At 48.1% G+C, this 72,089-nt stretch overlaps 2 protein-coding genes across 2 annotated transcripts; both read left to right on the plus strand.

The window, feature by feature from the left end:
• Window positions 1-9,838: 9,838 nt before the first annotated feature.
• LOC139747019 (uncharacterized) lies at window positions 9,839-14,492 on the plus strand. Its single transcript, XM_071658756.1, has 2 exons — window positions 9,839-9,889; window positions 10,797-14,492. The coding sequence occupies exons 1-2, from the start codon at window positions 9,869-9,871 to the stop codon at window positions 14,196-14,198; spliced, it is 3,423 nt and encodes a 1,140-aa protein (XP_071514857.1). The 5' UTR covers window positions 9,839-9,868; the 3' UTR covers window positions 14,199-14,492.
• Window positions 14,493-29,696: 15,204 nt separating this feature from the next.
• LOC139747227 (uncharacterized) lies at window positions 29,697-36,164 on the plus strand. The gene is made up of 2 exons (XM_071659268.1): window positions 29,697-29,812; window positions 33,008-36,164. Exons 1-2 carry the CDS (start codon window positions 29,792-29,794, stop codon window positions 35,498-35,500), a joined length of 2,514 nt encoding a protein of 837 aa, XP_071515369.1. The 5' UTR covers window positions 29,697-29,791; the 3' UTR covers window positions 35,501-36,164.
• Window positions 36,165-72,089: the final 35,925 nt, after the last annotated feature.

The raw sequence follows: 72,089 nt of genomic DNA on the forward strand, positions 1-72,089 counted from the left end.
TCATCGACCAAATCCTAAGGGGAAGATGAACAGCTAGACTGACTGTGGACCGATTGCCGCAACTAGGAACCTAACCTATGCGCTCGACCCCGGTGAATGCGTCGTGGTCAGCAAGCCTAACCGCTACACCACGGCGTTTCCCTAACAACCAGAACAGATTTCCTCACCGTCTCTCCTTTACGATGAGTGTTGGTTCAAAAACCAATTTTGTAGTTGAACCAATTTTGTTCATGGAGTTGTGAGAAATGGGACGAGTGTATTTGTTAAGTAAACATATGTTGTTGTACAGTGAGAAAATTGTGTAATATATACAGGGTGTTCCCCCCAAAAAAAAAATATGTACTCACCTTTTGACACCCTTATATAACTCACTAAATTTTCTCTCCTTTTTTTCAGATCTAATTGACCCTGAAAAAAAGAGAGAAAAAAATAAAATTCAGTGAGTTATAGGGTGTCAAAAAGTGAGTAAAGATATTTTGGGCCACCCTGCATATACGAGAGCAGTGAGTAACATTTTTTTGGGCCACGCTGTATACACACACGAAAGCAATCATATGAACTCATCCCATGCAGACGTGTGGAGAATTCTACGCTATGATATATTTGTCTTTATGTCTCTAAACACAAATATCAGATACTCTTTTCATGTAGGAGATTACTGGCAGGGTATCGGGGAAACTAGAAAAAAAATTGATTTAATAAACTTTGCTCTGCACATACACACACACAGACACACACACACACACACACACACACACACACACACACACACACCTGCATTACTGGCCGTCGGAGCCGACTAACCCCATGGCCATGAGAACTGCCTTCGTCCACCCCTCCTGGAGGAGGAGGTGTGTGTGTGTGTGTGTGTGTGTGTGTGTGTGTGGTAGGGAGAGGGAGAGGGGAAGAAGAACACCAAACCCCCATCCATCACCAACCCTCCCTCACACCCCCAACACACACATCAAAAAGTGGTGGGGAGAGGGAGAAGGAGAGAGGGGAAGAAGAACACCACCTCTCCATCACCAACCCTCCCTCACACCCCCAACACACACACACACACACCAGAAAGTGGTGGGGAGAGGGAGAGGGAGAAGGAGAGTGGGGAGAAGAAGAACACCACCCCCCCACCATCACCAACCCTCCCTCACACCCCCAACACACACACACAAAAACTTATCAGTTCAGCTTGTGTGATAACTTGAGGAGGAACTGGACCTGGCGCGGTGGAACGGGCTGGAAGGGCGAGGGTGAGAGAGAGAGAGGCTGGCGTCTGGCTACCTCAAGGCCGCGCGGCACGTACGCGCCCTGACAACCTACACGAGACGCCTCCGTCCTAAATCCTTCCCGTGTATCTCCCCTCCGTCAGACGTGAGTCCGCGGACTCTTAATTAATGACATGATGTCCGGCGCCAGTGTTAACTTTCCCGATGGACCAGATCGGCCTATCGGGGGGGGTGGGTTTGGCCTCTTAAGACACACGCAAACACACGTATACACACGGAGTAAGCCACCCGGATGGTCAGGTCGGTTCGAGCGATGAACCTACGCACTACTTCTTTTCCCTCCCTCCCTCAAGGCTAACTTAAAAAGGCACGGAGGTGACACGGAAAAAAAAACCTTTTTTCCTTATGGTCGATGAGGTGATCATTGTAGTCTTCCGCGTCCATGTCTTGCACACACCGGGGCCAGAGCGATGGCTACAGCCACCACCACCGTCGCCGCGCACCGCCCTACCCCACTCACCCTACAGACCAGCGACATCCTCAGGTGGACGTTATGAGGAGCAGATAATGTCGCAGCATGACGGCTGGACAACACGGCACCGGCCGAGGAGGGAGGGAGCCTTCGACGTGTGACGGGCGTCTGGTGACAAGCGCGTGGGGGTGTGGTGACGCCCTCTGACGACAGGCCTCTGACAACAGGGCTCTAACAACAGACCTCAGACAACAAGCTTCTGACAACAGACCTCAGACAACAGGGCTCTGACAACAGGGGGGGGAACGTAGTTTCACGGCAACGTTCGCAGAGCGCGAGAGAGAAAGTGTCACACCCACATGTCTGGGGGACGTCGTTTCCCGGCAACGTTCACACCTGACGTCCTATGAGGAGGTGGTACAGCCTGGTGAATCCACTCCCTCTCAGGACACATCATGACCTCCTCCTTACCTACCATTACCCCAACCATCCCAAAAGCACCCTGGGCGACTCGACCAACCTCAACCGGAGCGACCAGCCTCACCAGAACCCCCTGGTCGACCAGCCTCACCAGAACCCCTGGGCGACCAGCCTCACCAGAACCCCCTGGGCGACCAGCCTCACCAGAACCCCCCTGGGCGACCAGCCTCACCAGAACCCCTTGGTCGACCAGCCTCACCAGAAACCCCCCTGGTCGACCAGCCTCACCAGAAACCCCTGGTCGACCAGCCTCACCAAAACCTCCTGGTCGACCAGCCTCACCAAAACCTCCTGGTCGACCAGCCTCACCAGAACCCCCTGGTCGACCAGCCTCACCAGAAACCCCTGGTCGACCAGCCTCACCAGAAACCCCCTGGTCGACCAGCCTCACCAGAACCCCTGGTCGACCAGCCTCACCAGAAACCCCCTGGGCGACCAGCCTCACCAGAAACACCCTGGTCGACCAGCCTCACCTGAACCCCCTGGTCGGGCATGCAACGTAACTCACAGTGGATGAAAGCACGACGACCAACCCTCTAGTTACTGTAATGAAGCAGGTCTGATGGACGACACAGTGTGGCTGATGACCACGGGGGGGAAAAAACGCAAAACAAAACAGGAATTTAGAGACAAGAGGCACTTAACTTCTCTGAGGAGGTGCGTGTGTGTGTGTGTGTGTGTGTGTGTGTGTGTGTGTGTGTGTGTGTGTGTGTGTGTGTGTGTGGAATGCGACGCCCACCTTGGGTAAGGAGGGAGGAGGAGGTGGCGTGGGTTAATGGCTTAATCGCAGCGGCAGAGGCGCGGGTGACGGAAGACACAGGGGCTTATCGTAACGCCCTGTTACGTCTCACACGTGTACACATACGTGAGGGTTCTGACGTACGTAGCACACCTGATACACGTGACTGCAAGACTGGGGATTAATTTGGAGGACTGGGGATTAAATTGGGGACTAGTGATTAATTTGGAGGATTGGGGATTAATTTGGAGGACTGGTGATTAATTTGGGGACTGGTGATTAATCTGGAAGACTGGAGATTAATTTGGGGGACTGGAGATTAATTTGGAGGACTGGAGATTAATTTGGGGGACTGAAGATAAATCTGTGGAACTGGTGATTAATTTGGAGGACTGGAGATTAATATGGAGGTTAATATGGAGGACTGGAGATGAATATGGAGGTTAATATGGAGGACTGGAGATGAATATGGAGGTTAATATGGAGGACTGGAGATGAATATGGAGGTTAATATGGAGGACTGGAGATGAATATGGAGGTTAATATGGAGGACTGGAGATTAATATGGAGGTTAATATGGAGGACTGGAGATGAATATGGAGGTTAATATGGAGGACTGGAGATTAATATGGAGGTTAATATGGAGGACTGGAGATGAATATGGAGGTTAATATGGAGGACTGGAGATGAATATGGAGGTTAACATGGAGGACTGGAGATGAATATGGAGGTTAATATGGAGGACTGGAGATGAATATGGAGGTTAACATGGAGGACTGGAGATGAATATGGAGGTTAATATGGAGGACTGGAGATTAATATGGAGGTTAACATGGAGGACTGGAGATGAATATGGAGGTTAATATGGAGGACTGGAGATTAATATGGAGGTTAACATGGAGGACTGGAGATTAATATGGAGGTTAACATGGAGGACTGGAGATGAATATGGAGGTTAATATGGAGGACTGGAGATTAATATGGAGGTTAACATGGAGGACTGGAGATGAATATGGAGGTTAATATGGAGGACTGGAGATGAATATGGAGGTTAATATGGAGGACTGGAGATGAATATGGAGGTTAACATGGAGGACTGGAGATGAATATGGAGGTTAACATGGAGGACTGGAGATGAATATGGAGGTTAATATGGAGGACTGGAGATGAATATGGAGGTTAACATGGAGGACTGGAGATGAATATGGAGGTTAATATGGAGGACTGGAGATTAATATGGAGGTTAATATGGAGGACTGGAGATTAATATGGAGGTTAACATGGAGGACTGGAGATGAATATGGAGGTTAATATGGAGGACTGGAGATTAATATGGAGGTTAACATGGAGGACTGGAGATTAATATGGAGGTTAACATGGAGGACTGGAGATGAATATGGAGGTTAATATGGAGGACTGGAGATTAATATGGAGGTTAACATGGAGGACTGGAGATGAATATGGAGGTTAATATGGAGGACTGGAGATTAATATGGAGGTTAATATGGAGGACTGGAGATTAATATGGAGGTTAATATGGAGGACTGGAGATTAATATGGAGGTTAATATGGAGGACTGGAGATTAATATGGAGGACAGGAGATTAATCTGACGTGAACCTCATCATGCACCGATGATTAATGACCGAGAAACGATGACAAAAATTTCCACCATTTTTGGCCGCGAGGACGTTCTTCGTCCGTTTTCTGTTGGCTTCTTACCCATCAGCAAGGTGGAGGGAGCCACCCCTTTTTTTCCCACAAAAAACTGTGATAAGTTTTCCTTTTAGCGAGTCAAAAACTTTGAAATTTCTGTTTTAGCGAAACAAAAGTTTTTTCTTTTTTGAATGCTCTAGCACATTAAAAACTTTGAAAAATGTATATTTCCAGAGTCAAAAACTTTGAAAAATGTATATTTCCAGAGTCAAAAACTTTGAAATATCTGTTTTAGCGAATCAAAATATTTTAGAATATGTTTTAGCCTATTAAAAACTATGAAAAATGTATATTTCCAGAGTCAAAAACTTTGACGTATGTTTTAGCACATCAAACACTGAAAATGTCTATTTTCCATAAAGTCAAAAACTTTGAAATATCTGTTTCAGCGAATCAAAACATTTTGAAATATGTTTTAGCACATCAAAAAACTTTGAAGATGTCTATTTTCATAGAGTCAAAAACTTTTGTCAAGTATCTTTTTTTATAGAGGATCGAATACTTTGAAGTATACGTTTTTAAAAACAGGTCAAAAATGTTCCAATCCCTTCTCCCCCCATCCACGCAAAGTCGTGATCACATCGCACTGTTTCTTCCAGTACCGTCGAACATACGTTGCGGTGGTGATAAGGGCGAGGTAGATATACATTGATTAGGGCGAGGTAGATATACGTTGATAAGGGTGAGGTAGATATATACGATGATAAGGGCGAGGTAGATATATACGTTGATAAGGGCGAGGTAGATATACGTTGATAAGGGCGAGGTAGATATACGTTGATAAGGGCGAGGTAGATATACGATGATAAGGGCGAGGTAGATATATACGTTGATAAGGGCGAGGTAGATATACGATGATAAGGGCGAGGTAGATATATACGTTGATAAGGGCGAGGTAGATATATACGTTGATAAGGGCGAGGTAGATATACGTTGATAAGGGCGAGGTAGATATACGTTGATAAGGGCGAGGTAGATATACATTATCTACTTGTTCTTGTTACTAAACCATTAGGCAGGATCTACCTCATATTGTACATCAGATATCTACTATTTGATTTTACTCGTAAGTCAAAATCATAAATGCTTTTTTTTTCAATCTCAAAAGCAGTAACTTGTAGTTCACTCTCCTTTGGGAGTCATGGGTATTACAGGAGACCTGGTCATGAAGGAGGTTGTAACATGAGACCTGGTCATGAAGGAGGTTGTAACATGAGACCTGGTCATGAAGGAGGTTGTAACATGAGACCTGGTCATGAAGGAGGTTGTAACATGGGACCTGGTCATGAGCGAAGACGTATAATTTCTTCCCAAAGTCTCAACTACGTCCAACCTCATCACTAAGGTATGAAAACTCACTACAATCGTCTGCCATTACTGTTTACGCCCAGGTTTCTGGCCCTGGCTCCCTCCAGCACCAGCCAGGCCCCTTGCCTCATTTGGGCGACGATTCGAAGCTCCGAAGCAGCTCAACTGCTTCCAATCCCACTGATTATAAGAGACGCTGTGTCCCTGGGCGGGGTGGAACACACATCTGCTCAACCTGGAGATGTTTCGGAACCGGTTCATGATGCCGGCAGTAGGAGGATGTCCTTGATGCACGACCAGTCAAGTTTCCTGCCGCGTCATAGTACTGGTTCCTCCCCTGCTGGAGCGGGTTCAAGGGCAAGTTGTTGTTGAGTCGGTCCAGGTTCGTCCCGGGGTGTGGCGGGGTGGGGGACGCGTTGCCTACCACGCTCGAGACTGACGGACGAAACGGCTTCAGTGGCCGGTGCCACCAGGGCAGCGACGTCGTCCCCCCAAGAAAAAACAGTCCTCTTCTTTTTAGACTCATGTCTTTCTGTGTCTTTTTAGACTCATGTCTTTCTGTGTCTATGAAGTCTATAAGTCATGTTTTTCTGTGTCTTACAGACTCATGTCTTTCTGTGTCTTTCTCGACTCATTTCTTTCTGTCTTTCTCGACTCATTTCTTTCTGTGTCTTTCTCGACTCATTTCTTTCTGTGTCTTTCTAGACTCATGTCTTTCTAGACTCATGTCTTTCTGTGTCTTTGAAGTTTATATAGTCATGTTTTTCTGTCTTATAGACTCAAGTCTTTCTGTGTCTTTCTAGACTCATGTCTTTCTGTGTCTTTGAGGTCTATAAAGCCATGTTTTTCTGTGTCTTATAGACTCATGTCTTTCCATACAGACAGGGATGGAGAACTTAGAAATTCCCACCTGCATGGACGTGTTCCGTAAACAGACTTGAAGCAGCGACGCTCCTTCAAGTTGGGGGGGGAGGGAAACTGGTTCACACCCAGGCATCACCTCTCTGAAGACAGTTCTGTGGGTGTTGTCCACTCCACCGCGTTCTGTCATCCCCCAACGAGACAGAACTCCACTCCCTGTGGAGTTCTCTCGTCCACCTCGCCTCAGCTGCAGGGAAGCAGATTCAGGTTGTGCTATTGCAGTTGGTGCAGCTGCAGCTGCTGCTGTCCTGCACTGTGTGGGATCCTATGTGTTTCCTGACGATCGAAGTCCACTGGGTCTGGGTCCTGTACTGGGAGGTACTGGCGTGGTAAACACGTCCCAGTACCTCATGTCTGCTCGTACTGGCACAGGATGCTACTCATAATTACTGAGGTAAATAATACAGACAAATGAAATGTTATCTGCCTGTTTATATAGGGGAGAAAGAATACTTCCCACGTAGTCCCTGCGTGTCGTTGAAGGCGACTAAAAGGGGAAGGAGCGGGGGGCTGGAAATCCTCCCCTCTTTTTTTTTTATTTTCCAAAAGAGGGAACAGAGAAGGGGGCCAGGTGAGGATATTCCCTCAAAGGCACAGTCCTCTGTTCTTAACACTACCTCGCTAGCGCGGGAAATGGCGAATAGTATGAATATATATATATATATATATATATATATATATATATATATATATATATATATATATATATATATATATATACACTGGTTAAATAATTACCTTTTTCATATTTCTAACCAGTTCACTGTGGAAGATGATAAGTGTGCAGGTGGGGTCTAGCTCTCACTGAATATATCAGTGGCAGAGGCCAGCAGCCTCGCTGTATTCCTCCCTCTCCAGTCCATACTAGAACGTGTAGTTCATCTCTCTTTCATTCCTCTTCTTCCGTCTTGCTCTTCCTCCTCTTCAATGTTTTTATGTTTCTTGTAAAAAAACTTAGATTTTTCAGTCGAATACAGCTCCAGCTTTGGTAATGCTTCTCCCCGGTGTGAGTCTCATTTTTCCAGACCAGCGCACGAGAGGCAGCAGAGCTCCAGCCCCTGAGCGGGACCCACCCCTCATCTAGCCAGACCGCTCTCTCGCCATGCACCAACCGACGCTCACCTGACTGGCCCAGTGCCGTGATTATGGATGCAATAGGCGGATGAGGCTGGATTCAGGGGTCGGACGGTGAGGCAGGTGGATGAGGGAACACGGCAGGTGGGTAAGGAAGATGGAAATCAAAATTAAACAGTGGTGTGAAGGACAGAGGAAGGAGACGCAAGGAAGGAGTTGGTGGAAGGTCATGTGCAACCGGGTATGGTGGGTGAGGGATAAAGAAATTCCATGTCGGACAGAGTGGGTGGGTTTGGGATAAAGTAGGAAGGGGTGGGGCATAGTGAGTAGGTGTGGGGCATAGTGAGTAGGTGTGGGGCATAGTGGGTGGGAGTGGGAGAGAGTGGGTGGGTGTGGGAAAGAGTGAGAAGGTGTGGGAGAGAGTGAGGGTGGGTGGTGTGGGAGAGGGTCCGTGGATATGGAAGAGAGTGGGTGGGGAGTAGGGACAAAACAGGGAGAGAGAGTCAGCGGCAGTGGAGCAGACCCAGGTGTGGGTGGGGGAAGGAGTCGTGACGTACAAAGAACAGCCAAACGCAAATCATGCGACAGAGAAACTTCGAGGAACCCTTCCCCCTGTCCAACGAAGCCAGGACGGGAACGTCCGTCCGTCTCCGTCGCCGTCAATACCACCACCTTCGCCAGGCCTGGTCGTCTTGTGACAAGTTTTCTTCTTTTTTTTCGGCCTCCTGGCGGGGCTCAGGAGCGAGCATCCCGCCCTAGCTGTAAATTAGATCGGGTGTCCAAGGACGTCTCATCTTCCATACCGGTAACGCTTGTGAGTGTACGATAGACACAGGTGGCAGCACCTCTGGTGCTGGGGCATTACCATAGTAAGAAACGATTGGGAGAGATTATAGTGGTGATAATCACCAATTTGACATACCAAACGATTCACATAATCATAGTCACATAATCACACTTGGGCGCTCGGGTTTCGGGCCTGGGACTAGAAATTTGTGGTCAGAAACATGGAAAATCCCAGTGACAACTGAAGTTGCTCTTGGCTTGCGTCTCACGACGAGACACAGACGGAATAATCCCACAGCATCACACGGTCACATCATCCCATACGGCAGGGATGAACGGCTGCGAATGACAGGTACAGTAGAGGTCGGTGGGACTAGGAGGGTCACGGGTGGACGTAACGCTGCAACACTGTCCCCAGGGTTCTGTTTGAGGGAAGTGTGGCTCGTGCACTGTGGGAGGGCACCTACACCTACAGTGTATCGGGACTAAAGGCATCTAGAAACAGTAGCAACACCTACAGTGTATCGGGCCTAAAGGCATCTAGAAACAGTAGCAACACCTACAGTGTATCGGGACCAAAGACCTCAGAAGCAACACCTACAGTGTATCGGGACCAAGGACCTCAGAAGCAACACCTACGGTGTATCGGGACTACAGACCTCTGAAAACAGTAGCAACACCGACAGTGTATCGGGACCAAGGACCTCAGAAGCAACACCTACAGTGTATCGGGACCAAGGACCTCAGAAGCAACACCTACAGTGTATCGGGACTACAGACCTCTGAAAACAGTAGCAACACCGACAGTGTATCGGGACCAAAGACCTCAGAAGTAACATCTACAGTGTATCGGGAGTACAGACCTCTGGAAGCAGTAGCAACACCGACAGTGTATCGGGACCAAAGGCATCTGGAAGCAGGAGCAACACCTACCAAAGACCTCAATAGCAATGCCTACAAAAACTTGTGAGCAGAGCAGGTTGAGGAGGTAGGAGGTAGGAGGAGGAGGAGGAGGAGGGCGTGGCGTTGGTTGGGCAGGAGCGGTCCAGGTTGTGTGCTCGCCACCACGCCCACCACCAGGGTATATAAAGCAGTTGGTTAGTAGGGCAGACGTGTCAGTGTGTGTGTGTGTGTGTGGAAGGCAAGCATGGCGACGCTGGACGGTAGAGTAAGTACCTCATCACAACACTGCAGCCCCCACCAACCCTGATGCCTCGTCTGTAGCCTCACTACCAACACTTCCTCGACAGATTTCAAGTCTTGAAAACTCTCCTCTCCCTCCCTCCCACATTTGTTGCTTAAAGTCCTGCATTCCTCATACTTTGAAAGCATTACTTATTTGAGACTAATTTTTTTTTCCTTCTAAAGAAAGTTAAGAAAAAGAGGGAAAGGAGAAATTATTACTAAGATGAGAGGTTTAGCTACGCCCAGCGAGCGATTAAGATTTAGCAATTTCTTTTCTTTTTCCTCTGTGATCATCAACAGTGTTTCTTTCCACTGTCCCTGTGTCCAGACGGTATCGTTCCGGTGTGTCTCGCACACGAAGGCAGGCAGAGCATAGCAACAGAAAGAACAGTTCAGACGTAATGTTATTTACATATTATGAAGAGTTTGATGAAGAACTCAAGACTGACTATGACCTGTACACACACACAGACACACACACAGACACACACACACACACACACACACACACACACACACACACAGACACACGCACACACACAGACACACGCACACACAGACACACACACAGGTCTCCGTGGTGTAGTGGCTAGCGTTAATGACTATGAGTCACCTCAGGCCAATCGAGGGTATCGAACCGGCATGGGTTCGAATCCTCGGAGTGGCAGTCGGCCTACACCTAACCCAGGTGTTCATCCTCCCCTCGGGGATGGTCGATATATAGGTACCTGAACTTGGTATTAAGGAAACAAGATGTTTAAAAGACAGCCTCGAAAGGCCCCAATGGTCTGCTGGTGTTTCAATTCCTTTGTATTCCTTTGAATGTCTTTGTATTCCCTTGTATTCCCGTGGTCCCACCGTCCTCTGACCACTCTGGCATCATGTTGCAGGCAGTGTTGTTCCTGGCGGTGATCAACAGGCTCGTCCTCCTTGGAGAAGGGCGCCCCTCCTCTGTACAAGGGGTACCCATCACCTACAGCCTCTTGCCAGCTGGAGGCGTCCACAAGACGTACGGGGCCGACGGAAGTTACGCCTTCAACTACGACACTCCGACCAGCTCTCGCTCTGAAGACGGCGACGCTGGTCTGAACGTAAAGGGAAGCTACAGCTTCCGTACTGGTGATGGACGAACCAGGACCGTCAACTACAGGGCAGGGGCGGAGACTGGCTATGTTGCCGAGGGGGACGACCTCCCTGTTGCTCCTGCTGGATCACTAGTTCCCTCTGTTGATGCTGTCGATTATTCAGCTTCAGGGTCTCCAGAGGCAGCACAAGTGAGGGGCTCAACATCCCCTGACGGAGGTTATTCTTTTGAGTATGAAACCCCAACCAGCTCTCGCTCTGAAGGTGCTGATGCCAACCTGAACGTGAGGGGACAATACAGCTTCCGTGCTGGAGATGGACGAACGAGGACCGTCAACTACAGGGCGGGGGCGGAGACTGGCTATGTTGCCCAGGGGGACGACCTTCCTGTTGCTCCTGCTGGATCACCAAGTCCAGCTACAGGAGCCATGGTATATTCATTTTCAGAGCCACAACAAGGAGCAGCAGTGAGGAGCTCTCTTTCTCCTGACGGAGGTTACTCCTTCAGCTACGAAACACCAACCAGCTCTCGCTCTGAGGATGCTGATCCCAGACTGAACGTGAGGGGACAATACAGCTTCCGTGCTGGAGATGGACGAAGAAGAACTATTAGTTACAGAGCGGGAGCTGCAACTGGCTTCATTGCTGACGGGGACGACCTGCCTGTTGCTCCTGCTGGATCACCAGTTCCCTTGGTGCCGGATGTTGCAATTCCTGCTATTCCTCAGACTAGAGCCGCTGCATCTCCAGCATCAGGGTCACCCGAAGAGGCTCATCTGAGAAGCTTTGCTTCTCCTGACGGAGATGCACGAGACAGGGCCGTCAACTACAAGCCGGAGGAGAACACTGGCTATGTTGTAGAGGGTGAAGACCTGCCTGTTGCTCCTACTGGATCAGCAGTTCCCTTGGAACTGGATGCTGCACCTTCTCCAGTCCCTCAGACTAAAGCCGCTGCATCTCCAGCATCAGGGTCACCCGAGGAAGCTCAGTTGAAAAGCTCTGTTTCTCCTAACGGAGATGCACGAGACAGGGCCGTCAACTACAAGCCGGGAGAGAACATTGGCTTCGTTGCTGAAGAGGACGACCTACCTGTTGCTCCTGAGGCTCCCGCTGAATCACCTGCTCCTTCTCCTGCAGTTCCTTCGGCAAGAGAGGACGACCTACCTGTTGCTCCTGAGGCTCCCGCTGAATCACCTGCTCCTTCTCCTTCAGTTCCTTCGGTAAGAGAGGACGATCTACCTGTTGCTCCTGAGGCTCCCGCTGAATCACCTGCTCCTTCTCCTTCAGTTCCTTCGGCAAGAGCCGTCGCATCGTTAACATCAGGGTCTCCAGAGGCAGCACAAGTGAGGAGCTCAACATCCCCTGACGGAAGTTATTCTTTTGAGTATGAAACACCAACCAGCTCTCGCTCTGAAGGTGCTGATGCCAACCTGAACGTGAGGGGACAATACAGCTTCCGTGCTGGAGATGGACGAACGAGGACCGTCAACTACAGGGCGGGGGCGGAGACTGGCTATGTTGCCGAGGGGGACGACCTTCCTGTTGCTCCTGCTGGATCACCAAGTCCAGCTACAAGAGCCATGGTATATTCATTTTCAGAGCCACAACAAGGAGCAGCAGTGAGGAGCTCTCTTTCTCCTGACGGAGGTTACTCCTTCAGCTACGAAACACCAACCAGCTCTCGCTCTGAGGATGCTGATCCCAGACTGAACGTGAGGGGACAATACAGCTTCCGTGCTGGAGATGGACGAAGAAGAACTATTAGTTACAGAGCGGGAGCTGCAACTGGCTTCATTGCTGACGGGGACGACCTCCCTGTTGCTCCTGAAGACCCCGCTCAATCACTACTTCCCTCGACGGAAGCTCTTGTATATTCGGTTTCTGGATCACCAGAGGGAGCTCAAATGAGGAGCTCTCTTTCTCCTGACGGAGGTTACTCCTTCAGCTACGAAACACCAACCAGCTCACGTTCTGAAGATGCTGATCCCAGACTGAACGTGAGGGGACAGTACTCCTTCCGTGCTGGTGATGGACGAACGAGGACCATCAACTACAGGGCGGGGGCGGAGACTGGCTATGTTGCCGAGGGAGACGACCTCCCTGTTACTCCTGGTGGATCACCAGTTCCCTCGGTAGTGGATGTTGCAATTCCTCCAGTTCCTCAGTCTAAAGCCGCTGCATCTCCACCATCAGAGTCACCCGAAGAAGCTCGGTTGAAAAGCTCTGTCTCTCCTGACGGAGATGCACGAGACAGGGCCGTCAACTACAAGCCGGGAGAGAACACTGGCTTCGCTGCTGAAGGAGACGACCTACCTGTTGCTCTCGAGACTCCCGCTGGATCACCAACTCCCTTGGTTAAAGGTGCTGAATCTCCTTTAGTTTCTTCGACAAGATCTTTCGCATCTTCAACATCAGGATCACCAGAGGAAGCGCAACTGAGAAGTTCCGTTTCTCCTGACGGAGGTTACTCCTTCAGTTACGAAACCAAAACAAGCTCACGTTCTGAAGATGCTGATCCCAGACTGAACGTGAGGGGACAATACAGCTTCCGTGCTGGAGATGGACGAAGAAGAACTATTAGTTACAGAGCGGGAGCTGCAACTGGCTTCATTGCTGACGGGGACGACCTCCCTGTTGCTCCTGAGGACCCCGCTCAATCACTACTTCCCTCGACGGAAGCTCTTGTATATTCGGTTTCTGGGTCACCAGAGGGAGCTCAAATGAGGAGCTCTCTTTCTCCTGACGGAGGTTACTCCTTTAGCTACGAAACACCAACCAGCTCTCGTTCTGAAGATGCTGATCCCAGACTGAACGTGAGGGGACAGTACTCCTTCCGTGCTGGTGATGGACGAACGAGGACCGTCAACTACAGGGCGGGGGCGGAGACTGGCTACGTTGCCGAGGGGTACGACCTCCCTGTTGCTCCTGCCGGATCACCAAGTCCAGCTACAGGAGCCATGGTATATTTATTTTCAGAGCCACAACAAGGAGCAGCAGTGAGGAGTTCTCTTTCTCCTGACGGAGGTTACTCCTTCAGCTACGAAACACCAACCAGCTCTCGCTCTGAGGATGCTGATGCCAGTCTGAACGTGAGGGGACAGTACACCTTCCGTGCTGGAGACGGAGGCACAAGAAGCGTGACCTACAGGGCGGGAGCTGGTACTGGCTTTGTTGCTCAGGGCCAACACCTGCCTCGAACCGCTTTATAAACTGACCTGTAATCGACTTTTGATATCTTTTCCCGCCATGGTAAACAGACGATACAGACTCGCACAATGAACTGCGTTAACCCACAGGGAGAGCAGGTGTTACGGGCTTTCACTGTTGGGATAATGTCGCTGGACCTAAGTACGTGGCGAGTGGGAGTGAAATACAATCAACACTAGATGATGTAATGGTAACATTTTGTTAATCTTTTACGGAGTTTATGTGTTCGGGGAGAAAGACAACAACATAAGATATGAATCTGCTTTGAAATAAACATTTCATTTTCTTCTGAGAAACCTTCGTTTTTCTTTACACATATAACCATGAGTATTCATGATATCTGTACACTATAGCCCATCTAATGCTTTTTGGTATTAACTATAGCTCTGCTATTGCTTTTTGGTATTCGTGTGAGTCTTAAAACATAAGACAGTCGCAATGAATATGCAGATCACAGCACCGTAATCTACGCGTGTACAGTCACGAGCCATACTTTCTTGACACATTCCCTCGCTGGCTGGGAGGAAGTTGAAGCCAAGGTTTTAAGAAAGGCCAAGTGAGCGGACATGACCTTAGTCCAGGTGTCTGGTAATGTCTCACGGTGAGGGTGGAGTGGAGACACACACACACACACACACACACACACACACACACACACACACACACCTCTATTACGATACAGATGAACACAGTCATAAAATATGAAATAAAAAAACTGCTATAATAAGCTTTGTTGTTCGGGTTATGATAAGTCCATCTTATACATTTCTTTTCACAATGGTTCTCGAAGGGAGGGAGGCGGGAGGAACCACTCCACCACCATCATCACCAGCAGCAGCCTCTCACATACGCAGGCCAGGACACCATCCTGAAGAATACATGGACGTCCTCTCCCTGAGGGCCCAGGCCCTTTCTCTGGGGTCTGGAAACCTGAAAAATACATGGACGTCCTCTCTCCGAGGACCCAGGCCCTTCGTCTGTCCTCTGGGGTCTGGAAACCTGAAGAATACATGGACGTGCTCTTTCTGAGGACCCAGGTCCTTCGTCTGTCCCCTGGAAACCTGAAGAATACATGGACGTCCTCTCCCTGAAGACCCACGCCCTTCGTCTGTCCTCTGGGGTCTGGAAACCTGAAGAATACATGGACCTCCTCTCTCTGAGGACCCAGGCCCTTCGTCTGTCCTCTGGGGTCTGGAAACCTGAAGAATACATGGACCTCCTCTCTCTGAGGACCCAGGCCCTTCGTCTGTCCTCTGGGGTCTGGAAACCTGAAGAATACATGGACGTCCTCTCCCTGAGGACCCAGGCTCTTGGGCTGTCCTCTGGAAACCTGAAGAATACATGGACGTCCTCTCCCTGAGGACCCAGGCCCTTCGTCTGTCCTCTGGGGCCCGAAAACCTCTTCTATGTTAATCAAAGTTTTCCTTGCAGCTCTTCTCAAATGCACCTACTCTCGAACACTGCTCTACCAGTTCCCTAGAATGCCGCAACTCCAGTTTCCACTGAAAAGTAACCTTTTTGCTGAAAATATTCAAACGTCTAATATCTGGAAGTGGTTTGATTCCCATACAGGGAATCAAATGGAAGAGAAATTTTCTATCCACACACACAGATTGACTATGTAATCACAACCATAACATGCATGGAACAATATGAGTAAGACCTGGATACACCATCAGTAACTTGTTGAACCCTCTTCACACAGACCAGCACCAAAAATCACTCCTTTGCTCAAAGAATTCATACCAAAAATTATCCCTCTGCTCAAAGAATTCATGCTAAAAATTACTCCTCTGCTCAAAGAATTCGTACCAAAAATTACTCCTCCGCTCAAAGAATTCATACTAAAAATTACTCCTTTGCTCAAAGAATTCATACCAAAAATTACTCCTTTGCTCAAAGAATTCATACCAAAAATTACTCCTTTGCTCAAAGAATTCATACCAAAAATTACTCCTTTGCTCAAAGAATTCATACTAAAAATTACTCCTTTGCTCAAAGAATTCATACTAAAAATTACTCCTTTGCTCAAAGAATTCATACCAAAAATTACTCCTTTGCTCAAAGAATTCATACCAAAAATTACTCCTTTGCTCAAAGAATTCATACCAAAAATTACTCCTTTGCTCAAAGAATTCATACCAAAAATTACTCCTTTGCTCAAAGAATTCATACTAAAAATTACTCCTTTGCTCAAAGAATTCATACTAAAAATTACTCCTTTGCTCAAAGAATTCATACCAAAAATTACTCCTTTGCTCAAAGAATTCATACCAAAAATTACTCCTTTGCTCAAAGAATTCATACCAAAAATTACTCCTTTGCTCAAAGAAGTCACCATAAATTTCCAGGCCGGTAGTTCCTTACAGACACGGGCCACCTGGTCTATGGACGCGAAAGACAGTTGAAGACCCCGGACACGAGCAGAGCACACCATCCCAGTCTGGGAGAACTGCAGGAGAAGAGCAACGTCTGCTGATGAGCAGAAGTAGCAGTGTTGCTACTGGGGAGGAGGAGGGTCTCTTCCCCGCGACCTTCTTCGACAGATTGGGCCACACTACAAGGTCATCATCATCTTCTTCTTCTTCTTCTTCTTCATCTTCTTCTTCTTCTTCTTCTTCTTCTTCTTCTTCTTCATCATCATCATCATCATCATCATCATCTTCATCTTCTTCTTCTTCTCCATCTTCTTCTTCTTCCTCATCAACATCATCTTCTTCTTCTCCTTCTTCTTCTTCTTCTTCTCTTCTTCATCATCTTCATCTTCTTCTTCTTCTTCTTCTTCTTCTTCTTCTTCTTCTTCTTCCTCCTCCTCCTCCTCATCATCATCATCATCATCATCATCATCTTCTTCCCCTTCTTCTTCATCTTCTTCTTCTTCTTCTTCTTCGGTGGCTCTTGATTGTCCAGAAGTGTAACCACCCCAGCGAGGCCATCTGCCTGCCCACAGGATCCTGCTCGGGCGTCCCAAAGTATCCCACATATGGGATCGAAGAGGCTCCTGGTGTGGCATCCCGCCAGCCGACGTGGAGCGTAAAATCATTATCTCCCGCGATTCTGTGTGTGTGTGTGTGTGTGTGTGTGTGTGTGTGTGTGTGTGGAATTATGTAAGGGAGGACTAAAAAAGGGAGGAAAAAGGATAGAAAACGAGATGAGAATATAAACAATGGAATATATATCGAAAAAAGGGAGAAAAAGGATAGAAAACGAGATGAGAATATAAACAATGGAATATATATATAAAAAAGGGAGAAAAAGGACAGAAAATGAGATGATGAAAATATAAACGATGGAATACATAAAAGAGCGAAAAAAAACGGATAGGAAACGAGATGAGACTATAAACAATGGAATATATAAAAAAGGAGAAAAAAAGGATAGAAAACGAAAAGATGGGAATATAAACGATGGAATATAAAAGAGAGAGAGAGAGAGAGAGAGAGAGAGAGAGAGAGAGAGAGAGAGAGAGAGAGAGAGAGAGAGAGAGAGAGAGAGAGAGAGAGAGAGAGAGAGAGAAGGATATTCGAATTACCATACGGCCAAGAGGAGCGCGGGTCATGCTAACCATACACGTCAGATCCCATCATGAGCACCACAACACCCTCCACAGCGGCACAAACCCGACGCGAAATCGCAATTTGCATGAATCTCTGGAGGGCCACGAAGGCTTGCCTCTCTCTCTCTCTCCCTCCTCCATCCCTTCCCCTTGGCGGAGGGACAGCGCGCTTCGTGCTGGCGGTGGCTCAATGTACGAGTGTTCCTTTTTTTTTCTTCTTCTGTTTCTTCCATTTCTCTCTGGACACAAGCCACCGAGGGGTTCCCCCCCCGCCCCTCCCGGAGGCCAGCGATGAAGGACACGACCAAGGTCGACCCACCGACCGTAAGGTGTCCGGGGGATTCATCTGCTGGATGATATTGATGATGATATTGTGTTGATGTGGGGTGGTGAACGCTGGCGTGGGAGGAGGAGGAGGAGGAGGAGGAGGAGGAGGAGGAGGAGGAGGAGGAGAAGGAAGAGGAACTGGAGGAGGAGGAGGAGGAGGAGGAGGAGGAGGAACTGGATTAGGAGGAAGAGGAGCTGGAGAAGGAGAAGGAGCTGCAGGAAAAGGAGGAGCTGGAGGAGGAGGAGGAGGAGGAGGAGGAGGAGGAGGAGGAGGAGGAGGAGGAGGAGGAGGAGCAGGAGCAGGAGCAGCAGCAGCAGCTGGAGGAGCTGGAGGAGGAATGAGGGGGAGAAGGAGGAGATGGAAGGTTGGCGTGGGAGGGTGAGGAAGGGATCTTATCTATGGTGTTCGCTGGCTTGGGAGTGGGGGAGGCGTGAGCTTGCCTGCACGTGTGAGTGTGTGTGTGTGTGTGTGTGTGTGTGTGTGTGTGTGTGTGTGTGTGTGGTGTAAACATCTTTGCGCCTATAAGGTTGTGCTAGGGAGCCAGGGGCAGGCTTGTCCCTTTGGTGGGAAGGTCAGTCGAAAATGACCATTATTTCCGTTCTTCCTCATAACAATAAAACCTTTTTTACATACGTGTAGGAGAGGGTGCAACCAGCTCTTGGTCCCAGGTTCCTGTCTTAGGGTGGGAGGAAACTCCAGCGTCCCTGGCCTGGCTCTGCTGCTAACGGAAAGGAATGCTCAGGCAATGTTCAGCACCATCACCACCAGCCAACCCCAGAAACCCCCTTGAATAGACATGATCTTCCTCCCCCTTTTTTTTTCTATTCCCTTCACCAACATTCACGTTCACCTCCCACCTCCCTTCGTTCTGCCGAGCACCATCTTGTCAGTACTTCTCGTCTGAAGACTCAACTGGTTAATGATATCTTGAAGTTATCATTCTACTCATATCTCCAACACTGGCTAATGATGAAGTTATCATTCCTCTCATATCTCCAACACTGCCTAATGATGAAGTAACCATTCCTCTCATGTCTCCAACACTGTCTAATGATGAAGTCATCATCCCTCTCATATCTCCAAAACTGTCTAATGATGAAGTCATCATCCCTCTCATATCTCCAACACTGTCTAATGATGAAGTCATCATCCCTCTCATATCTCCAAAACTGTCTAATGATGAAGTCATCATCCCTCTCACGTCTTCAGCAACGCTCTTCATTCACAACGCAGCATCAGAGGAGACGTCTTCGCTTACCCCAGTCCAAACGCCACAGCTTAACACCTCGTGAACCACGAGCCTTCACGCTGTGATCACACTTCTTCACATTTCTTGCCTAACTCTGGATATTTTTCCCTGTATCGCTTCCTGTTCTCCTACCACTAAAAATGTCACAGATTCCTCCATCGAGTCGAAGTCCACTTCGATGTATCGACAGCTCTCTCAGTCGGAGCTCAGAACCGGACCTTCCTTCGTAGTTCACTTGAGCTCTGGTCTCGAGAAGGCCTTCTGGCCCACGAACGCGGCTTAAGATATCTCAACAGACGAAGACGTAGATAAAACCAGACAAGATAACCACCATGAGGTGATCACCAGTCGTGATAACCACAGCAGGAGGGAGTGAGTGAGGGAGGGAGTAAGGGAGGGAGGGAGGGAGAGGAAAAAACAGATCTCCTTTACTCTCCTTTACCCATGAATCCTGCCTTTCCCCATCTGCCTTACCTCTGGCCCCTGCCTTACCCACGACCTCCCACTTACCCATCTTCCCTTCGCCTGGACCCTCCTCCTTACCCAAAGACCATCATGCCCTCCATCCTCCCAGGAACACAAGGTGAACCACTCCTGCAGCAAGGAGACCTTCTGCTGTCAATGTCCAGAAGGCTAAATAGACCATGGCCACCGGAGATGGCCCCGGGGCCTTGAGCTGGGCCACGGGCGAACGTTAGAGAGAGAGAGAGAGAGAGAGAGAGAGAGAGAGAGAGAGAGAGAGAGAGAGAGAGAGAGAGAGAGAGAGAGAGAGAGAGAGAGAGAGGTCCCCCTTCAAGGAGATTTTTGCCACAGTGGCAGGGTTGGCTCGCAGCGTTAACACGTCCTGCTTGTTCCATCACACTGTTCCACTCTCCTCGTCACATGTGCATCACGTAATCACTCACTTCTGGCTTCCTCTGGCACTGATTTCAACCCCAAGTCGGGTTTTCTTTTAAATCCTTTATAGTTGTTTCGTACGTGTGTCTCATGTCCCCTGGTGGTATATTGGCTGGCCTCTCATTTATCTCATTTACTGGGCACATTTATCTCATTTACTGGGCTCTCATTACTCATCTTTTACTGAGCTTTCATTTATAATCTCACTTACTGTACTTATTTATCTCATTTATTTTGCTCTCATTTAATACCTCATTTATTGAACTCTCATTTATCATCTCATTTATTAGGCTCATTCATTTTCATTTACTGAGCTCTTATTTTCTTATCTATTGGGCTCTCATTTAATACCTCATTTATTGTGCTCTCATTCATCATCTCATTTATTATCTCACTTATTGGGCTCTCACTTGGTACCTTATCTTTGGGGTCTCATTTATCACCTCATTTAATACCTCATTTATTGGGCTCTCATTTAATATCTCATTTAGTGGGCTCTCACTCAATACCTCATTTATTGGCCTCTCATTTAATACCTCATTTATTGGCCTCTCATTTATCTGTGGTATGTTCCAAGGTATTCTCACCATTTGAAAAAAAAAAAAACCCTCTGTATCCTTCTTGTTGAAAGGAATTCAGATGCCATATTCTTTTCCTCTGTGTCGTCAGTCTGTTGCCAGGCGAGGATCACCGTAAATACACCTCTACTTTCTAGGATACAAAGTTGCACTCCTTCCAGTTGCTATGGCCCATCGCCTCGATTTGTGCTTAAGTGCTTCTGAATCCTGAGTTTTCGTGTGTCTTGTTTGTCCAATCCTGAGTTTTCGTGTGTCTTGTTTGTCCAATCCTGAGTTTTCGTGTGTCTTGTTTGTCCAATCCTAAGTTTTCGTGTGTCTTGTTTGTCCAATCCTGAGTTTTCGTGTGTCTTGTTTGTCCAATCCTAAGTTTTCGTGTGTCTTGTTTGTCCAATCCTGAGTTTTCGTGTGTCTTGTTTGTCCAATCCTGAGTTTTCGTGTGTCTTGTTTGTCCAATCCTGAGTTTTCGTGTGTCTTGTTTGTCCAATCCTGAGTTTTCGTGTGTCTTGTTTGTCCAATCCTGAGTTTTCGTGTGTCTTGCTTGTCCAATCCTGAATTTTCGTGTGTCTTGCTTGTCTCTTCGGTGAGCATATGACACAGATATTGTACTCAGGTTTGCCCCTCTCGTGTGTCTAATATTCGTCATCACCACCAGTTCTCTGTGTGTCTTGTTGTGTACGTTCTCAGAATCATGCCACTCATTACATGACCCAGTGATGGTATATCCTCAATATGTTCATTGATGTGTTTCAGTCTCTCATTTCCGATGATGTCTTAAAATATTCCTCGCGTCTGTTTTACTTCCCATCGCTTTTTCTCTGTTGGGCCCTTGAATACGGCGTCACACTTGAATACGGTGTCACCTTTGAGTACGGCGTCACACTTGAATACGGCGTCACACTAGAATACGGTGTCACCCTTGAATACGGCGTCACACTTGAATACGGCGTCACCCTTGAGTAAGGCGTCACACTTGAGTACGGCGTCACACTTGAATACGGTGTCACACTTGAATACGGCGTCACACTTGAGTACGGCGTCACACTTGAATACGGCGTCACACTTGAATACGGTGTCACCTTTGAATACGGCGTCACCCTTGAGTACGGCGTCACTCTTGAGTACGGCGTCACCCTTGAATACGGCGTCACACTTGAGTAAGGCGTCACACTTGAATACGGCGTCACACTTGAGTACGGCGTCACCCTTGAACACGACGTCACCCTTGAGTACGGCGTCACCCATGAATACGGCCGGCGTCACCCATGAATACGGAAGCGTCACCCATGAATACGGCCAGCGTCACCCATGGTATTATATGGCCAGCGTCACCCATGAATACGGACGGCGTCACCCTTGAATACCGCATCACCCATGAATACGGACGGCGTCACCCATGAATACGGTCACCGTCACCCATGAATACGGCCAGCGTCACCCATGAATACGGACGGCGTCACACTTGACTACAACGTCACCCACGAATCCTTCCTCACCCCGTAACATATCGACTCAAAGTCATCTTCGTTCAACTCCATCATTCCGATTTGCGCCGGGACCAACAGGCAAGTTATACCGTGCACCCCGTCCTCACTCTGTCCTCGGCGGAGCACAACGCATCACACAAGTCTCCACGTCAGGTCCACCGCTGCCCATGTGTTCCTGTTGTCTTACGTCTGGTCTTGTTTCCACCTCCAACTGACCAGCTCGGGATCCAATCACTCATCCCTTTCGCTCTGGCGGCATGATCAGCGAAAGCTGTTTATTTCTCCTTCTCAATATTTTTACACCTGTCGATGACTTGATGTCATGAGGAGGAGTGAGACGGACGTCCCTCCGTGGTTGTAGCGGCAAGCGCTCCGATCCCTGACGCATTCACTGGCCGCCAGGGGGTAGAGAGCATAGGTTCGAATCCTGGTGGCGGCAGTCGGTCCACAGTTCACCCAGCTCTTCATCCACACCTTTAGGGGTGGGTCTATACAATAGGTACCTGTCCCAGGTGAAGAAATTACATAAATAACCAAATAAATAAAGCAATGAATAAATCGTCCCCTGGGGCACCCTGGGTAAAACACATCATAATTAGTGATTTCGTTTTCTACAACTTCCTGCTACTTCAACCTTCTTTCACCCACCTTCCCTATCTTACTCCTTAATGTCAGGCTGACCTAATATCTCGAGTAATAGAGATAAAACAAAAAAAATCTGTGGTTTTCTTCATCAAACGCCTCCTTCAAAATCGAACAAAAACCCCTGCATCTATTCACTCGCCTTTGCGTTTCACACTGTAACGGGTTAACGCTTGGGTTTGTGTACTGTTTCCTGGTACAGATCCGTGTTGACCTTCGTATATGTAATTGCTCACGATCATACGTTTCAATAATTCCAAATATTTATCACTCTACCTCAAAGGCTCTTTTCCTTACGTGTGGGGTCGAGGTAATTGCTCTATACTGCTCAGAGGGTGTGTTGGCTTGGATCCTTCTCTGTGTGTTGGTGTTACTCATGCCATTTTGGGAACGTCTTAGTATTTTTATTTTTTGCTTGTGTCCAGACCTTGCTTGGCTACTGGTGTTAGGGGGGTCTTCTGGAGGTAGATGGTTCACATTCCCATCTGGTCCCGGGGCTGAATATGAGCTGGTTATTGCGTCATCTTCCTTTCTCTGAGCAGCTGTGTGAGTGGGTGTTCATTATCTTGCTTAACCAACTTATCATTCAATTTATAGTTGTATCTTGAGGGTGAAATTCGATCCCCATTGCTCAATCAACACTTAGGATATTACCTTGTTCATCTATGATACGTTACTCCCACTTAAAATGGTCCAATCTCTAAAGTCTTTATATTTTCTTTGTTCCAGTATATGAACAGTGCTTTTCGGAGTACCTCTTCATGTTATTGTATACATCTCTCGTCATCACTCACCTTCTTGTTCTGTGGGATTGAATCATCTTCCTCATCTGTGTATCCTTACCATCTTCTGATCACGCTCTCTCATTTTCTGCTTCTCTCTTCGCCAACCATTTCTTCTCCCTCTACTCGCGCATTCTTTGATATATCTTCCGTCTTAACGCCATCTTCCTCTTATGCCCCACTGTTAGCGCAGGTGATGATCATGTGTTCCATGTTGAGGTAACAGGTTGCTGCCCTGGACGAATCTCGCTCTAATTTGCGTTTTAAGAAAATCACTTCGACGACCCACTCCTCCAGCCCGCCAGCCAGCCCGCCTCCCTCCCTCCTCCACGGTCTGTTGTCGTCTTCATCATCCATTTCTCCACGATGTCCAGGTCATATGACACTGCTGTGATCTGATTGGTCTGTAGTATATTGACTTCCGTATACGGGGAGAGAGAGAGAGAGAGAGAGAGAGAGAGAGAGAGAGAGAGAGAGAGAGAGAGAGAGAGAGAGAGAGAGAGAGAGAGAGAGAGAGAGAGAGAGAGAGAATGTACAAGGGACAGAGTATATAAAACTTTACGATCATACTTGACCACATGCACTACCGCGCGCGCGCGTTTGTGGTGTGTGTGTGTGTGTGTGTGTGTGTGTGTGTGTGTGTGTGTGTGTGTGTGTGTGTGTGAGGCACTCGCTCTCATGTCCTTTCGTTCCTCATAAACATATTTCCTGGTGGAGGCTGCCAGGAGGTGGGACAGTAGCCATTTCGTACGTTTTACCTCATTCCTTCTCATTTATCATGAACATTCCACCTCATAAATCAATTACTACCAACATTCTTCCTTATCAACCATCTATCACCAACATTTCACCTCATTAATCATTTATTACCAACGCTCTTTCTCATTAATCATTCATTACCAACATTTCACCTCATTAATCATTTATTACCAACATTGCTCCTCATTACTCATTTATTACCAACATTTCACCTCATTAATCATTTATTACCAACATTTCACCTCAATAATCATTTATTACCAACATTTCACCTCATTAATCACTTTTTACCAACATTCCTCCTCACTACTCATTTATCACCAACATTCCTCCTCATTACTCATTTATCTGCAACGAACGTAGCTCCCGTCTGGGCTGCAGACATCACTTACTGGTATGAAAATGCATACAGATGCGGAAAGACTCATACAGTGTAGAACAAAATGAATAAATAATATTAGAGCAGAAATCGACACGAGCTGAATTATTCACGTCTGTCGAATAAGGCGGTGACCCACTTCTACACCATCATCATCATCATCATCCTGCAACGTTCCTGTATGATAACTAGCCATTACTTAATGTTAAGTGGGCTACTCCGAGCTCTTAATTGCACCGCTTCGAACCCCAAGTTACCACGAATGTCTGGCGGTCCGGCAGGATGATATAATTCTTATACCACAGCTTGGTACCTTCTCCACGAACCATATCACATTCCTTATAACCAGAAGCAGGGAAGAGACAAAAGACAACGGATTTATATTTCTTTTCTGTATCTCCCCTGATGATGTGATTATTACACGAAAGTGCACTTGGGAACTTATCGAGTTTCATTTCCCAGTGGACTCATAGGAATATACTTGATCACGGGCTCAATTATGATCCTTTCCAGTATATATATATATATATATATATATACATATATATATATATATATATATATATATATATATATATATATATATATATATATATATATATATATATATATATATATATATATATGAAAGTTTCTAGCTTCAAATAAAGGAACAAAACAATTGATATAAAAAAGATCTTTGGTTTTCGTTGAAAAATACTAATTTTCCTTTTACTAACCTCGTTACTTTTTCTTTTAACATTTCCTTCAAAATCAAACTAAGCAGATTACAATACATAATCTTAGATTCATCGGTTTGAATCTTATAGAGTGTTGAGTCTTATAGTGTTGAGTCGCTCCGAGAGGAACTGTGAAACAATAAGGAGGCCTTGTACTCTCTCGCTGACGGTACAACTATGGCAAGGCGCTGAAACAGAAAGTTGGCTGCTCTCTTGTTCCTGGTTGATCCCATGAGCTGGGAGGCAGAGTCAGTAAGACACGGATGAGAAATCTTGTTCCAAAGTGCCAACGTACTTCAACAAAAGGGGCACTGTAAGTCTTGGACTCTGTATTTTGTATTATTTTCTGATTTCCTGACGTCTGCTAAACCAACAGAAGGGGTACTGTAAGTCTTGGACTCTGTATTTTGTATTATTTTCTTATATCCTGAAGTCTGCTGTATCACTCTGAACTTCATCATCTTCCTCCTAATAAGTATCAGTCAAGAAGGAATACCATGTGTCCTCCCTCACCAGCTGCCCGCCCGCCTTCCAGACATACAAATGTCGTATCATCTGGAAGCCAGTCACTTCCACAGGGCTGTGACACAACGGGGAAAACTGGCAGTAGCACGAGTGTGTGAGGAGACATCTCGTTAATACCGTTATGCCTGGCGCACCAGCCAACACAACTCGCACATCGTCCGTACTATGTCTGCCTGACACTTCTCTGACCAAGATATACCACAGTATTGAAGGTACAGGGAGGCGGTAAGGCGTAGGGCTATACTAATGCTAATGTAGAAATGCATGTGGGTCAAGAGGAGAGGTGATGGTGGATTGTGGGATAACATATGAGAAGCCTTTCCCCTCCCTGAGGAGTTCCTTAGAACATGTAGGTGTGCCTTCCTTATGCCACCATCTGTGGTCTGACTCAGCGCAGCTGAGGCTTGGTCCACAACGGCTGAAGGGGTTGGTCTAGCACAGCTGAGGTTTGTGGTCTAAACACGGCTATGGACTGGTCTAATATGGGAAAGGCCATTCCTACCATGATGGTTTAGTCTCAGCTGCTTTACTTGTGGATCGAGGAGTATGAATAAGTTATCTGTACATTCATCCCATTCCTTGTACAGCTCCGTACAGCTTATGACACCATTTAACGTACCGGTTTCCTCGATGTTACACTGAATCACAAGCAGGCTGAAGTTGCGATCTGGGAGGCACAAGGACTCAAAACACCAGCTTAAGTCTAATAGGGAGTGTTGCTTGTTTCCACCGGGAGTCGTCTAAACAGAGGTTATGAGCTTTTCCGAAGGATGTCTTCAGTGTTTCGTCTTATTCCCCAAGTCTACCGCGAGAGACAGACGGTGAAGCCCTCAGGGAGGTTGGTGAACCTCGGTGAGGTCCAGCACTGGTTAAGGAGAGAGTAAAGGACGCCCCGGGCCTCAAAGATATTGATTCCAGTTTCCCCACCTTTTCCAAGTCCTCCACTTACCTTTGCATATGGAGTGGCCTCCATGGCCCTGGAACCCAAAGGGTGTACCGAGCAAAATGCTGTCTTCGGGGCTCACAGTCGAGACTTTCCTGAAAGCAATGCAAATAAGTGATTGGGATACCTTTGGGAGAGGATATAATGCTCTCACATTTGGAGGGGTTACGGGAGACACATTCACGGTCATTACCCACGCGCCCCTTTCCACAAGAGCCAGGTCAGCAAACAGGGTCTTGATGACGCCTGTTAAGGTGTCATCATCTACAGACCAGATGTTCGGGTCAGTAGGCGAGCCATTTGTGGTGCTGATTTGGAGGCTACGCAGAAAAGAAGAGGGGCAAGTGGATCACCTTGGCGGACCCATTCAACGGATTCGATCTCATGCATACCAAAAGGTTGCGTGTCTGGGATGTGCTATAGTCGATCTGGACCCCAGGTACACAAAAACACACCACTCGGCGCTCCGGGGGCACCTGGCGGTAGATTGTCGCCGTCCCAACGTAACGTGAGGGATTGACGCAACGTTTCTTCGCGAGGGAGAAGGACGAAGGAGAGACACACATGCCTCTTTGACGCACGCACCTGTGATGGCGTGTTGCTTCCGGATGATTATATGTCTGGCCATGTGCGGAGGTGATTATTATTATTATTTGTGTGTCTGTGTGTGTGTGTGTGTGTGTGTGTGTGTGTGTGTGTGTGTGTGTGTGTGTGTGTGTGGAGGCGTGGCAGATGGGCAAGGTATACCTGTTGTGGGCGACACCCAAGACTCGCCCTCCTTGCTACCAGCCCACGACAAGTTTCACTTTCAGAATACGAGTCCGTCCCGTCTTCATGTACCTGGTCAACCCTCTGGTCTCTCCGAACCTGAAGTGACTTACAGTGAAGACGAAAACAAAAAAAGCATTCACACACACACACACACACACACACACACACCACACACACACACACACACAGACAAAACACCGTAATTCCTCAAAGTCCGTCATTCTTGGCCACACATGTGATATTCTGGAGACAATAGACTATCAGTGAGGCGTCAGGAAGCGGGTCTTTCTGCCTCGACGGTGGCGAGCCATTGCGCTTTTTCTTTCACCTTACGAGACCAGGGGCGTCACCTCCGTCAGGTGCACGGAAGGAAGAGTTCCCCTCAGTTTGATGGACAGAGGAGAGAGTTCTCCCACGATGAATGCCCTACAGGTGGAGTTCTTCCCTGTCCGGTGTACGGATGACGGAGTTCCTCCCTGTCGGGTGTACGGATGACGGAGTTCCTCCATGTCGGGTGTACGGAGGACGGAGTTCGTCTTCGTCGGGTGTACGGAGGACGGAGTTCCTCCATGTCGGGTGTACGGGAGACGGAGTTCGTCTTCGTCGGGTGTACGGAGGACGGATTTCCTCCCTGTCGTATGTACGGAGGACGGATTTCCTCCCTGTCGTATGTACGGAGGACGGAATGTCTCCCTAACCGGCGTACGGAGGACGGAGTTCGTCTTGGTCGGGTGCACGGAGGACGGAGTTCTTCCCTGTCGGGTGAACGGAGAACGGAGTTCCTCCCTGTCGGGTGTACGGAGGACGGAGTTCCTCCCTGTCGGGTGTACGGAGGACGAAATTCCTCCCTGTTGGGTGTACGAAGGACGAATTTCCTCCGTGTCGGGTGTACGGAAGACGGAGTTCGTCTTCGTCGGGTGTACGGAGGACGGAGTTCGTCTTCGTCGGGTGTACGGAGTACGGAATTCCTCCCCGTCAGGTGTACGGAGGACGGAGTTCCTCCTTGTCCGGCGTACGGAGGACGAAGTGTCTCCCTGTCCGGTGTACGGAGGACGGAGTTCCTCCCTCCTTGACTATGGAGACGAGAATCATTCCTCCAAGCGGAGATAGACGCGAAGTCCTCCCTGCAGTGCAGAGGCGCCAGGGTTCCTCTCAGAGATGTAAGGAGAGCAGAGTCCTGCCTCACGCCGGGGCATGGATCATCGACGTCCTCCCCACCAGGTGTGAGGACGGGACAGGGGCCGTGAAGTCCTCCCTGCAGTGCAGAGGCGCCAGGGTTCCTCTCAGAGATGTAAGGAGAGCAGAGTCCTGCCTCACGCCGGGGCACGGATCATCGACGTCCTCCCCACCAGGTGTGAGGACGGGACAGGGGCCCAAGAGACGCTGGACTCCGGGAGCTAATTGAAAGTGAGCGTGTGGTCCAGGCTGCGGCACACGAGGATCTGGGGCGGCGAGGGGGGACGCGCTGCGACCTTGGGGATCACTACTACACATACAAAACGCCCAGAGAGGAAGGCCGTCTCTTTTACAATCCGTTCGTCCTCCCGCTCCTCTCACACACCCAAGAAAAATGGACATGTATTTAGAGCAGCGAACGAACCTTTCAGCGACTTGTAAAGGCCTCGTGTGCCAGCTGTCTTCGGGCGACGGTTCACTTCGGTTCGTAGGAATGGCCGCTTTGTGGGAGGGTCGGCGGTGAGCGATGGAAGAAGAGGGCGTGACCACAGTGGTGAAGAACAGGAGGAGGTGAGGGAGGGGGAGGAGTTGGGTTGGGTCGGTCCGGTGGTGCCCCCAAGATGATCAAGTATGAAGTCCAGGGCACAGCGCATTCGACACCCCGTCTTCAGGAACTCGTACGCGCGAACGAACACACACACACACACACACACACACACACACACACAAACCCCTCCCTCAGCCAGGTATATAAGGGTTAACTAGATCAGGACTCGACACAGGCTTCTCAGCCCCTCCGCCGAAAACATGGGGACGTGGACTAGCTTAGTAAGTACCTCCCTCCCGCCCAGTGTTGACTGTGTTCTGGTCTCACGTATATTTGTCATCACGGGTGACGCACGAGTGCTTGAGTCTGATTGCAAGTTCGGCAATTTGCCGACTGACTGTATACATGTGTATCATTTGCTTGTGCGTGTGTGTGTGTGTGTGTGTGTGTGTTTGTGTGTGTTATGAAAGAAGCCGTGATACATAATCATCACTGAACTGCTATGTACGCATGGTTGTATTCTTGTTGAGTCCTTCTGAAAGCTTTGGTGCTGGTGTACATAACTTTACGTTTTGACCTGTCTGTTCGTGTGTGTGTGTGTGTGTGTGTGCCTCCGCCCGGATTAAGAAAAAGAAAATCGGTATGCGGTTGGTCTGCCATCACCGAACGATCGCAACTAGTGGTTGGGTGATTATGCATGAATCATTCACTCAGGTTATTGGGTGACTGAATGAGCCAGATATTAGGTATGTGGTGACTGACTGAAGTGCTTACGAATGCGAACGCACTCAGTGTATATATACATTCGCCACTTCCCGCGTTAGCGAGGTAGCGTTAAGAACAGAGGACTGAGCCTAAGAGGGAAAATCCTCACTTGACCCCCTTCTCTGTTCCTTCTTTTCGATAAGTAAAACTGGTGGGGAGGATTTCCAGCCTTTTTACGACACGCAGGGAATACGTGGGATGTATTCTTTCTCCCCTATCCCCAGCGACAGTGTATATACATACATGTATATCGTCTAATATGAGAGCTAATTCAGGATTCATCATTTTCTTGCTTATGTCCTCAACTTGTCCAACGATTCCCTTTTACTGCTCAGGTAGATTATTTGGGAAAAAGCATTGTTTGCTTTTGAGTATAGGGGAGGTGCTGGATCCTTGTGAGTCTTGGGAAAAGTGCTAGGTCATTGTGAGTCTTAGGAAAAGTGCAGGATCCTTGTGTCTCGGAGAAGCGCTGGATGCTTGTGAGTCTTGGGAAAAGCACTGGATACTTGTGAGTCTGAGGAAAAGTGCTGGTTCCTTGTGAGTCTTGGAAAAAGTGCTGGTTCCTTGTGAGTCTTGGGAAAAGTGCTACGTTCTTGTGAGTCTTGGGAAAAGTGCTGGTCCTTGCGAGTCTTGAGAAAATTGCTGAATGTTTGTGAGTCTTGGGAAAAGTGTTGGATACTTGTGAGTCTAGGGAACAGTGCTGGGAGTTTGTGAGTCTTGGGAAAAGTGTTGGATACTTGTGAGTCTAGGGAACAGTGCTGGGAGTTTGTGAGTCTTGGGAAAAGTGCTGGGTCCTTGTGACTCCTGGGAAAAGTGCTACGTCCTTGTGAGTCTTGGGAAGTGCTGGATACTTGTGAGTCTTGGGAAAAATGTTGGATCCTTGAGTCTTGGGTAAAGTGCTGGGTCCTTGTGAGTCTTGGGAAAAGTGCTGGATACTTGTGAGTCTTGGGAAAAGTGCTAGGTCCTTGTGAGTTCTGAGAAGTGCTGGATACTTGTGAGTCTTGGGAAACGTGTTGCGTTCTTGTGAGTCATGCTAAAAGTGCTAAGTCCTTGTGAGTCTTGGGGAAAAAGCTGGTTGCTTGCGAGTCTTGGGAAAAGTGCTGGGTGTTTGTGAGTCTTGGGAAGAGTGCTGGGTCTTTGTGAGTCTTGGGAAAAATGCTGGATGCTCGTGAGTCTTGGGTAAAATGCTGGGTCTTTGGGAGTCTTGGGAAAAGTGCTTGGTCCTTGTGAGTCTTGGAAAAGTGCTGGGTGCTTGTGAGCCTTGGGAAGAGTGCTGGGTCCTTGTGAGTCTTGGGAAAAGTGCTGGGTCCTTGTGAGTCTTGGGTTAAGTACTGGGTCTTTGTGAGTCTTGGGAAAAGTGCTGGGTCCTTGTGAGTCTTGGAAAAGAGCTGGGTGCTTATGAGTCTTGGGAAAAGTGCTGAGTGTTTGTGAGTCTTGGGAAAAGTGTTGGGTCCTTGTGAGTCTTGGGAAGAGTGCTGAGTCCTTGTGAGTCTTGAGAATAGTGCTGGATGTTTGTGAGTCTTGGGTAAAGTGCTGGGTGCTTGTGAGTCTTGGGAAAAGTGCTGGGTCCTTGTGAGTCTTGGGAAAGTGCTGGATGCTTGTGAGTCTTGGGAAAAGTGCTGGGTCCTTGTGAGTCTTGGGAAAAGTGCTGGGTCCTCGTGAGTCTTGGAAAAAGTGCTGGATGCTTGTGAGTCTTGGGTAAAGTAATGGGTCTTTGTAAGCCTTGTGAGAAGTGCTTGGTCCTTGTGAGTCTTGGGAAAAGTTCTGGGTGCTTGTGAGTCTTGGGAAAAGTGCTGGGCGTTTGTGAGTCTTGGGAAAAGTGGTGGATGTTTGCGAGTCCTGGGAAGAGTGTTTGGTGCTTGCGAGTCTTGGGAAAAGTGCTGGGAGCTTGTAAGTCTTGGGAAAAGTGCTGGGAGCTTGTAAGTCTTGGGAAGAGTGCTGGGTCCTTGTGAGTCTTGGGAAAAGTGCTGGGAGCTTGTAAGTCTTGGGAAGAGTGCTGGGTCCTTGTGAGTCTTGGGAAAAGTGCTGGCTGCTTGTGAGTCTTGGGTAAAGTGCTGGATCCTTGTGAGCCTTGGGAAGAGTGCTGGGTCCTTGTGAGTCTTGGGTAAAGTGCTGGGTCCTTGTGAGTCTTGGGAAAAGTGCTGGGTCCTTGTGAGTCTTGGGAAGAGTGCTGAGTCCTTGTGAGTCTTGAGAATAGTGCTGGATGCTTGTGAGTCTTGGGTAAAGTGCTGGGTGCTTGTGAGTCTTGGGAAAAGTGCTGGGTGCTTGTGAGTCTTGGGAAAAGTGCTGGGTGCTTGTGAGTCTTGGGAAAAGTGCTGGGTGCTTGTGAGTCTTGAGAAAAGTGCTGGATGCTTGTGAGTCTTGGGCAAAGAGCTGGGTCCTCGTGAGTCTTGGGAAAAGTGTTCGGTGCTTGTGAGTCTTGGGAAAAGTGCTGGGTCCTTGTGAGTCTTGGGAAAAGTGCTTGGTCACTGTGAGTCTTGTAAAACTCCAGTTTGCATATATCGATTTTCATTTCGGCTCTTCTGTATCCCATTCAGTGTTACCTGAGGATGTCTCTGGAGAGAGAGAGAGAGAGAGAGAGAGAGAGAGAGAGAGAGAGAGAGAGAGAGAGAGAGAGAGAGAGAGAGAGAGAGAGAGAGAGAGCCAGCAGGAGCCAACGACGAAGCGCCCCCCGTAAACTTAGTTCTTAGTCTCCTCGTTCTCCCTTCCAGGTGGTGTTGTCCTTGGCGGCGGTTAGCACGCTGAGTTTTCCACGTCCTGATGCCGAGTACAAGATCCCTAGTGTGGGCCTTGGAACCCGGGCACAGTACTACGTCCTCCACTCCGACGGCTCCTACAAGTTCGGCTACGACACCGCTGACGGCATATACGAACAGGCAATGGCACAAGCCCCTGGCGACGTCGCGGGAGCATTTGGATACAAGGACCCTACTGGCGCAGACATCAAGCTCGAGTACACAGCCGATAAGCGAGGCTTCCTTCCCACCGGTGCCCACCTTCCAGTTGCTCCTGCAGCTGATTTTGGCGCTCGTACATCGGGAGGATCTCCAGCTGCCCCTGTTGTGGTAACTAAGGCTGCTCCAGCGACCTATGATGTCTCGTTTCCAGCAGCGGCTCCAGCTCCAGCCACTCCCGTCGAAGTAGCTCAGGTGAGGAGTTCTACTGGTGATGACGGAAGCTACAGCTTCTCTTACGACGCCTCCAGCAGTTCTCGCTCTGAGTCTGGTGACGCCCGCAACTCGGTCACTGGAAGGTATTCCTTCGTTGCTGATGACGGCATCAACAGAAGGATCGACTACATCTCCGGTGCTGATACTGGTTATATCGCTGAAGGAGATTCCCTGCCCGTAGGACCTTCCGTTCCAGGGGCTGAGAGTGGCATTCCAACTGGAAGGATCCTTCCAGTTCTCTCTGAGGAGGAAGCCAACGCTCTTGCCGCTGCTACATCCGCTTCCGGTCCAGTCTCATACAGTGCACCCACTTCAGCTACTGGAGCTTCACCTGGTACCGCCACTGTCAGTGGCACTCGTGGTGATGCTTCCTACTCCTTCAGCTATGACGCTGGCGACAGCGCTCGGTCTGAGAGTGCTGATGCCGATCTCAACGTACAAGGAACCTACAGCTTCGTTCCTCCAGACACACAACACCGGCTGAGCGTACACTACAGGGCTGGATCAGACACCGGCTTTGTTGCCACGGGCGATCACCTACCAGTTGCTCCTGAAGCTGACTTTGGCGCCCGTACATCGGGAGGATCTCCAGCTGCCCCTGTTGTAATAACTAAGGCTGCTCCAGCGACCTATGATGTCTCGTTTCCAGCAGCGGCTCCAGCTCCATCCGCAGTTCCAGCTCCAGGACCAGCTACTCCCGTCGAAGTGGCTCAGGTGAGGAGTTCTACTGGTGATGACGGAAGCTACAGCTTCTCTTACGACGCCTCCAGCAGTTCTCGCTCTGAGTCTGGTGACGCCCGCAACTCGGTCACTGGAAGGTATTCCTTCGTTGCTGATGACGGCGTCAACAGAAGGATCGACTACGTCGCCGGTGCTGATACTGGTTATATCGCTGAAGGAGATTCCCTCCCCGTAGGTCCTTCCGTTCCAGGGGCTGAGAGTGGCATTCCAACTGGAAGGATCCTTCCAGTTCTCTCTGAGGAGGAAGCCAACGCTCTTGCCGCTGCTACATCCGCTTCCGGTCCAGTCTCATACAGTGCACCCACTTCAGCTACTGGAGCTTCACCTGGTACCGCCACTGTCAGTGGCACTCGTGGTGATGCTTCCTACTCCTTCAGCTATGACGCTGGCGACAGCGCTCGGTCTGAGAGTGCTGATGCCGATCTCAACGTACAAGGAACCTACAGCTTCGTTCCTCCAGACACACAACACCGGCTGAGCGTACACTACAGGGCTGGATCAGACACCGGCTTTGTTGCCACGGGCGATCACCTACCAGTTGCTCCTGAAGCTGACTTTGGTGCCCGTACATCGGGAGGATCTCCAGCTGCCCCTGTGATAACCAAGGCTGCTCCAACGACCTATGATGCCTCGGCTCCAGCAGCCGCTGCACCTGCAGCTCCATCTGCAGCTCCAGCTCCAGGACCAGCTACTCCCGTCGAAGTAGCTCAGGTGAGGAGTTCTACTGGCGGTGACGGAAGCTACAGCTTCTCGTACGACACCTCCAGCAGTTCTCGTTCCGAGTCTGCTGACGCCCGTAACTCGGTCACTGGAAGGTATTCCTTCGTTGCTGATGACGGCATCAACAGAAGAATTGACTACGTCGCCGGTGCTGATACTGGTTATATCGCTGAAGGAGATTCCCTGCCCATAGGGCCTCCCGTTCCTGGGGCTGAGAGTGGCGTTCCAACTGGAAGAATTGTTCCAGTTCTTTCCGAAGAAGAAGCCAACGCTCTCGCTGCTACAGGTTCGGCTGGTGAATCTGGCTCTGCCGCTGTTGCATACACCGCCCCGACAGCTCCTGGTGTGGCAACGGCCGCTGAGACCGGCACGCCAGGTTTGCCCTCTTCCAGTGCCCATGGCGATGCAGCGGCTGCTGCTGCCACCAGTTACTCGGCACCCACCTCCGCGACCCAGGGTGTGACTTCGTCCGGTAAACACTCCAGCCATGTGGTAGGTGATGTGCTCGTCCATCAGTACTCCCCCACCAACGCTCTCAAATACGGATACTCATTTTCTGCAGTTCGCCGCTGATCAGTGACAAGCTGATGGGGTTGTGTTGAGAACTGCTACGGAATCTGTAGATTTGCTCTCTCTCTCTCTCTCTCTCTCTCTCTCTCTCTCTCTCTCTCTCTCTCTCTCTCTCTCTCTCTCTCTCTCTCTTCTCTCTCTCTCTCTCTCTCCGTTTCTCTTGAACACCAGTGCCAAAGGGAAAAAAGAAGGAAAAATTCTTCTCAATTACGTTCTTAGCACTAAATCTTTCTGAGCTTACATCTTGACCAACTTTCACCTGATGAACAAATCTAAATTGATGGAACCTAGAGAGGCAGTGCAAGAGTGACGGAAACAAGAACCGACCACGGCGCTGGGATTCAGCGTCACTTCCGTGGACGGGGGAGCAAAACACAGCCGAGGCACTTCACACTCACCCCCCTCTCTCTCCCTCTCCTTGTCTGGTACGACCCTTGGCTTACGACAGGCGATATCCCAACCACTACCACAACAAATGTACATACGACTGTGTATAGGACGACTTAACCCAGCAACAATCAAAAGCCATAAAAAAAAAAGAAACAACAACCATGGCAACTAACAGGAATACCATATCAGTGGTGCCGAAAAAAAAGAAGATATATATATATAAAGTATCCTAGAAATGTGACTTATCAATAAAAAAAGGGGCAGATGATGTAATATACATATGTTTTTCCTTATCCATCACACTTACTCATAATCATTTGATCTAGACTTACCAGTGTTATGTCTAAACTGAGGAACTTGTTACGGTGTCACATCTCTTGGCTAATTCGGAGGCTACAGGACTAAAACTTCACTGATATCTAAATTATCATCAAAGTTTATCATCCAAAACAATCTCGCTCACGTTATACAAAACAAATAAAGCATTCCGAGGACATTACAGTTCCTGATCAATGTCTCCATTTCTCAAACTCGTAATTTCATACACATTCGCCATTTCCCGCGTTACCAAGGTAGCGTTAAGAACAGAGGACTGATCCTTAGAGGGAATATCCTCATTTGGCTCCCTTCTCAGTTCCTTCTTTTGGAAAGTTAAAAACGAGAGGGGAGGATTTCCAGCCCCCGCTTCCTCCTCTTTTAGTCGCCTTCTACGACACGCAGGGAATACGTGGGAAGTATTCTTTCTTCCCTATCCCAAGCGATAATATATATATATATATATATATATATATATATATATATATATATATATATATATATATATATATACTCCCAAGACCCTTTTTTTTTCTTGGAGAAGCTCCTGCAGTTTCGAGACTGCACTACACGCAGACGCAGGGAAATGAAGGACTCCTTCGGAGCAAAGAAGTTCCTCGACGAGCTTGTACTCCTTCCCCATTCATCGACGATGACGCAGCTTCGCCAGAGGCAGAGGCGACTCCTCCACTCGCGGTGTACCCACACAATCCCTGATATCAACCAACGTCATGTCTGCTACAGCACCTTGAAAAACCGATGTGGCATCTCCTCTCCTCTACCCTGTGGAACCCCTCTGCCTCCCTCCCAGCGTCACAAGTCCTCCTGCTGACAGTAATGCATCTCCGTCCGGGGCTGGGGCTAGCAGCGGACCGACCGACTCCCCGTGCCCTTTGGCATGACGAGCGTCGTGTAGTGGCCCAGGACGGGCACCACAGCGGGCAAGGGTCTGCCACGCGTGGGTCGAGACATGAACAGAGACTCAACAATTCGCACATCCTCTCAGCATGAATGAGAACATCGCCTCACTCGACACTATATAAATTTCGCTTTATCTCTCCGATGAAAATAAAGATCTCCGAAGGACAAGCAAAAAGAGGCTGTTCCTCACTCTCGCTCGCCACAACAAGCCAGTAAGACAAGACAAAAACACAAGCATAACAAAGGAGCACCTGACCTTTTCATGGACACCAGGCAGGTGTGAGGTGCGGCTCTCGTCCATCTTAAATACCATGTTACCTTGGGATGCCTGTAGTGCTTGGTGAGGCAACACCAGCACCAGGCTTCCACACTCATTACCACTGCCTCGCCAATCCCCACCAGCAGTAACTCCTCCTCTTCCTCCTTACGTCTCTTTAATCTTCTGCGTACAAAAGCACGTAACGCAAGTTATCAATCTCCATACGCAACACAGAACTCGGTCATCTGTTTGCCTAGCCCCAAGCCCTGCAGGTGGAGGTGCCCAGGAAGGCTATAGATACTTCCTATCATTGCACACACACACATGGCCTTGCCTTGGACTGGAGAAGTCTTTGAGGTCTTCTTCAGCGGCTACCGGCGGACGACTTCAGACGAGCCAGTTGGAGCAGATCAGGCCAGTAAAAACTAGCAGCATCAGCGTAAAATCAACTTCAACTAATATCATTGCGAACAGATTAAAAAAAAGTATTTGATTTAACATAATTCTGGCGAGAAATATAGTCCAAAAACACAGATCTGATGGAGGCAGAGCCTTGCAAAGTAACGTTCGGACAAATTAATATACATCCTTAAGTACAGAGAGTATCATCACAAGCTGGCCAGAGGACCTGGTGGGTGGAGACATGCAACTGCCTTCCCCACCCACTCACCCACCCATCCACCCACACACACAGACAGCCAGGCCCCTCCATCCACCCACCCGCCCACCCACACACACACACACACACACCTCACCCATCCTCCCTCCTGTCTGTCACACACTAAGTTCTCTGTAAGCGGGGGGTAGCACAAGGCTCACTCCTAAGACCCACACTTTCCATTATCTATAAACAATCATTAGTGACCTGAAGGCACGACTTACCAAGCAGGATTTCAGAAGTTACCGATGACACGGTATTAGGAAATACAGCCCAGTCAAAGGGAGACTGACCGTCTAGGGTTTACAAGAGATTTAGACAATCTAATGGCGTGGTCAGAGAAGGTGGGAAATGGTCTTCGATGTGGACAAATGGAATGCATCCTGGAGAGGAGAAAAATATATGTTCTACGAATATATAAATGGACGGTAAGCCCATATCCTAAGTACATGAAAATGACCTTAAAGTAAGTATCTTTAAGACAAAGAGAAAAACAAGAAAGAAAATAAATCTTGTCGCTTGATCACAGACAAGGAAAAATTAGAACAAGTACAAAGAAGAGACACAAAACTTAACGCGTCACTCAGATATACGCCATGAGAAGACTCAGCCATCTAATATCATTCCCTCTACAAAAAACGCAGACTCCAAGACCTTGAATGTTCAAACTACCCAGTAATCATGACGACACAACACATAATTTCTCCGCATCGGAGAGAGAGAGATTCGACCGAAAAAATTAATAGCATGAAAGTAATATGTGATAATAAAGTGAGCTAAAGATTTTTTTGGCTGTAAAGTTGTGGGACAATGGAATGAACTCACGCCAAGTGCTGTCCAGTCGAAGACTAGCAATACCTTTTAAAACATGAGAGTTAGACATACACTTCAGTAATAAAAATCATCAATGAATCAGTAAAATACACATGCAAATTCCTTGTAAAAGCACAATCTCACACATTTTTTTTTTTTATCGTTTTAGATCTTGGACCCACTCCACAGAGACCCCCCTACTGCAGTCAAACTAGGCAATATTATCTCGTTCACACTTTCCTAGAAAATTTCCACGACAGTATACTCTGTACGTGTTGTATGGTGTTCCATCTCGGCTGTTTTCCTGCCGGCTGTTGTGCCAGAGGGAGTGGTGGTGGGCGGGCGGGGAGGTGCCTCCTGCTTTACTATCCTGTCTCCTTCCCTAACGGAATTGGAATGCGGATATCCTTTCTGTCCTCCTGCAGCTAAACCTCATCTTGGACCATCAGGTCTCATGGTGTCTGTCACTCTTATGTAACCATACGCTCCTCCCTGTCACACTCCATCCTCCCTCCTGCCTGTCACACTCCACCCTACCTCCTCCCAGTCACACTCTACCCTACCTCCTGCCTGTCACACCACCCTACCTCCTCCCAGTCACACTCTACCCTACCTCCTCCCTGTCACACTCCATCCTCCCTCCTGCCTGTCACACTCCACCCTACCTCCTGCCTGTCACACTCCATCCTACCTCCTGCCTGTCACACTCCACCCTCCCTCCTCCCAGTCACACTCTACCCTCCCTCCTGCCTGTCACACTCCACCCTCCCTCCTGCCTGTCACACTCCATCATTCCACCTCCCATTCTAACCTGGGTCAGGACACAGGACACACATTCTCCTTCAGTGAGAGAGATATGGAAATCCTTCTTCCAAGACGTACCTGGGCGGGTAGTGGGCGGCGCCTGGCTCTCGCTGGACCTGACCTAACAACAACTCGGTTCGTTCCAGGGGAATGCGAAGAAGGACCACGAAATGACCTGGAGGAAGCAAAAAGAGAAAGAAAGAAAGAAAGAATTCAGTACGATGAATCATTCACCGCAAGCAATGGCAGAGGTGAGATCACTTGATCTCTTCGGTCAAGGAGGATCATGTGCCATATCTTCCCACTTCCTCTCCAGACAACTCCAACACGCATCACCACCACTATCTGACCCTCTCTCTCTCCTCCATCACCACCACGCCAACACGTCAGTAGACATCTCCCCCTCCCCCAGCAGGAGCACCATTTCCACTCAAGTCGTCAGTCAATGAAGGCCAGCAAGCAGGCCAGCAACAGGTCCTTTTTTTTCCCTCTATGTTCCGGGGAATCCTGGTGGGTGGTGGGTGGCAATGAGCGATCTTATCACATGTTTACTGTGGGTGGAGATGGGGGGCGGGGGCGTGGGCTGAGCCAGTGCTGCCCACATCCTGGGTGGGGGACAAGGAGGTGGGTGGTGGGCGTGGGTGAGGACAGGGAGGTGGGCGGTGCAGGTGGGAGTGCCGGGCAAGAGGCAGGGAAGACCAGGTTCACCTCCAGGAATGCAAACATGAAGGTCACGTCGCGACGACCACCACCAGGACCCAGCAGGTCCCACACCCACACCACCAGGACCCAGCAGGTCCCACACCCACACCACCAGGACCCAGCAGGTCCCACACCCACGCAACCAGGACCCAGCAGGGCCCCTTCCACACCGCCAGGACACAGCAGGTCCCCCACCACACCACCAGGACCCAGTAGGTCCCACACCCACACCACCAGGACCCAGCAGGTCCCCCCTCCACACCCACACAACCAGGACCCCACCACATCCACACCACCAGGACCCAGCAGGTCACACACCCACACAACCAGGACCCAGCAAGTCCCACACCTACACAACCAGGACCCAGCAGGTCTCACACCCACACCACCAGGACCCAGTAGGTCCCACATCCACACAACCAGGACCCAGGAGGTCCCCCTTCCACACCACCAGGACCCAGCAGGTCACACACCCACACAACCAGGACCCAGCAAGTCCCACACCTACACAACCAGGACCCAGCAGGTCTCACACCCACACCACCAGGACCCAGTAGGTCCCACACCCACACCACCAGGACACAGCAGGTCCCCCCTCCACACCCACACAACCAGGACCCCACCACATCCACACCAAGTCATCATAACCTCGTCTTAAACACACATAAAATCTGGCCAGGTCGGGATCCTTGGTGAGTCGTGTGTGTGTGTGTGTGTTTCTCAAGACAACCCCTGAACCAGATAGCGAGAGTTGGGAGAATATGTCCAACACATCCAGGGAAAAGGCACAGTCATTTTGTCCATGTGTCTGTATTATCTGCGGACGTACGTGTATATGTCTGAGCATGCCAACACACACACACACACACACACACACACACACACACACATCCTGTATGGAAAGACCAGTCGATGGTTAACACTTTCATCTTGTTCGTATGAACCGGAATCTCCTTCCAGGCTTCGAATCCCCGGCATTTCTCTCGGCTTACCCGAGGCTCACACACACACACACACACACACACACACACACACACACACACACGCATAACGGTGTCCAGTTCCCCAGCAAGCACTCGCATTTCTCTCTCTCTCGGCATACACAATGACGAAACATGTGAGGCTTCCTTGAATTTTTTCCTTCTCGTATTTTTCGTTTTATATCAACACTTGTGTCTCACTTGTGTATACTGGGATGTTGAGTTGACTGCAGCGAGGACGTAAGACTGCAGGGATGACAGTCTGTGTTCTGGTTTTCCACAAGTTTCACTTGTGGACCAAAAAGTGATGCCTAAAATGCTCTCTCTCTCTCTCTCTCTCTCTCTCTCTCTCTCTCTCTCTCTCTCTCTCTGTTTGGAGTTGGTCGGTAAAATAGGTATCTGGTTTAGGCCAGAATATATATATATATATATATATATATATATATATATATATATATATATATATATATATATATATATATATATATATATATATATATATATATATATATCTTTTCGCTCAAACTATTCGCCATTTCCCGTGTTAGCGAGGTAGCGTTAAGAGCAGAGGACTGGGCCTTTGAGGGATTATCCTCACCCGGCCCCCTTCTCTGTTCCTTCTTTCGGAAAATTAAAAAAAAACGAGAGGGGAGGATTTCCAGCCCCCCGCTCCCTCCCCTTTTAGTCGCGAAGGAAGGAGCGAGGGCTGGAAATCCTCCCCTTCCCATTTTTAATTTTCCGAAAGAAGGAACAGAGAAGGGGGCCAAGTGACGATTTCCTTCAAAGGCTCAGTCCTCTGTCCTTAACGCTACCTCACTAACGTGGGGAATGGCGAATAGTATGAAAAAAAAAAAGAAAAAAATACATAAACCTTTTCAAATCATTAGAATATTAACAAATCATGTTCGACCAAACAAACATGTAAAGTTGCAAGAAAACGTACCAGATGCATTTGTATGCCTGGCTAATACTTCTGTTGGTGTGAGAGCATCACATCTTCAACACCTGACGAAGGTGTTGGGGAGATCTTGTAGTTAGCGGGCATCTACTGACGCTGACGGCATTATAATGACCCCCGGCAGGTGACAGCCCAGAAGTATGAGTAACCTGACAAGTAATTCAATAATCATTAGACCAAGAGCAATTCTTGTAAGATCTTGGAGAAAACATAACAGCATTTCCCATTTTCATGAATACTTATATATATATATATATATATATATATATATATATATATATATATATATATATATATATTGGAAAGGATCACAATTTTGCGCGTGATCAAGATATTCCTATGAGTCCACGGGGAAAATGAAACACGAAAAGTTCCCAAGTGCACTTTCGTGTAATAATCACATCATCAGGGGAGACACAAGAGAGAAATATAACAGTCAGTTGATATACATCGAAGAGACGAAGCTAGGACGCCATTTGGTAAACATGCGATTGAATCACATGAACTTTCTAGTTCTATCTGGGAGTGTTGACGGTGTCACAAATACTCACAATGGGTACAGTCTTCATCCTCCTAAAAAAAAAAAAAAGATCTAGGTAAAATATTACGTTTAAGATTCGTCAGTGAAAGTAAGGCTCACTACCATGGGATATCAAGGTTGCATACATGCAGTGTGTGGTCTGGCTTACATATAGAAAACGAGCGATGCCCAACGGTGGGAGCATCTCACTGGCTGAACATGACGAGGAAGGGGTACAACAAGGCTCAGTTCCGGGACCCTCAATTTTTCATAATGTATAACTGATATAGACCACAAGGTCCTCGGGTCACTTGTCCTTCACACGTACTGCCATCCAGCCAATGAGCTCGTCAAAGACCATTGGGTCTTCAGGTCACCTGTCCTTCCCATGCACTGCCTTCTAGCAGATGACCTCGTCAAAGACCATCAGGTCTTCTGGTCACCTGTTCCTCCCATGTACTGTCCTCTAACAGATGACATCGCCACGGACCATCAGGTCTTCAGGTCGCCTGACCTTCCCTTGCACTGCCTTCTAGCAGATGACCTCGTCATGGACCATCAGGTCTCTAAATCGCCTGTCCTTCCCATGTACTGTCCTCTAACAGATGACCTTATCATGAACCATTAGGTCTTCAGGTCACCTGTCCTTCCCATGTACTGTCCTCTAACAGATGACCTTATCATGAACCATTAGGTCTTCAGGTCACCTGTCCTTCCCATGTACAGCCCTCCCTCCAGCAGATGACCTCGCCACGGACCCTCCTTCCCCTATGCTACCCCGCCCACGAGCGACGGAACACTCTCACTCTCCGCCAGACGATGCAAAGGGGCCACGCCCTCTCACTTGCACCCTCCCTCACCCACCACCAGGGGCATCATCGCATCCTGAACGACTCTCACTCTCTACCGGAGGCTGTAGCAGCCACGCCCTCTTACCCTCTCCCTCCAGGTGATTCACCGGACAACTCTCACTCTCTCCCAGCCGACCTCCACACCGCTCCCAAAGGACTCTCACTCTCTCTCTCCCGGCTGTACGAGGGAGCGTGGACGCGCTCACAACCAGACGCCTCGTAACCAGCTTCGCTGGTCCTGATGGCGGCCCTACCCGAAGCTACGTACGTGCTAACTGGATATCTTTACCGGATTTCTCCTCCCGGTTATCGTTGACTTATTCGACCCGCCCTCCCAGTTATTGTTGACTCATTCGACCGACGCTCCCATTATGATCTTTTACCTTACCCTCCCGGTTATCTATATCTCCTCGACGACCGGTCTACCTTGTAGAATAAATCAACAATGGACTCGACCGGTTTCCCTAGTTATTGTCTTCCAAGGTTAGTTGTGGTCAACCTGTTCTCCCAACTGTGGTCGATTTCATCCTTTTTTTTTTTTCAAGGACGAGAGAGCCACCGGTCATGATGATGGATGTTGGTTAACAACTGCCTCGTTAGCACGGTCGTGGAGTAATACTGGATTTCGAAACCCGGGACCAAGTCTTCGAAACCCTGTAGGAATCGAAGCGCCACTGAGTGTGTGTTTAAGCTGTTACACCTTGCGTGAGGTGACGTGTCGCTTAGGTTAGGATAAGGCAAGGTGTTCCATTATGGTTAAAAAGGTTAGGTTAGGATAAAGTATGGTTAAGTGAGGTTAGTTTAGGTTAGGTGGCAGTTAGGTTAGGTTAAACTAAGTTAGCTTAGGTTAAGCTCTGCTACTTCAGGTTCAAACTAGGTTAGTCCAGGTTACTGCTAGGTTAGGTCAGCTAGGTAAGTCTAGGTTAAGCTACGCTACTTCAGGTTCAAACTAGGTTAGTCCAGGTTACTGCTAGGTTAGGTTAGCTAAGTAAGTCTAGATTAACTACGCTACTTCAGGTTCAAACTAGGTTAGTCCAGGTTACTGCTAGGTTAGGTTAGCTAAGTAAGTCTAGATTAACTACGCTACTTCAGGTTCAAACTAGGTTAGTCCAGGTTACTGCTAGGTTAGGTTAGCTTAGTAAGTCTAGATTAACTATGCTACTTCAGGTTCAAACTAGGCTAGGTTAGGTTACTGCTAGGTTAGGTTAGGTTAGTTAGGCAAGTCTATGTTAAGCTACGCTACTTCAGGTTCAAACTAAGCTAGGTTAGGTTACTGCTAGGTTAGGTTAGGTTAGGTTACTGCTAGGTTAAGTTCAGTACGCCTACACCAACAAGACTACCACACAAAACACACACACACACACACACACACACACACAAATATGTTGTCGTTTCTACGAGATGATCAAACAACCGGGAGTCAGTTCAGGACGCAACCTTAACGAGGTAACGGATGGTTCGCTCACACAGGCATACGAATTACGACGACAGGCTCGGGGGGCAATCTCAGGGTCGAACGAGTGTCATCATGTAACCAGTCCGCCACGTTGCATCATAATGCATGCCGAGTGATCGAACACACACACACACACACACACACACACACACACACACACACACAAGAGCTCGTTGTCATGCAAAGCCATGCATGATATGTGCCATGTACCACACGTATCTTGTTATATTGTGGAACTGATTGAGCATTGACGGTACGATCCTTGAGCACTGACGGTACGATCCTTGAGCACTGACGGTACAACCCTTGAGCACTGACGGTGCGATCCTTGAGCACGACGGTACGATCCTTGAGCACGACGGCAGGACTCTTGAGCACTGACGGTACGATCCTTGAGCACGACGGTACGACTCTTGCGCAAGGCGTTACGATCCATAAGCACTGACGGTACGATTCTTGAGCACTGACGGTACGATCCTTGAGCACTGACGGTACGATCCTTGAGCACTGACGGTACGATCCTTGAACACAGACGGTACGATCCTTGAGCACGACGGTACGATCCTTGAGCACGACGGTACGATCCTTGAGCACGACGGTACGATCCTTGAGCACGACGGTACGATCCTTGAGCACGACGGTACGATCCTTGAGCACTGACGGTACGATCCTTGAGCACGACGGCAGGACTCTTGAGCACTGACGGTACGATCCTTGAGCACGACGGTACGATCCTTGAGCACGACGGTACGATCCTTGAGCACGACGGTACGATCCTTGAGCACGACGGTACGATCCTTGAGCACTGACGGTACGATCCTTGATCACGACGGTACGATCCTTGAGCACGACGGTACGATCCTTGAGCACGATGGTACGATCCTAAAGCACTGACGGTACAACCCTTGAGCACTGACGGTGCGATCCTTGAGCACGACGGTACGATCCTTGAGCACGACGGCAGGACTCTTGAGCACTGACGGTACGATCCTTGAGCACGACGGTACGACTCTTGCGCAAGGCGTTACGATCCATAAGCACTGACGGTACGATTCTTGAGCACTGACGGTACGATCCTTGAGCACTGACGGTACGATCCTTGAGCACTGACGGTACGATCCTTGAACACAGACGGTACGATCCTTGAGCACGACGGTACGATCCTTGAGCACGACGGTACGATCCTTGAGTACGACGGTACGATCCTTGAGCACTGACGGTACGATCCTTGAGCACGACGGCAGGACTCTTGAGCACTGACGGTACGATCCTTGAGTACGACGGTACGATCCTTGAGCACTGACGGTACGATCCTTGAGCACTGACGGTACGATCCTTGAGCACGACGGTACGATCCTTGAGCACTGACGGTACGATCCTTGAGCACGACGGTACGATCCTTGAGCACTGACGGTACGATCCTTGAGCACGACGGTACGATCCTTGAGCACTGACGGTACGATCCTTGAGCACGACGGTACGACTCTTACGCAAGGCGTTACGATCCATAAGCACTGACGGTACGATTCTTGAGCACTGACGGTACGATCCATAAGCACTGACGGTACGATTCTTGAACACAGACGGTACGATCCTTGAGCATGACGGTACGATCCTTGAGCACGACGGTACGATCCTTGAGCACGACGGTACGATCCTTGAGCACGACGGTACGATCCTTGAGCACGACGGTACGATCCTGGGATACGATGGCGTCCCCTAAAGGACCTAACCCTCAGGAGTCCAGTTCAAAAGTCACATCATCATATCCTTGGGTCGTACCGTCGTGCGTGAAGGGTCGTACCGTCGAATAGGGTCAGGTAATGACATGGTGCCGGAACAAGAGGTGACCCATAACAACACAGACTGAAGCCGGTGAAGGTGAGAAATGAGATAGGGAAAGGAACTAAAAATCCACTTCTGAAGGAAATACGAACTGGCATAAGACAAGATGTGTGTATATACGTCAACCACGATCGTATGAGGATCCTCCATTATCGTCAGTCACTGGGCATGACTGACTGAACATCAGCTATCGTCAGTCACCTGGCCATGACTGACTGAACATCAGCTATCGTTAGTCACTGAGCATGACTGACTGAACATCAGCTATCGTTAGTCACTGGGTATGACTGACTGAACACCAATTATCATCAGTCACTGGGCATGACTAAACCAACTATCGTCAGTCACTGGGCATGACTGACTGAACACCAGCAATCATCAGTCACTGGGCATGACTGACTGAACATGAACTATCGTCGCCATTCAACAATGGAGTCTTTCATGGTTAGGTACCGTGATGAGGACTCGCTAAGAGAGGGAGGGTGTGAGTGGGTCTGGTCACAGCATATTGGCAACAGTGGTAGCGAGTCTGTCGTGTGTCCCATTATAATCATAACTCACAAGAGTACCTATAATTCCTGAGTCGTGTGTGATTATATGTATTATATTCCTGGGTCAAATGCAGCCCCCCCCCAGACATGACCTCATATGTTGAAACACCAGGAACCCCCGGCTCTGAGACCCCAGGCCACTATAGAGGGGTTGGTATGCATATTAGTGTGTGTGTGTGTGTGCGTGTGTGTGTGTGTGTGTGTTAAGGCGCTGGGTCAACGATGGGCGGAGGCAGACAGTGATATATGGCGTACAGCGGTGACGGTAGGTATGGCCGACTGACCATGAGAAGGGATGAGAAAGACATATTATCACACACACACACACACACACACACACATACATATATATATATATATATATATATATATATATATATATATATATATATATATATATATATATATATATATATATATTCCTATGAGTCCACAGGGAAAATGAAACACGATAAGTTCCCAAGTGCACTTTCGTGTAATAATCACATCATCAGGGGAGACACAAGAGAGATATATGAGTCAGCTGATATACATCGAAGAGACGGCTGATCTCCGTTCGATTCAATAACCTGTACTAACCCAATTACTTTATTCCACACGGCAAAGTGTAATTCCATTCCCTCAAATTACGAATCAAAATATGCAGTAATCATGATCGCATTGCACTTTTCTCTTCTACAGTACCATAAATCCACAAATAATAAAGGACAGGGAAATTATTTAACCAATAAATGAATATGTGGTAACATTATTTAGCACCAGTTACTCAAGATGGCGGAAATACTGACGGATCAGTCTGGCGAAATGTTTAACGGCGTCTCGGGCCGGGAGGCGGCGACGGGGATCATTACAGATCAAATGAGGAGGAGCAGAGTTGCTTATGGCCCTCAGCCATGGCCGTCGTCCACAGGAAACTGACATTATTGGTATGAATTTTTGAAAAATATACTCATTACGAAACATACCGCCCTAACTCACTCTACAGGAAATTAACAAATATAAAAATACACAAAAATAACGTAACGCAAAGGGAAATAGAGCGAAAAATTTTAAATAAAAGCATTATTTTATGGCAGGAAGGTACAATACACAACAGCAGCATTCACACTCCGGAAATTTCAACGTGGCTTAATTAGCGATCCGCTTCCCATAACAGCCAACCCGGATCTAGCGGCGTCTGTTTGGTGCTGAGCAGAATGAGGACCATCTGCAGGTGGCGGAAGACCATCTGCAGGTGGCGGAGGACCATCTGCAGACCCTCTGGTGGTGGTGGCCGATGACCAAAACGGGATCTGTGTCATATGTCATCACTTGAAAATACCCCGCCAACAACTTCTATGATTCTGGGAGCAGATGATGCTGGTCTGGACACCTACTTAACACACTTTGAGAACACTTCAGACTCACACACCACTTACAAACTTACAAACTCCAACTACTTTCTTTTTTTTTAAGAAAGCCTGTTATTATCGCATTTGCCTTAGGTTATATAGTAGGAGGGGAGAGATTACATGAGATACGCGTTTATTTTGAAGAATGTAACGAGATAGGAAGATGTTAGCGATAACCTGAGGTGCTACATCGCTACATCTTCACCAACCACCACAGAAAACGAAGCTTTTCAAGACGGGGGTCCACTTCGTTATTTCGGAAGCTCGGAATGAACTTGACGTAGGTAAATATTGCTAGTGACTGATAGAAGATTAATCTCCTCGCTGTAACGGTATCTTACGTCCTTATCGTAAGAGTTTATTGGCCCGAAAACCACAATTGCGGTTCAAGTGGAGGAAAGATTCGAGAATTTAAATGCTTAACATTTCAGGATTCATAGTGGACGTGCGCGCTAATATTCCTAAATTTTCGGTCAGTGCGAGAGTTTTTCATTGCTGGACAATGCTTTTCAAAATTCTAAAAATAAGACATTTTGCACTAACTACCATTCATAGTCACGATATACTCGCTCATTCTACAACATCTGGAAATTCCTTAAAAGCTCTAAAATACATGATAAGGCATACAATGTCTTTATCTCATTTCGTTAAACAGTTGAAAATCTTTTTAAGTTTCCCTGTTGACTTCGCAACCTCCATTTTCTATAGTGTGAGAGGCAGCGGGAGAGGCATACTTGCCTCCTCCAGTCTTCCTCACAAGGACGATACACAATAAATATTCAATAAATGATACACAATAAATAGATAACAATTAATCATCCATTATTTTTCTCTTCCTGGAAGAGTTGAACAACTGAATATACCTAGAAAATGGACAATCAAATCGGCTCATATATATATATATATATATATATATATATATATATATATATATTAAAACCTAGAAAAAAAAAGGTGGCGAAGATATCAGAAGGGGCTTGGAGGAGGGCATTCAAGATGGGATGAAGACTCAAAGAATGGGCGGGCGGGGGGGCAAAAACAAGACGGTGCTGGCGGTTGCTGGCTCACCTTCACTAACGCGGCCACAAAAACTGGGCAGAGCGCGCCATTTAAAGTCCTTCCTCTGGTTACACATCTACTCGCTATCCCTGGCGATGATCAAGCCTGCCTTTCCAGCCCCAGTTTTTTTTAGGGGGAGCCCCCCAGTCTCCTCTCCTCTCCTGCAGGATAAGGAAATGTGTTCGCTCTGACCGTTCGCTCGCCTTTCACTCTCCATTGACCATGATGCGAGACACGACGGAGAAAAAAACATAATATCTGCAGTTCCTTGTGGATCTCCTGTTTGTTCAGAGCGCGATGTTTATTTGCCCACCAATTCACCAGACTTCATTCTTATGTTTGGACGAGGTTGAGTAGACTCTTGACAGCATAGTGAGGGACTATAATAAGGTATTGGGGCAAATTCAGTGATCGCTGGTCGAGGTCGGGCTAGGCTGGAGAGAAAGGATCGTTCGCCAACAAATTTGTGCTCTAGCGACAATGATCGCTCGTAGGCCGATTGGCTGGAGGGCAACGATTGTTCGCTGACAAACTTGTGCTGTAGCAACAAGGCTACAGTAGGACAATGGGCGCTTGAACACCGATAGGCTGGAGGACAACGATTGTTCGCTGACAAATTTGTGCCATAGCAACTAGGCTACAATAGGACAATGGTCGCTCGTAGACCGATGGGCTGGAGGGTAACGATTGTTCGCTGACAAACTTGTGCTGTAGCAACAAGGCTACAGTAGGATAATGGGCGCTTGAACACCGATAGGCTGGAGGGCAACGATTGTTCGCTGACAAACTTGTGCTGTGGCAACTTTTAGCTATACATCGCTTCACCAACATGCTTAACCCGTGGTTAAAAATTGTTTTCCTGCACACACATTACGCGACAACAATAAGAAAAAATTATCATTGAACGACCGTCGTAAATTCCCATTTAACAGACTTAAATTTCCTGCACGTTCGCCAGTACAGATTTAAGAGCAAAATGGCCATACACCTTCTCTTGCAGCTGACCTTATGCGCTGCTGGAGAAAATGAGGGAATCAGGTTACACGTCTTGATGCTGCTGCTGCTGCCCTGAGCGAGACGCTCTCAATCGTAAACATAAACTGTAAATGATCCGCATTGGGGATAAAGAGGAAAACATACAGATGACACACCACTGGCGAGAATCGTAAACATAAACTGTAAATTATCTTCACTGGGAATAAAGAGGAAAACAAACAGATGACACACCACTGGGTCGTTTCGAGGCTGCTGGGGAATAACGGAAGAGTTCGGGCAGCAGAGAAATGGCTGTGGTGAAATAAGAAAAGCAAAATATTCAACTTGACGAGAGAAATATATATGTAAACTTGCCAAGTATCTATGGAGAGATACCAGTAATGGGGCGAGGCGTGTTGTTGATCAAACGTAAATATTGCACAACTTTCAACTACTCTAACTGGTAAATACATCTATATTCTTAAAGTCCTTCTTTCTTTTCTTCAAACTATTCACCATTTCCCGTGTTAGCGAGGTAGCGTTAAGAATAGAGGACTGGGCCTTTGAGGGATTATCCTCACCTGGCCCCCTTCCATGTTCCTTCTTTTGGAAAATTAAAAAAAGAAAAAACGAGAGGGGAGGATTTCCACCAGCCCCCCGCTCCCTCCCCTTTTAGTCGCCTTGTACGACACGCAGGGAATACATGGGAAGTATTCTTTCTCCCCTATTCCCAGGGATAAATTCTAAAGAGTCATGTTGAAGGGGGAAAAAAAAGTACTTCTGTCTCATTCGAGGTGCAATCGTTGACCCACGAGCTTGTATTATTAATCACAACATCAGACCAATCTAACATGATACAACCTCCACATATACCATGATCAACCAAACCTATGGATATCTGAGTATCCAAACCTATGGATATCTGAGTATCTCTTTTTTAAGCTAAATAAATAATTCACTCCTCGAACACAGTAATGCCACCTCTTGAATACAATAACTTAAACTCCTTAGATACAATAACTTCAGCTCTTGAGTACGATAACTTTAACTCGTGAGACGATAAGTTCATCTCTTGGGTACGATAACTTCACCTCTCGAGTACGATAATTGCAACTCTTGAGCACGATAATTTCACCTCGGGTACGATAACTTCACCTCTTCAGTACGATAATTGCAACTCTTGAGCACGATAATTTCACCTCTTGAGTACGATAATTGCAACTCTTGAGCACGATAACTGCAACTCTTGAGCACGATAATTTCACCTCTTGAGTACGATAATTGCAACTCTTGAGCACGATAAATTCACCTCTTGAGTACGATAACTTCACCTCTGGGGCACAATAACTTCACTTCATGCATACAATAACTGCCTCAAAACAAAATCATAATCCACATTCCAAAACTGTTTCATTTCCTGAAGGGAATAAATATAAAACAAGCCTTGACTAGAATAATATCACCTTGAGAATAATTGAAATCCGTCAGCCATATTTGGGGAGGTTAGAGACAGTTCCCAATTTCTAATATTAGTCTATATCGTCTGTGGTTACGAGCATCGGTCTGAGGAGATGCGTCTGAAAGATGCTAATTCTATTTTCTTGCCATTTTGATATCCATATAGCTATATCGTGAGGTTAGACCTCTTTGCTTGTCAAAGAGCTATTTCGAAGTCTTTGTACACTGGCTGGCATATAATCTATGAGAACGCTTCGATATACGAGCAAAAATCAAACAAAATTACTAAAAGAAAAATAATATCACTAAAAGACTGAGTAAAAATCAAACAAAATTACTAAAAGTAAAACTATCTTTAAAAGAATGAGTAAATACCAAACAAAATTATTAAACGAATGAGGAAAATCAAACAAAATTCCTAAAAGAATGAAGGAAATCAAACAACAATACTAAAAGAATAAAGAAAAAATCAAACAAAATTACTAAAACAATGATGAAAAATCAAACCAAAATCCTAAAGGAATGAAGAAAAAATTAAACAAAATTACTAAAAGAATGAAGAAAAAATCAAACCAAATTACTATAAGAATGAAGAAAAATCAAAATTACTAAAAAATGAAGCATCCATCGTCTGGCTACAAATACGCATCAAATTTCAAGCTACTACGCATTTAAAAGTCATTCTATTCTTCTTTTTTTTTTTTTATAAATGTTCAATGGTTAAACATGTGCATCATGACAGTAAACATGGCTGGGTATGTGTGTCACCAACACACAGGCGTACGCTGTACTGGATTCGTTCACACAACCCTCCTGGACTGGGTTCGACTCCCTTTCCCAACTCCCGGGTCAGGCAGTGAAAAGAAAGGGTTTCCATCCCTCATATTCTTGAAGGTGAAGGTCGTCACGTAGGTCAAGAGTCTAATTTGCCACTTCATGTCCGAGTTCAAAAGTTCAGTGGTAGCTCAACGTCATGGGATGTTTATGGAGTTCAGCTCTACGTAATAAACTTGTCAAGAGAAAAATTATCTTAAATTTCCCAGGTGTTTGGGTGTATAATTCAGCGATGTATATATATATATATATATATATATATATATATATATTTTTTTTTTTTTTTTTTTATACTTTGTCGCTGTCTCCCGCGTTTGCGAGGTAGCGCAAGGAAACAGACGAAAGAAATGGCCCAAACCCCCCCCATACACATGTACATACACACGTCCACACACACAAATATACATACCTACACAGCTTTCCATATATATATATATATATATATATATATATATATATATATATATATATATATATATATATATATATATTTTTTTTTTTTTTTTTTTTTTTCATACTATTCGCTATTTCCCGCGATAGCGAGGTAGCGTTAAGAACAGAGGACTGGGCCTTTGAGGGAATATCCTCACCTGGGCCCCTTCTCTGTTCCCTCTTTTGGAAAATTAAAAAAAAAAAGTGAGAGGGGAGGATTTCCAGCCCCCCGCTCCCTCCCCTTTTAGTCGCCTTCTACGACACGCAGGGAATACGTGGGAAGTATTCTTTCTCCCCTATCCCCAGGATATATATATATATATATATATATATATATATATATATATATATACATATATATATATATATATATATATATATGTTCGTAGATAATTAAGATGTGTTTACTGTGAAAAAAAATAAAATGAATAAGTATCCACTCAAATGCACACGATATCAATAATCCAGTTTTCTACGTATACAAAAAAAAAATTTCCCATTTTCTAAGTAAAGAAAATAATAAACCCTTATTTTCTTCAGAGACTTACGAGGTATAAATTCATTATCCAAAGATAATAATACAAGAGTAGACTCTATATCAGTCTTCTTCGATAAGTGACAACATTGTTTCGTTCACTTAATTTTCACAGGAGCTGAAAACAAATATTCGCAAGATATTACCACGAAATGACATTCTTAAAACGACTTAAATAAACAGAATAGTTACCCCCTTCTGAAGACCAGTCGAATGGAAGACTAGTACAGTTTTATAAGAACAAAACAAACATAAGGAACATTGTGGGTTACTTTTTACCACGCAGGTCGGCCTTGGCAACGCGTGGAGGGAATAATGAGAGGATGGGAGGGAAGAACGAGAGTGAGGGAGGGAGGGAATGATGGTGGGGAGTGGAGGGTAGAGGAGGGTAATTCATACAACTGTGAGTGACACGGCCCAATGATAAACGTCCATTGTATTAGAGGCGACCCAAGGCCAGGCTCGCTCATGACGGACCTCGTTTTCTAAGCCAAAGGAGACAAGTAAAAAATAAGGAGAGAAAACGGTAGCTTGATCCGGTATTGCTTGCGCAAGAGTTTTTGACGAGAAGAAAAATTTTAAGCATCTTGAAAGTTCCAGACGTTCTAGCAAGAATTTTCAGCAGAGAACGAAATGTAAATGGTTATTTACATCGCTAGGAATATATATATATATATATATATATATATATATATATATATATATATATATATATATATATATATATATATATATATATATTGTTTACCAAATGGCGTCCTAGTTTCGTCTCTTCGTTGTATATCAACTGACAGTTATAGTTCTCTTGTGTCTCTCCTGACGATGTGATTATTACACGAAAGTGCACTTGGGAACTTCTCGTGTTTCATTTTCCCCGTGGACTCATAGTAATATCTTGATCACGCGCAAAATTGTGATCCTTTCCAATATATATATATATATATATATATATATATATATATATATATATATATATATATATATATATATATATATATATATATATATTCAAAGGACTTAAAAAAAAGGTGTAAAAAAATCCCTGTTTTTTGAAACTCCCACAAAAAGGAAATAGTTTGTCAGCTCTCGCAATATCTAACATTTTTGATATGATAATCTTACACACACACACACACACACACACACTACACACTATACACACACCTCACACCGTATACACACTGTATACACACACTACACACCGTATACACACTGTATACACACACTACACACCGTATACACACTGTATACACACACCTCACACCGTATACACACTGTATACACACACTACACACCGTATACACACTGTACACACACACTACACACCGTATACACACACTACACACAGTATACACACTATACACACACTACACACCGTATACACACTGTATACACACACTACACACCTCATACACACTGTATACACACACTACACACCGTATACACGATCAACTCCACACAACACACATGTAGTCTACAACCCGCAATTTCTCGTGGAAAACAAACGGCATCATCAGCCGACAGACTACCTACCCCCTCCGTCTCACCCACCTCCCCTCTGGTAGTAAGTCCTAAAGCCTAGGAACCTCCAGACGTCACCCATGGCCCTCGATCCTCATCACCATTATCAAGACGATGTTCGTCTCTTGCCTTCCGTGCTCACACCTCCCTCTCTCCCTCCCTCGCTCCCTCCCTCGCTCCCTCCCTCGCTCCCTCCCTCCCTCGCCAGCCTTGCCTGACTTGTTCTCAATCGCAGAAGGCAATCCAGTGCTGGAGGGAGGTAGCTTTCCCAGGGAGGCAATTACCCAAAAGGTAAGCGGGAGAGAGAGAGAGAGAGAGAGAGAGAGAGAGAGAGAGAGAGAGAGAGAGAGAGAGAGAGAGAGAGAGAGAGAGAGAGAGAGAGAGAGAGAGAGAGAGAGAGAGAGAGAGAGAGAGACTGTACTGTCCGTTGTCATCTCTGTGACAGGTCACCTCATGTTAGCTTGATGTGGCCAAGTCATGTCGTTTCTGTGGCCGTCACTTCGCGTCAGCTTGACATGTTGAGAGTCGTGTCATCTCTTGTGACAGTCAGCCTGTGTCAGCTTGACTGGTTGAGAGTCGTGTCCTCTTTGTGAGAGTCAGCCTGTGTCAGCTTGACTGGTTGAGAGTCGTGTCATCTCTTGTGACAGTCAGCCTGTGTCAGCTTGACTGGTTGAGAGTCGTGTCATCTCTTGTGAGAGTCAGCCTGTGTCAGCTTGACTGGTTGAGAGTCGTGTCATCTCTTGTGAGAGTCAGCCTGTGTCAGCTTGACTGGTTGAGAGTCGTGTCCTCTCTTGTGACAGTCAGCCTGTGTCAGCTTGACTGGTTGAGAGTCGTGTCCTCTCTTGTGACAGTCAGCCTGTGTCAGCTTGACTGGTTGAGAGTCGTGTCCTCTCTGTGAGAGTCAGCCTGTGTCAGCTTGACTGGTTGAGAGTCGTGTCCTCTCTGTGAGAGTCAGCCTGTGTCAGCTTGACTGGTTGAGAGTCGTGTCCTCTCTGTGAGAGTCAGCCTGTGTCAGCTTGACTGGTTGAGAGTCGTGTCATCTCTTGTGAGAGTCAGCCTGTGTCAGCTTGACTGGTTGAGAGTCGTGTCATCTCTTGTGAGAGTCAGCCTGTGTCAGCTTGACTGGTTGAGAGTCGTGTCCTCTCTGTGAGAGTCAGCCTGTGTCAGCTTGACTGGTTGAGAGTCGTGTCCTCTCTGTGAGAGTCAGCCTGTGTCAGCTTGACTGGTTGAGAGTCGTGTCCTCTCTGTGAGAGTCAGCCTGTGTCAGCTTGACATGTGTTCGCGTCATTTCTGTGACTCAGTCATGCCATTTCCCCAAATTCCTTAACCAGTACAAAAATATCTATTTCTACTTTTGTCTCATTTATTTTCTTACTGTTTCCTCCCTCATAGTTACACATGTTTCTTCCCTCATCATTACACATGTTTCCTCCCTCATCATTATTACACATGTCTCCTCCCTCACCATTACACATGTTTCCTCCCTCATCATTATTACACATGTCTCCTCCCTCATCATTATTACACATGTCTCCTCCCTCATCATTATTACACATGTCTCCTCCCTCATCATTATTACACATGTCTCCTCCCTCATCATTATTACACATGTCTCCTCCCTCATCATTATTACACATGTTTCCTCCCTCATCATTATTACACATGTTTCCTCCCTCACCATTACACATGTTTCCTCCCTCATCATTACACATTTCCTCCCTCATACATCTCCACCATCCCTCATACAATATATCTCACCTCCCTCATACATTGTATCTTTACCCTCCCTCATACATTAATGTTCCACTCATTCTTATTCTCATAATTGCATGTTAAGCCATCGTATCTTCCTCCCATCGCAATCTTCCTCAGTACCTTCCTCATTCCCCTCTGACCTCTAAGTCTTATCTGTCTGTCTTCCTCCCTATTCTCACATCTTTATTCCTCCATCATTTCCATTTCAAAGGTTTCATTTTACCCCCCTTTTATCCACAGGCTATCTTTTCCTATCCTCCCTTCACACACACACACACACACACACACACACACACACACACACACACACACACACACACACAAACTACACACCTTATACACACTGTATACACACACTACACACCGTATACACACTGTATACACACACTACATACCGTATACACACGCTACACACCGTATACGCACTGTATACACACACTACACACCGTATACACACTGTATACACACACTACACACCGTAAACACACGCTACACACCGTATACACACTGTATACATACACACACACACGCATTTCTGCCCATTTTCTTTCTCTTCCTATCCTAAAGCCCTTTGCAGTAGCAGTCGTCCCGCCTTACAGCCATACCCTGACTGACGGAGGTACTTGTACGTAGGTGTATCAGTAGTTCGGTAGTTACCCGTCACAAATGACTCCACCCCAGCTGCACTGCCCTAATCCTCTCCCCATACCCGAACGTGATCCCATTTCCTATCCTCCCCTCCCCCATGAAAACCCTTTTTTTTTTTTTTCCTTTCCCGTTAATTCTTTGTCTTAATCCCCACAACCCAATCTTTCCCTCCAATCTTCACCTCTCTCTCTCTCTCTCTCTCTCTCTCTCTCTCTCTCTCTCTCTCTCTCTCTCTCTCTCTCTCTCTATCTATCTATCTATCTATCTCCCTCTCTCCACCTCATCTTATGTCTCTCATGCGTCCACACGACCCCTCCCTCCTCCTCCCATCCGTATTCAATCCCTCTACCCCAAGTCCTCATCCCTTTCCATCGCCCCCGCGCCCCCCCCTGATCATCCCTAACCTGCTCCAGATAGACAGGTCAATCCTCCCTCCTCCCCACCACGTCTGCATTCCCCCTCCATCATTATTATTATTACCCCTGACACCGCCACGCCTGCTCCAGATAGACTAGTTTTTACCATCTACCCCCCGTCCCCAACTCTCACTACCCCTGGGACACACCCTCTCTCTCTCTCTCTCTCTCTCTCTCTCTCTCTCTCTGGTGGACCAGTTTTTTTCACAGTGGGTGTAGTCTTCAGCCCAAGATTAGCATGAAGATGGCACCCATTCTTTTTTTTTTCTTTACGTGTGTGTGTGTGTGTGTGGTGTCGTGTGTGCGCGTCAGTGTGTGGCGGCGTCGGGTGAGGTTGGGTCCGGTGGGATCGTCTTCGCTCCAGATCAGGGTGAAGAAGAAACCTCGCTGGCGGTTTTTGTGGCGAGGTGGCGGTCGTTGGCTCTGAGCCTTGGGCGTGGCGCTGGAGGTTCTGTATTGAGGAAGAGGGGGAGCATCGACGGTGGGTGATGTCTGTGCAAGCAAGAAGAACGTGTGTGTGGCATTTGGTAGCGTTGGAAGACCTTCCTGCCGGGGGAAAGCGAACGTCTCTCGACGGCTGGGCCCACGCGTCTCCGTCTCTTGATGTGTGGCATGAGACATTTTCCTTTCTTTCATACTATTCGCCGCCATTTCCCGCGTTAGCGAGGTAGCTTTAAGAACAGAGGACTGGGCCTTTGAGGGAATAGCCTCACCTGGCCCCCTTCTCTGTTCCTTCTTTTGGAAAATTACAAACGAGAGGGGAGGATTTCCAGCCCCCCCGCTCCCTCCCCTTTTAGTCGCCTTCTACGACACGCAGGGAATACGTGGGAAGCATTCTTAATCCCCTATCCCCAGGGATTATATATATATATATATATATATACATATATATTTAATTATAAGGATCTTCTTCCCTTGCCCTCCTGAAGCTGACGAGGTCGCTGGTCTGGTTCCGTCGCTGGAGCCCCCCAACCTTCCTTCCTTCCCTCCCTCCCTCAGGGCACCTCGTCCAGCGCTCCAGTAGTCGTCGCCACCACCAAACGCTGTGTGTGGGGGGGCCACCGGTCACGGATGCGATGCCAGGCAATCCAGGCTCCGATCACGGATCCGATTCGGCCGAGTCTTGAGTGAAGGACACGAAAAAGGGCGGAAGGAGAGAGAGAGAGAGAGAGAGAGAGAGAGAGAGAGAGAGAGAGGCAGCAGTATGAGAACGTAGCAATGCTGAAGACGAACTTGATAAGCCTTTTTTTTTTCTCTTGGTTGGTCGCCTGGCCCTGTTGGAATTCACCCATGTCTGTGGCCACTTCTCCCATACCTGCTCTTTGTCGGGAGCTGACGTGTTCTCCCTCCCACATGACCGTGGATAACACGAGAGCATACGCGTGTATGGCAGGCTGTTATCAGATAACGCAAGAGCATACGCGTGTATTATAGGCCAGGGTGTTATCAACATTAATGATAGGTTTAGGATTCCCGGGTAGGTGTATGTTGAGGGCGTGTGTATGTGGCTTGCTTTCCAGATCACGTTCTCCCCCAGCACATGGAGGTGGATCTCTCTCTCTCTCTCTCTCTCTCTCTCTCTCTCTCTCTCTCTCTCTCTCTCTCTCTCTCTCTCTCTCTCTCTCTCTCTCTCCGAAGCCTCCCTCTGATCATTGGCGGGTCTCTTTCTCCCCCGCACGACGTCCCTTCCGGTGAAGACAGACCGCCACTTCTGAGTCCCAACACCCACAACCTGCCGTACGTACAATCGACCTCACTCCCAGCATCCACAACCTGCCTTACGTACAATCGACCTCACTCCCAGCATCCACAACCTGCCTTACGTACAATCGACCTCACTCCCAGCACCCACAACCTGCCGAAGGTAGGGTCGACCTCACTCCCACCATCCACAACCTGCCGAAGGTAGGGTCGACCTCACTCTCAACACCCACAACCTGCCGAAGGTAGGGTCGACCTCACTCCCAACACCCACAACCTGCCGTAGGTACAATCGACCTCACTCCCAGCACCCACAACCTGCCGTAAGTACAGTCCACCTCACTCCCAGCACCCACAACCTGCCGAAGGTAGGGTCGACCTCACTCCCAGCACCTACAACCTGCCGTAGGTACAGTCCACCTCACTCCCAGCACCCACAACCTGCCGTAGGTACAGTCCACCTCACTCCCAGCATCCACAACCTGCCGTAGGTACAGTCCACCTCACTCCCAGCATCCACAACCTGCCAGGTCTAACACTACCCCGAGCGGAGCTGCACGCGGGCGGCGGCGTTTGTCGGTGAAGACATCGAACTTGAGATCGATGATTTCAACTGCCGTGAAGACCGTCTCAGGGAAGACCTTTATCTTATAGGATGGAGGAGGAGCTGATGGGATGGACCTCCGGGGGCACAGCAGTGCTTGCAGGTCGCCTGTAGCAGGCCAGCCGAAGGAGGCGTCCGGACTGGCCACCCTCAACCACATCATTAGTTGGAAATTGCTTGGCGGGGGATGAGACTAAGTGAGACGCGGTATATGAGGTGGCAGAGGAAGAGGAGGAAAACCCGAGATTATCAGGTCCTGACGAGCCTGCTTCGAGAGCGTGTCGGTAATGGCTTGTTGAGATGTTAACAGTTCACACTGATAGTTTTACGTTGCTCAACAAGGCTGTAAGGGGAGGGGAGCTGGGAGGGGAGGGAGGGGGATCATGAATGAGGAGAGGTCGGGGAGTGTGAGAGGGTGATGTCGTGACAGGGAAGGGTTCGGGGGAATGGGTGATTTCATGAAGGGGCGAGGATGGGGAGTGTGTGTGTGTGTGTGTGTGTGTGTGTGTGTGTGTGTGTGTGTGTGTAGGACCAACTCTGGTGACGAAGGAGAGTATTTTGACTCCTAAGAGAACTTCAATATGTTTCCAAAGATCGAGACGAGTTAGGATGATGAGGGTCCGCGTAGACGGTGGGGACCCCCAGGATGGTGAGGATCCGTGTGGACAATGGGGCCCCTAGGATGATGAGGGGTCCCGTGGACGGAGGGCCCCCTGGATGCTAATGATCCTCGTGGACGGAGGGCCCCCTGGATGCTAATGATCCTCGTGGACAGAGGGCCCCCTGGATGCTAATGATCCTCGTGGACAGAGGGCCCCCTGGATGCTAATGATCCTCGTGGACAGAGGGCCCCCTGGATGCTAATGATCCTCGTGGACAGAGGGCCCCCTGGATGCTAATGATCCTCGTGGACGGAGGGCCCCCTGGATGCTAATGATCCTCGTGGACGGAGGGCCCCCTGGATGCTAATGATCCTCGTGGACGGAGGGCCCCCTGGATGCTAATGATCCTCGTGGACGGAGGGCCCCCTGGATGCTAATGATCCTCGTGGACGGAGGGCCCCCTGGATGCTAATGATCCTCGTGGACAGAGGGCCCCCTGGATGCTAATGATCCTCGTGGACGGAGGGCCCCCTGGATGCTAACATCGAGGTAGAATGTGATCTTTCCCTGGGAGGACAACCGACTCCTAAGTCTCCCTCAGCATCTACATTCGCCTCTCCCTTTCATCATCAGTCCCTCATATGGGGCAGGTCCTCCTTGCTTCCATCACTGGATCCCTCATCCCTTTCCCCGGCTGGAAGTCCTCGTTGAAGATAACAATATGGGAAGGAGGGAGATTACAGGAGGAGGAGGAGGACGAGGAGGAGGAGGAGGAGGAGGAGGAGGAGGAGGAGGAGGAGGAGGAGGAGGAGGAAACAGAGGAGAAAGAGGAAGAGGAGAGAGAGAGAGAGAGAGAGAGAGAGAGAGAGAGAGAGAGAGAGAGAGAGAGAGAGAGAGAGAGAGAGACTCTGGAGCGTACTGAGGGAGGGAGTATGCGGGGCCAAGGTCGGCTGGTTCTTGCGCCAGGTGGCACCTGGTGGTCCCGCTCGCCTCCCTCCCGATCCCTTCCCAGCGGCCGCGGGGTGCTCCTCCTGTGTAGCGGCCCACGTAGCAGCCTCTACATGGGCGGAGGATGGAAGGAGGAGGAGGAAAGTGAGAGTGGCACGGCGGGAGGGGGTTAGCGACGAAGGCAGGACGGAGTGGAAACGTCGGGCGACGTGACATCAGTAAGGGAGCGGTAGGACCACGTTCGTGGTATGGGGCTATCCTATTGTCACCTCCGCTAACGTTTTGACTGGGGTGGTGTTTGGATCCCCCATCACAACCAGAGCATCAGATCCTCTGGATCAACACCAGCAGGGTATCATCAGATCCTCTGGATCACAACCACCAGATGTGTGCTTGCAGACCCAAGTGGATGTCAAGATATCTGTAAAACAGAGAGAGGGAAGCAACGTCGCAGGGAAAAAAAAGGGGATTATCCCCAGGTGTATGGAAGCAGTGTTCCGGTACTGGGACGAATCTACGTCGGTATGGAACGACTGCATCACTGCAGCATCCATCCTCGCTTTGGGAAAGGAGATTTTGCGATGGTTTCATTACGTTGGGTTTCCAAGGCTAGAGCAAACGAAATGGTTATGCCCGAAAGTTTATGTCATGTTAAGGATGAATTGAGATACTTTATGAATGAACAGCAGGCAACGAATGAGCTTTAGGAAAGAGATGTATAAGTAAAAACTGCGTTTCAGCAATTCTGAGTTTAACCAGGTTACTGATTTCCTATTCTCAGATGCTTCACAGAGTGGAATCAATCAAAAAGGGAGGTAAGTTCAGTGCGAGAAAAAGAACCGGTTTTGGAATCAGTCGGGAAGAGAAAATGGACTGATGTATGCAAGGTGGTACAGTCAAAGACACACTCCACTCCTTAACGGGCTGAGGAGGTGTGAGCCAACTGGGCCATATTCCTTCATCATCTCTAGATAAGACGGAACTTGGAAGACGTTGCCTTGCACAAGGAACAATTAGGAGACGGTATAGGGCCGGTGGAGTGGAGTCAAAGTGGGAGAATTCATCCATCTCTTCTTCTATCTATTCTGGAAACCAATCAGTAAGGTAATCCTGGTACGATGAAGTATTCGGATTTCCCGAGGGAATAGTGAAGATGATGGTGGAAGGTCTCCCTCTATAGCGAAGATGATGGTGAGTGATGGTGCGGAGGAAGACATACGGTACTCGCCAGCAAAAATACTGACATTCCAAATGTCTTTTTTTTTTCTATGCTTATTCCCCTGCGCTTACAAACAGGATCTGGGACGGTCGAGTTTCTTATGATGCCACATTTTCAATAAGCAGTAAATATCGCTTGAATGATGTGACTTCCTTTTACATTGAACGTATACGACTTGTATGACACACTTATGTAGGTATTGGTGTGGCTGTGTTTTGTTTGTGGCAGGGTAAGAGGGAGGGAGGAGAGGAGTGCAGGAGGAGGGAGGGAGGAAAGGAGAGCAGGTAGGAGGGAGGGAGGAGAGGAGAGCAGGTAGGAGGGAGGGAGGAGAGGAGAGCAGGAGGAGGGAGGGAGGAGAGGAGAGCAGGTAGGAGGGAGGGAGGAGAGGAGAGCAGGTAGGAGGGAGGGAGGAGAGGAGTGCAGGTAGGAGGGAGGGAGGAGAGGAGAGCAGGTAGGAGGGAGGGAGGAGAGGAGAGCAGGAGGAGGGAGGGAGGGAGGAGAGGAGAGCAGGTAGGAGGGAGGGAGGAGAGGAGTGCAGGAGGAGGGAGGGAGGGAGGAGAGGAGAGCAGGTAGGAGGGAATGTGAACCGAGGATAGGAGGGAGAGAGGTAGCGGGAAGGAGAGCGGGAGGAGGAGGAGGGGAGGTATACGATGTTCCCACCCTCCGGGATGGCAGACCAACGCTGGAGGTCACCCAGTTTTTGCCCCTCACACGACCCTCACCTGCACATCCTCGGCTGCATGTCATCCTACCTTCCTCACTCCTTCATCCCCCATCCCACAATCCCACCTGTGGCGCGGGTTGGAGGAGTGGGATGGCATCACAACCACGACTCTCTCTCTCTCTCTCTCTCTCTCTCTCTCTCTCTCTCTCTCTCTCTCTCTCTCTCTCTCTCTCTTTTAACCCCTGGGTATGGTGGTACAGCTCCCTGGTGCTCCCTGGCCGGAGGTGGAGGACCAGAAGGAGGAAGAGGAGGAGGAGGAGGAAGAGTACCGAGGGTGTCCACGAGCATTACATCATCATCTCTAACGACGCGTGCCTTCCCTTCCGGCAAGCGCGTCGCTCCAGAGACCCGTAACGACCCACCAGAGAGAGAGAGAGAGAGAGAGAGAGAGAGAGAGAGAGAGAGAGAGAGAGAGAGAGAGAGAGAGAGAGAGAGAAGGAGGACCTACGCTCGAGGCGTAGAGTATGACTCCCCTCGCTGACGTGGCCCTCGAGGTGAAGTTCCCACAGGAGCACCGGGCGTGTTGTAAAATGCCATGAATCAAAACACCGAGACAAAGCCTCGTCTACGGTTATGACTGTGGGACGGACGAGCGCTGGGAGTGTGTGCGGCGCTGCCGTCATTCGCTGGGGGAACTGTGCGTCGATTCTGTGTTTTTTGCTGAATGGATTTATATGCTCGTTGTCCTCTGGGCCACATAGCTACCCTTTCCACACGCTGAATATTTCTCAGACTTTAACACGAAGAAATACGGCAATATCTGTGCTCTGATCAGATAGTGATGAGGTGGCCTTGAGTTGTGGATGTTACACACATAAATATATATCGAATCGTCTTATATCGTAAGGCAACAAAAACTAGGAACTGTTTGCGCCAACTGTTACAAAATAGAATCGTAATATATATATATATATATATATATATATATATATATATATATATATATATATATATATATATATATATATATATATATATATATATCATTATTATTACCATTATACTTAATCGCTCTCTCCCACGTTTGCGAGGTAGCGCAAGGGAACAGATGAAAGAATGGCCCAACCTACCTACATACACATGTATATACATAAACGTCCACACACGCACATATACATACCTATACATTTTGACGTATACATACATATACATACATAGATATATACATATATACACATGTTCATATCCATACGTGCTGCCTTCATCCATTCCCATCGCCACCCCACCACTCATGAAATGGCACCCCTTCCCACCGAGCGCGCGCGAAAGGTAGCACTAGGAAAGGACAACAAAGGCCACATTCGTTCACACTTAGTCTCTAGCTGTCATGTGTAATGCACCGAAACCACAGCTCTCTTTCCACATCCAGGCCCCACAAAACTTTCCATGGTTGACCCCAGATGCTTCACATGCCCTGGTTCAATCCACTGACAGCACGTCGACCCCGGTATACCACATCGTTCCAATTCACTCTATTCCTTGCACGCCTTTCACCCTCCTGTATGTTCTGACCCCGATCGCTCAAAATCTTTTTCACTCCATCCTTCCACCTCCAATTTGTGTCAGAGGTGGAGGGAACGAGCAGATCATATATATATATATATATATATATATATATATATATATATATATATATATATATATATATATATATATATATATATATACATACATATATATATATATATATATATATATATATATATATATATATATATATATATATATATATATATATATATATATATATATACATATATATATATATATATATATATATATATATATATATATATATATATATATATATATATATATATATATATATAAAACAAACGTTGTGAGTGTAGAAAGAATCAACATTTGGGGTAGACGAAAGCTCAAACATTAAGTAAAAATATCGTTCAACAGTGTCATACACAAACGCTCAACGTCGTAAGTGTAGAACTGTCTGTGACGTCAAGAATGCAGACGGATTGAGGGCGGAGGTGGGACGTGAATGATGACGGAAAGGGAAAGTGGAGAACGACACGATCAAGTGTGGGAACACATCAATCAGTCGGAGCGAAGTGTCAGGGCGAGGGGAGGTGGTGGATGTGGGGGTGTGGGTGGGTCACGGCCAATGGTGCGCTGTAGCAGTTGTAGACACGGAAGATAAGAGGCAGGTTCCAGAGGGAGACATGGAGAGTACACGTATGTTCCAGAGGTAGACATGGAGAGTACACGTAGGTTCCAGAGGTAGACCAGGAAGGGAGAAGCAAGTTCCAGAGGTAGACAAGGAAGGGAGAAGCAAGTACCAGAGGTAGACAAGGAAGGGAGAAGCAAGTTCCAGAGGTAGACATGGAGAGTACACGTAGGTTCCAGAGGTAGACAAGGAAGGTAGAAGCAAGTACCAGAGGTAGACAAGGAAGGGAGAAGCAAGTTCCAGAGGTAGACATGGAGAGTACACGTAGGTTCCAGAGGTAGACAAGGAAGGTAGTAGCAAGTTCCAGAGGTAGACAAGGAAGGGAGAAGCAAGCTCCAGAGGAAGACATGGAGAGTACAAGTAGGTTCCAGAGGTAGACAAGAAAAGTAGAAGCAAGTTCCAGAGGTAGACCAGGAAAGAACACGCAGGTTCCAGTGGTTGACATGAGAGTCAGAGACAGGTTCCAGAGGGTAGACACGGAAGGTAGAGGCAGGTTCCAGGAAGGCAGAAGCAGTTTCCAGCGGTAGAGACGTAGGGTAAACTGTCTACCAAATCCTGCAGTTGAGGATCAGAGATGTGGCGCAAGTACAGGTGGAGCAGGTGGAGGACGTGGAAGCAGGTGCAGGTGGAAGCGCGCGCGTCCAGGTGGAGTCGTCTCTCTGGCTGTAGCACCAGACTCGTGAATGAACAAAGGAAGGAGGATCGTGCCAGGGAGCGGGTCCTGCGTCGCCTTCTGCAGCGACGAGGAACTCATTCGAGGTCAGCGAGCGAGCGAGTGGTGGTGAGGGTCACTCGACGTGCGTAGATAGCATCATTAAGGCCACTGGTGTAGTGTGGGGGGAGGAGGTAATGCTACGGAGGAGGGCTGCTAGACTGTGGGAAGGTGGGTGTATGGAAGAGGAGAGGGAAGTCCCTCCTCTCAGACACCGAGGAGGTGCAACGAAGGAGTATTGTGGTAACCTCTTATGGGAAGAAGTCCCTTCTTGGCCTCCCCACTCAGCCTCCGGTTACGCCAAACACCCACACACACACACACCCCTCTCTGGACGTTGACCCGCCTCCCCGAACTCCAAGGTCAGGATGACCACTGCTCTATAAGGTCATACAACCGGTTATATAAAGGTCATAGTGTTAAGTGCCAGAGATCTGACCCGTGGGTTTTATCAGCGCCAACACTCAACTGTGAGAGATACTCGCCATTAACTACATAATTTTAGCTTGGTTAAAGATAAGAAAGATTTGTTAAAGCTTCCAGACTACGGTTATGGACACACACACACACACACACACACACACACACACACACACACACACACACACACAAAAGGGCTCTAATGATGGCCACACTTACAGGCTATAATTATGGCCACACACACTGGCTGAAGTTATGGCCACACACAATGGCTATAGTTAAGGCCACACACACACACACACACACACACACACACACACACACACACACACACACACACACACACACTGGCTATAATCATGGCCACCCTCCCAAGCTATAATCATGGCCACCCTCGCAAGATATAATTATGGCCACCCTCCCAAGCTATAATTATGGCCACCCTCCCAAGATATAATTATGGCCACCCTCCCAAGCTATAATTATGGCCACCCTCCCAAGCTATAATTATGGCCACCCTCCCAAGATATAATTATGGCCACCCTCCCAAGCTATAATCATGGCCACCCTCGCAAGCTATAATTATGGCCATCCTCCCAAGCTATAATCATGGCCACCCTCGCAAGATATAATTAAGGCCACCCTCCCAAGATATAATTATGGCCACCCTCCCAAGCTATAATCATGGCCACCCTCGCAAGATATAATTATGGCCACCCTCCCAAGCTATAATCATGGCCACCCTCCCAAGCTATAATCATGGCCACCCTCCCAAGCTATAATCATGGCCACCCTCCCAAGCTATAATCATGGCCACCCTCCCAAGCTATAATCATGGCCACCCTCCCAAGCTATAACTATGGCCACACATACAAAGTTTAAGGAAATATCTAACAATACAACGACACCCACGAGAACTGTGGCCCTGGAGAAGGACAGGATGGAGAATGTCATCGACAGTCCAGGAGATGGAACGCACGTTGGGTCCCCACGTTGAGCAAGGCGAGGCCCACCGACCCACGGCCTCCTCAGGGGCAGGGCAGGATCCTGGTTCCCCCTATATATGGGGTATTCCCTGCGTGTCGTAGAAGGCGACTAAAAGGGGAGGGAGCGGGAGGGGGGGCTGGAAATCCTCCCCTCTTTTTTTTTTCTTAATTTTCCAAAAGAAGGAACAGAGAAGAGGGCCAGGTGAGGATATTCCCTCAAAGGCCCAGTCCTCTGTTCTTAACGCTACCTCGCTAACGCGGGAAATGGCGAATAGTTTGAAAGAAAGAAATACATATATATCGTTAATGAGATGAGCTTGATTAGGGCCTCAGCTGGCCGTGCCGTCTCAGCCAACATAAACATAAGGCTGTGTACAGATAAAACTGGGGAGAGACACTGTAGCAAATCGGCCATCAACCTAACGTTTACCAGTTCATAAACGTTTACCGGTTCATAAGCGTTTACGGGTTCATAAACGTTTACGGGTTCATAAACGTTTACGGGTTCATAAACGTTTACGGATTCATAAACGTTTACTGGTTCATAAACGTTTACGGGTTCACAAACGTTTACGGGCTCAGAAACGTTTACGGGTTCATAAACGTTTACTGGTCTGTTGAGATGCTTCCTCATCACCCACCTGCAGCTGCAGACAGACTCTTCCTCATCACCACCATCACCACCGCCGTCTTCACCACACCACCACCACTGCACCGGCAGAGGGAGAGGAAAGGTCCAGGTTAAATGGCTGGAGAGGAGCGGGTTGGTGTGGTGGGGGACAGATGGGAGGGAGGGAGAGAGACAGGCTGGTCATGAGGAGGGCCGGTCATGACCTGGTTTCCCAAAGTCACGCCCAGGACACCACACACAAGACCGTTGGTTCTACCTCACGGACCAGGATGTAAACCTTTTTGCCTCAACTCTGATTTTCCCGACGTATGTTGTGCGAGTCCTGTCAAGGAGAGCGTCAGCACACACACACACACACACACACACACACAGGGGCAGCCTGCCCGGTGGCGGTTTCTTGCCCTCATACCGTGAGTACAAATTACAGGGGGAAGAGGAAAATAGAATGAGGTGATGTGCCGTTCCTCGGGATCAGCGTTTAACGATGCTTCGGGGGGACACAGTCAGGGAGAAAGCGGCTGGTCTCCAGCAATCACTTCACCCGCGAGTTCACCATCGCTCCCTTGATGTTTCCAGCGGCCTGCAGTGAACGTACCCACATGGTCTGGCGGCACGGAGGGGGAGGGCAGGGCGGACCAACACAAAGAGAAGCGTATCGTCTGAGTTCCTTCCACCGGCCTCTCACCAGACCATGGAGATGCGTCCACTGAGGGCGACTGCATAGTCAAGCGAGTGTAGGTGAGCTCCAGCCAGCCCAGCGACGGGAGGCAAGTCGTCCTCCGCGCCTGTAGCGAGATACCTCACCTCCCCCACAGCACCTCCATGAAACCTACATCACCCAGTCTTACCCATTGGAAAACTGTGGCTAACCCATACCTGACGTTTGCCATGGTAGGTGTACAGAGGAGCGTGACAACACCCACAGAATACCTCTTGGTGTTCCAGGGTTGAGGGAGGGTGGTGCTCTTCCCCTCCATCACCACCCGCCCGTCTCGTCCTCCTGCTACCTTGATGTCAAGAAGTCAAATGCCTTGATGTCACGGTGTGACTTCCAGTGGTTTGCCCTCCTCCACTTTACACCTGATCCGTGGGGCACTGCTGACCTCGCCCGCCGCCACACCACTTGACTAAGGTCACCTCCAGCTGTCATCCCTCTAGTGCCAATATTCCTTTCTCTTCTGTGGGCCGTCTCGCCCGGGATTAAGAGACTCGGTACGCGAGAGCGAAACCCAGAGAGAACACTATGTCGTATGAACCGCTTTACTGTGGCGGAGACACGACCCTACCGCTGACGGAAGACCCTGACTCCTCCAGTCTAGTATCGCCGACAGACGACCCTAACTCCTCATAGACACTGCCTTGAATTATGCTCACATCATCCAACATTTGTTCTGTGTGTCTTTTGTCACTGTTCATTTTCGTGTCGTTTTTATATTCTCTCCCTCTCCCTCTCTCTCTCTCTAACACTTCCATGACTGATCATATTTGCTATGCTCTCCAGCCTCGCCACGGAGTTCCCACAAGAGCTGGTCTGGGGCACCCGGACGTGTGTACCCCCGTGTGTATGTGTATGCTCGACGCGGAACAAACCTCACATGAGACCAGATATAAACATGAGAATAACGTTCCTATCCAAAAGAGCACCGAAGGCCCGAACACATGAGAGGCTGGACCGCCTTGAGACGTGTGGCTTGAACACACGGGAGGCTGGACCGTCTTGGGACGTCCATTGTGATCATATAGAAGACTGGACCGTCTTTGGACGTCCGTTGTGATCATATAGAAGGCTGGACCGTCTTAGGACGTCCGTTGTGATCATATAGGAGGCTGGACCGTCTTGAAACGTCCGTTGTGATCATATAGGAGACTGGACCGTTCTTGGAATGTGAGCAGTAAGACTCCTGGGAGATTGGTGTCAACCATCAACATTGGTGACTGTCATTGCTTCCGTGACACCAGCCGAGTCGGTGAGGATTCCAGGACACCAACAGACCCAGTAAGATCTCGAGGACGCTACTGGGTTTCCAGGACACCAACAGACCCAGTAAGATCTCGAGGACGTTACTGGGTTTCCAGGACACCGACAGACCTAGTAAGATCTCGAGGACGTTACTGGGATTCCAGGACACCGACAGACCCAGTAAGATCTCGAGAAAGTTACTGGGTTTCCAGGACACCAACAGACCCAGTAAGATCTCGAGAATGTTACTGGGATTCCAGGACACCGACAGACCCAGTAAGATCTCGAGGACGTTACTGGGTTTCCAGGACACCGACAGACCCAGTAAGATCTCGAGGACGTTACTGGGTTTCCAGGACACCGACAGACCCAGTAAGATCTCGAGGACGTTACTGGGTTTCCAGGACACCAACAAATCTAGAAGGATGCCGAGGACATTACTCAATTTCCAGGACACCAACGGATGCAATAAGATCTTGAGGATGTTGCTGGCTTTCCAGGACACCAACAGACCCTGTACGATATCGAGGATGTTACTGGATTTCCCAAAGACCAACGGGACCTATTACAATCTCGGGATGTTGTTAGATTTCCAGGGCATCAACAGACCCAGTAAGATATCGAGCACGAGACTGGATTTCCAGGACACCAAAGGATCCGGTAAGAAGTTGAGGACATTAAAGGATTTCCAGGAATAGACCTAATAAGATATCGAACACGAGACTTGATTTCCAGGACACCAAAAGGATCCAATAAGAAGTTGAGGACATTAAAGGATTTCCTGGAATAGACCTAATAAGATATCGAGCACGAGACTGGATTTCCAGGACACCAAAAGGATCCAGTAAGAAGT

The sequence above is a fragment of the Panulirus ornatus genome, chromosome 67 (genome assembly GCF_036320965.1).
Source record: "Panulirus ornatus isolate Po-2019 chromosome 67, ASM3632096v1, whole genome shotgun sequence".
Lineage (NCBI taxonomy): Eukaryota > Metazoa > Arthropoda > Malacostraca > Decapoda > Palinuridae > Panulirus > Panulirus ornatus.

Bases quoted from the DNA above. Each gene is read 5' to 3' on its own strand.
- LOC139747019 (XM_071658756.1), top strand. From the start codon at position 9,869: ATGGCGACGCTGGACGGTAGA. The intron at 9,890-10,796 runs GTAAGTACCTCA...ATCATGTTGCAG, and splicing joins TGGCGACGCTGGACGGTAGA to GCAGTGTTGTTCCTGGCGGT.
- LOC139747227 (XM_071659268.1), top strand. From the start codon at position 29,792: ATGGGGACGTGGACTAGCTTA. The intron at 29,813-33,007 runs GTAAGTACCTCC...TCTCCCTTCCAG, and splicing joins TGGGGACGTGGACTAGCTTA to GTGGTGTTGTCCTTGGCGGC.